Source organism: Notolepis coatsorum (genome assembly GCF_963971535.1).
Source record: "Notolepis coatsorum genome assembly, chromosome: 2".
NCBI lineage: Eukaryota > Metazoa > Chordata > Actinopteri > Aulopiformes > Paralepididae > Notolepis > Notolepis coatsorum.
The window spans coordinates 57,737,227-57,803,210 of NC_140166.1; the positions used below are offsets into that span (position 1 = coordinate 57,737,227).

The 65,984-nt window shown below is 45.4% G+C and overlaps 2 protein-coding genes across 2 annotated transcripts in view; one reads left to right on the forward strand and one right to left on the reverse strand.

Annotated features, from left to right (window-relative positions):
• Positions 1-8,727, forward strand: part of LOC311223375 (uncharacterized protein) — a gene marked incomplete at its 3' end in the record, with an annotated part of 38,861 nt that extends 30,134 nt beyond the window's left edge. Inside the window, exon 6 of the mRNA XM_084308163.1 lies at positions 8,647-8,727. Within this exon, the coding sequence (XP_084164289.1) occupies positions 8,647-8,727 (81 nt within the window). The remainder of the gene's footprint in view (positions 1-8,646) is intronic.
• Positions 8,728-29,276: 20,549 nt separating this feature from the next.
• On the reverse strand, positions 29,277-51,116 carry rasl12 (RAS-like, family 12). Its single transcript, XM_084307641.1, has 6 exons — positions 50,988-51,116; positions 50,730-50,845; positions 47,335-47,391; positions 43,626-43,699; positions 40,826-41,016; positions 29,277-32,120 (listed from the first exon to the last, which is right to left on the reverse strand). The coding sequence occupies exons 2-6, from the start codon at positions 50,842-50,844 to the stop codon at positions 31,769-31,771; spliced, it is 789 nt and encodes a 262-aa protein (XP_084163767.1). The 5' UTR covers position 50,845; positions 50,988-51,116; the 3' UTR covers positions 29,277-31,768.
• Positions 51,117-65,984: the final 14,868 nt, after the last annotated feature.

Here is a 65,984-nt window from a genome sequence, read left to right on the forward strand (position 1 = left end):
TTCTGCTCTCTCTCACTAAACCGCTAGCTTTAAAGCTTAAACTCCTCCCCTAGTCTTACGTCAGGAGGGGAGGACTTTTTTAGAAGAGAGAGCGGTTGATTGGTTGAAACCCCAAAGCGGCCATTTTGAGCAGGTCTGTCGTCCCCTCTGACCATAGAAGGGGCCGGTTTTAATGTCTCTAAAAAGATATTTCTCCATTTATAGTTTAACGTTTTATACCCCAGTATCTATTTTTATAGTTTAATAATGTAAGATTGAAATTTGGAACCTTATAACTAAGTTTTTAGCCTTTTTGCTAGTTCTGTGAAAGGCTATATTTTAAGCTTCAACTGTTTAGCTCTTGCCCAGTTTTCCAGATCCAATGTGTCTTAATTTGAACTATATTTCTAGCTTAATTATACTGTGCAGAGGTGAAATAAGAGTCTAGTTTGGTCTTTCTTTGCTTAACTAATACCCTGTGTTAAAAGAGTTGAGCCTGACTTTCCTTAGAGGATAAAATAAGGAGACCAGCCAAATGGTGACCTCCTGTTGTCAAGACTCAGGTCTGACCAGGTGTTTGCGCCCCCAAAATAGCTTGGGGGGTTTTCCACTCAACCTTTCGGGCGTTACCTCCTGTAACCTATTGTTCTATTGAAAATGTTTCACTATAGCCGGCTATAAACCCAAACTCCCTTCTGTATGCTAAGTTCCAACATAGGGGAGAAGACAAAAGGCTGTGTTTGCTCTGGCCGCCCCACGTGACCAGTATCCTGTCGTATACAGGCGAGGGGGAAGTTTAATCATCTTAAAACTATGTAAATCTAAAGGGTTTCCTTCCCCCCCCCCCCTCGTGGTCCTCCAGAGAAAACAGGTCACACAGTATCTATCCATTAACCTTTAGTATTGTATGTTATTCCGACTACTATGAGACTAGACCCCGTGTGGTTGCACTGATCATACCGATTACAATCTCCCAGCAACTGTTGACCTGTGGGACTCAATATTCAACCAACATACCCATATTTCCATAATGGTTGGACAGTTTGGACTGAGAAATCCACCACATCTTCATTTAGCTTAGCTTGTGGTGGTCTTTGTCCTTCTTTGGCTCGCTCCTCATGCAGACATGTAGGATGCTGCTTGTGGCACATGTCGCAAACATTCCTACTGTTGCAGCTCTTTGAGTAGTGACCAGACTTGAGACAACCAAAGCATAGCTTTCCGGTTTGAACAAACTTGACTCTGTCTGAAACAGTTTTCTCCATGAACGTCCTGCATTTATGCAAAGTATGCCCTGACTTCTCACAGAAAATACATGTTATGACAGTCTTTTCATTGGAACATGTGGTCAGTGCCTTTGCTTCAAAGTAGGGATGCTCGATATTGGCTTTTTTACCGATACCGATATTCCGATATTGTCCAACTTTTAATTTCCGATACCGATATCAACCGATATCAACCGATACCGATATATGCAGGGTTTCCCCCCCCCAAAAAACTGAATAATTTCAGGTAACTAATAATTTCACTGGATATATATATAACAAATATTGTTATTGTTTTTTTCTTTTTTTAAACCGATACCGATATTTTCCGATATCACATTTTACTGCCGATATCGGCCGATAATCTCTACTTCAAAGCTTTGATATCTTGGGCATTTTGTTTTTTCAGTCTCACCTTGTTTCAGTGACTGTAGTGATGTAACAGGGTTGCAGGCAATTTTCGCTTCTCTTGTCAGAAACTTTACAAATTGGCTGAAGGAGGGGAATTGGTTACGCTCTTCTTCTTCTTGGATAACCACCCTGTTCCATCTCGCTGTTAGCCAATCAGGCAACTTTAAAAGAATTTTCCTGTTTTCATTACAGTAATTTAAAATGTCGAATGCCTTGATGTTGACCATGGCAGCCTCGCAACTCCTGAGAAAGTCTGCAAACTCTCTGAGCTCAAAGCTGTCCTTAGATCCCATCTTGGGCCATGCTTGGAGCTTGTCTCTGTATGCTTTTGCTATTGTAAATGGATTTCCATATCTCTCCTCCAAAATCTTCCATGCTGCAACATAGGCAGATTTGGTTCCGAGTAAGAAATAGCCATCAAGTGCTTTCTTAGCTTGTCCACTTACATACCTACGGAGGTAGTATATCTTCTCCTTGTCTTCAATGCTCTTCTGATCAATCAGTATTTCAAAGGAAAGTTTCCAGTCATTGTATTTCAATGGGTCCCCACTGAATAATGAAGGTTCAGGAATTGGAATTCTGTTGACACTTAAAGCACCTGCCAGCATCTTAACAAGCTCTGCTGTTAAGTTGTCCAGTTTGAACAAGCTGACTCTAGAGCTATGTGGCAGGGGCTCAAAACGATGACAGACTACAAAGGCGCCTCCCTCAAACTGAACAGTGACATCTCCTTAGCAAATGACCTCAATACCTTCTATGCGAGGTTTGATGCTGGTAACAACAACACCAGCTCACAAGCCACGGCAATGGGGGGGGGTCGGCTGCTGATGGAGGCGCAGTGTTCAGGGTAACAGAGCATGAGGTGAGGCGGACCTTTAAAAAAGTGAATATCAGGAAGGCAGCAGGTCCGGACGGCATCCCCGGCCGCGTCCTAAAAGTCTGTGCCGACCAACTGGCCCCAGTATTCACTGACATATTTAACCTGTCCTTAGAACAGGCTGTCATCCCCACCTGCCTGAAGAAGTCCACTATTATCCCTGTACCCAAAAAATCCAAGCCTGCTTGCCTCAACGACTACCGCCCTGTAGCTCTCACCTCCATAGCCATGAAGTGCTTTGAGAAGCTAGTAAAGGGCTACATCTGCTCCTCCCTCCCCATCAACATGGACCCCCTGCAATTTGCATACCGCCCCAACAGGTCCACGGAGGACGCCATAGCCCATGTGCTGCACACAGCAGCATCACACCTGGACAAGAGGCAGGGGAACTATGTGAGAATGCTATTCATCGACTACAGCTCGGCATTCAATACCATAGTCCCCTCCATACTCATAGCCAAGCTCAGGGACCTGGGCTTGAACTATGACCTCTGCCAGTGGGTCTTGGACTTCCTGACTGGCAGACCCCAGGTGGTGAGAGCAGGCAACTGCACCTCCTCATCCATCACCCTCAACATAGGGGCCCCCCAGGGCTGTGTTCTGAGTCCCCTCCTCTACTCCCTGTACACACACGACTGTGTGGCTCAGCGGAGTAGCAATACAATCATCAAATTTGCTGACGACACAGTGGTGGTGGGCCTGATCTCTGCCAACGACGAGAGGGCCTACCTGGAAGAGGTCAAGGTCCTGGCGGGATGGTGCCAGGAAAACAGCCTCTCCCTGAACGTCAGCAAAACAAAGGAGATGATTGTGGACTTCAGGAGGTCGGGGGTCAAGGACTACAGCCCCCTCAGCATCGACGGGGCACCGGTTGAGAGAGTCAACAGCTTTAAGTACCTCGGAGCCTACATATCCGAGGACTTGACATGGACCACACACATTGACAGTGTTGTGAAGAAGGCACGACAACGCCTCTACTTCCTCAGGCGCCTAAGGAAGTTCCAAGTCAGTCAGAAGATCCTTAAGAACTTCTACTCATGTACAATAGAGAGCATCTTGACCGGCAACATCACCTCCTGGTTTGGGAATAGCACTGCACAAGACCGAAGCAGACTACAAAGAGTGACACGTTCAGCCGAACGCACAATTGGAGGGGGGCTCCCCACCCTCCAGAACATTTACAACAAGCGTTGCAAGGGCAAGGCTAAGAGAATCATTAAAGACTCCAGTCACCCGAACAACTGCCTCTTTGAACTGCTGCGGTCAGGCAAGCGATACCGGAGTCTCAAGGCGAGCACAGAAAGACTCAGAAGAAGCTTCTATCCCCAGGCCATCAGGCTGCTAAACGAACAATGAACACTACACAACAACAACCACCAAACGCACATAGCACACACATCCACACGCACACACTCACTTTAAACAAACACACTGTAGCACCCACTCCCCACACTTTATATTTATTGATGAAGGATTGCACTACAACCCGTACACCTTACTGTAAATTGTACCTAAATTGTACCTCATCCCATTTCTGCTTTGCACTATATAGTACTGTACATTAGTACACTGCATAGTATTGTATATTATATGATAACTCAGAACATTGTACATATGTCTATACCGAACACTGTGACCTCATTTTCTTCTTCTAAATTACATGCTATACTATGTTATTTGATACTATCTTGTCTAGCACAGTCTCTGGAGCGTAACAGTAAGAAGCATTTTGTATGAAAGTATTCTGTACTTCTGTATGACAACTATTAAAGAAACTTGTACTGTCATTTGAGGAGGTGGTCACAACTTGTGGTACGGGAGACGTATACAGGGACAGAGGACTTGTGGGAGCAGGCACTTTGTTGTCTGCTACCCTCTCATGTTCTAGTACGTCTTTCCGCTCTTCTTCTGTGGCCTCCACTTGATCGTACACAAGAATTCTTGCTCGTGCTGCATTAAGACCTTTCACTGCCTCCAAATGCTGTATCTTTCTCCGCTTTTCCTCCAGAGTCCTTTGTATAGCTCCATGTTCTTCTTCCAGTTGAGCTTTAAATTTAGCTTCCTCTTCCTCTCTCTTTATTCTTCGTTCAAGCTCTTCTGCTTCTCGTTCTAAACTACGCTTTATGCCTGCTGCCTCTTGATCAGCTAGCTTCTTTTTAGCTTCTACTTCTAGGCACTGCATTTCCAATTGTTCTTTTTCTTGTTCTTTTAACACTTCCAGAACAGCTTGGCTTGCAGCAGCATCAGCGACAGCATCTCGTCGCTTTACAGAAGAACTGCTTGAACGCACTGAGGTGCCTTTCCTGGAAGAAGTGGCAGAACCAGATTTATAGGTGCTTGAGTCAAAGAGAGAGCCTGCTTCTGGCCATTCTTGCTCTCCTTCTTCTAACACACTTCCCCCCAGTCTAAATGTGGCTCTGGACACAATTAACTCAGAAATCCCTGCACACAGATCCACTCTTAGACGTGTGTCCTGGTCTGGAGTTGAGATGTCACGTAGTTCATCATAAATATGCTGCACATCATTAGAAAGACCTGTGACATCTGTAATGATATCAGTAAGCAGCTCATTAGACAAATGTTCTGTTGATTGTGATAACGGACCTTTAGAAGATTTAACTTGTGTCCTCCATTTATTGTAAATGTAATTAAATCTTTGTTGAAGCGCTTTGATCTTATCCTCCTGCATTGCTTTACCCTTCTCTGTTAGAGTTCTGGTTCTTTGAGATCGTTTTGGTTCCTCTTGCTGGGCTTCAGCACCTTCTACCTGACTTTCTTCAGGTCGGTCTTGGGAATTTGCACTATCCCCAACACTGTCCCCTACTTCAATTGCAGGCCTAATTGGCTCTGTCATTGTAAATCACTACTTTAAATTGACCAACATTTGTAAAGAAAAAATAGTAAATACACCTTTAAAGCCCAACCTCCAGGTTAAACCCTACTGATCAATTATGGGTAGTTTACATCATTGGTATATAATTTCATTATTTATTCTTTTCCATTTGACACCGGAAATGCCACTCTGAAAGAGTTAAAAAGGTCCACGCACGAATAACATGCACGCGCTAATCAAAAAAGCGTATCAAACGCCGACGTCACTACAGGTGCATATTAATGAGCCGAATCTAAAAGCTTATCAGACGCTAGCACGGCCGTGACGTCACTTCAGGAAATGCCTTGCCCGTCCGGGTCATAGTACTAGTTCAATGGTGGCCCACTCAGTGCATCACAGTTAGCCTATATAGCTCCGCCGTCCCTGCTGCCTACAGTCGGGACCACTACACTGACGTTAGCCTATGGTTCTCTCCTCTTTGTGTGCCCCCGTCCTCGCGGGTGTCCTGCGGAGGAGCTTGTGGACGCGACAACAGCGGCGGCCGTTGTTAGCTCATAGCTATCGTGTACCACTAGCCTTTACGGGCTCGAGCACCCTACAGGCTGCCACCATTGTCGCCGTTGTCGCGTCCATGGGCTCCCCGGCAGGGTACCCGTGGGGACGGGGTGTACAGAGAGGAGAGAACCATTTTGGGTCGGCCGTTCATGCCGGCCAGCGAGCCGGATGTCGGGATATTTTGTTAGCACAATAGCTACCAAGCTAAGCTATGTTAGCTACTAACGTTATAAACACAATATGTGTACAACGACACAATGATTTACATTATTACAAATATGGTAACGTGGTTGTGGCTTTAGAGATGGGTGGCTATAATCACGGAGCAATAGTGTTAGGTGAAACAGATACATTTTCATTCGGCTAGTAGTAGCAAGCATATATCAGTGCCTGCCACTAGCTGTGTGTGACTCTCAGCGCCCCCTGGTGAGCCCCCTGGTGCCCTGCACCTGTTGTGACGATCATTTCGATTACACACGCACGTTATGAACCATTGATTAAAATATGCACGTGCGTGGTGATTGTGTTGGGCAGACAAAATGTTTGATAAAAACGCTAAAACTGGGTCAATTTCAATACTGTTTTTTTCCATTCTTCATGAAAGTCACTGTTGGCCTAGTCCACATTGTTTATTGAACAAAAATACAACGTGAAGGTTGACCTTTAAACCTTTAACATGTGTTGTACTCAAATTTGAATTAAATGCAGTACTATCCAAATAAATCAAATTGCTTAATTCAATTGGCTTTCAAAATAACCTCTACATATATATTAAGCACTTCAGCAGAACACTTAGAAACATAAATATTAAATGCCAATAATAGCCTTCACCTATAAATTATACGTGTTTTTTATAGGTTATAATTTCCAAAACACACTTTAAATTAGAAATGGGTGTTCAATCAGAAAACATATTTATACTTTAACGTTGACACCTTAATGTGTGTACAAATGGTTAGCTTCAGTTAAATTATATAGGCAAATAAGTCAAAACGTTTAGCACGCACACCACAGTAATTAGAATTCACAGTCAAATATATTATAGAAACGTTTACAAAGCCCTCTTCTTGACCTGACCACTCTTAATTTATAATGTCCAAGTCCTTTATGGCTTTATCTTGAAACGCTGCTCATTAAACTGTGTGCATCTTCTTACTTCTTTGTGTTTATGCGTGTAGTGCGTATTGTTTGTGACTCATCTGTCCTTTGATGTCGGCGCCCAGGCAGCGCAGCAAACAATTGTCTGGGAAGGTCCGCTGGACGCCGGCCTTAAACTTGGACTTGCTTCATCGCCCACTTGCATCGATGAACAGTCGAGTTTTCACTGTAACTCCTTCCAAGCGCTGCAGACACAAGTGGTTTCCTTTCGACGGGTTTATTAAAGGCTTGGTCCTCCAATCCACTGTGAAAACTTAAACAGAAACATAAGTTGCGTCAGGTCAACACAAACAATAATATACACGGTATGAAAACAACACATCAGAAAAGCAAAATACAAACAAACATTAAATACCTCGTTGGCTGCATGCTACATAAAAAGGGGTCTTATTCTTCTGTTCTTGGTAACAGTCTTGATAGTGGTACACTACACATAGTGGTACACTCTTAGAATTTAGAGAGCCTGTACAACTCGTCTCTGACCATTCCTGCCGCTTGCTCGCAGGTGTCTTAATCAGTCCCAGTCTCCGACCATCCCTGCCGCTTGCTCGCAGGTGTCTTAATCAGTTCCAAAGGTAAAAACGCGACAGCAGCCTAACGGGACACCATATATGACCAGACGTCAAAATGAATATATTATAAATTGTAGCAAATTAAATAATAAAGAAAATAAGAAATGAAACATAAATACATTCTCAAATATTACACTTACAAACTGAAATAACATATAAATGATGAAACCATATAATGGCCACAGTTACACTGGATATTAAACTCCCGTGCTTTCCTGAGCTTGGGCTTGGAGCCTAATAGTACTGCCTCTGTCTTACCTAGGTGAAGAGAAAGCCTGTTGTCCCAAAGCCACCTGCTGACCCCTGCAAGTTCTTCACCTAGCATCTGTTCTAGTGTGTTCTGATCCTTGTGTGAGACTAGCAGGGCTGAGTCGTCTGCAAATAAAAACAAGTTACATGAGCATGCTGCTGACATGTCATTTATGTACAGTAAAAAAAGGAGAGGTCCTAGCACGCTTCCTTGTGGGACCCCACATACAATGGGCTTGGCCTCTGACATAGTGCCACTGACCTCAACCCGCTGCACCCTATCAGCAAGGTAGGAAGAGAACCATCTGACCACTGTCTCAGACATACCCAAGGCCTTAAGCTTGGAGAGCAGTATGTCATGGTTCACTGTGTCGAAAGCCTTCTGTAGGTCCAGAAGAACTAGCCCACACAGCTTACCTGAATCTATCTCCCTCCTGATACTGTTTGTAAGATAAAGAAGACATGTTTCAGTAGAGTAGGACTTCCTAAAGCCGGATTGGAGGTCGTACAGGAGGTCATGGCTGCTTGCATATTCCTGGACTTGTTCATGGACTATCTTCTCTAGGACTTTGGATAACACACTTAAAATTGAGACTGGTCTATAATTGCTGGGGTCAGATTTGCTCCCTTTTCATATATAGGGATGACTTTGGCATTCTTGAAGTCGGTGGGTACCTTGCCTAGGTCCAGGGAGAGGTTAATAATATGGGTTACTGATGGAGCTATAACTCCGGCTGCATCCCTCAGAAACCTGGCACTGATGCCATCTACACCTGTGGCCTTCTTGATTTTGAGCTCACCCAGCATCGCAGCCACTTTGACTACTGACACCTTGCTTAAGGAGAACGAGTTTGCCTTAACCCCTCGATGGCTATAGTAGTTGGAAACAAAGTCATCACCAAACTGCTCTGTCTTGGGAGGTAGGTTAGAGACAAGCTTACCTGCTACCGATGTAAAGAAGTTATTAAAGATTGTGGCTACATTCTTTTTATCAAACTCCATTCCCTTGTCTGTGGACAGGCCTATGTTGGACTCAGTAATCCTTTGGTTGGCATCGCCCCCACAGCCTAGCTGCTTGAGGGTTTTCCACAGTTTAGTTGGGTCATTGCTGTTCTCCTTGATGGTTTCTGCAAAGTATTCTCTCTTAGCTATCCTGATCTTTTCCTGAGTCTGGTTCCTGAGTTTTTTGAAGTGATCAAAGTCAGCCTTATCGTGAGTACGGTCCCTCCGGTTGATACTATCACCTATGGTGTGGTCAAACCATGGGTCTGATCACTGCTTCACTCTGGTTTGTCTAAGGGGGGCTACAGAGTTTATAACCTTCAAGAACATAGATTTAAAAGTGCCCCATGCTTGGTCTACCTCATTGGCCCTGAGAACTTGAGACCAGTTCACCTGCTCTAGCTGGGCCGCTTCTATATTAATCCCAGCCGAAGAGTGCAAGAGCGCTTCCGCATTTTGCCCTGATTGGCCCCGGTAACGCTCTCCAAATGCGCATTTTCTTTTTCCCCGCTCAGACGCCGAAATGGAATACATGTATATTATCGTGACGCGGACCAGATTCACTCGCAACGCCATAACGTTATTTCCCTGTACATTGCAACGTTAACACAACGCAGCTGTCAACTTTATTTCCCTGTACATTGCAACGTTAACACAACGCAGCTGTCAACTGTACTTTACATATTATCCAAACGAGGACCACATAACGCCATAACCCATAACACGCTATAACGTTATTTCCCTGTACATTGTAAGTTAACACAACGCAGCTGTCAACTGTACTTTACATATTACCCCTCTGCGTGCCCCCCTGTCTCCGGAGGTCTCGTAGTGGTGACCGGAGTGCCGGATGTCCCGCGATGATGTCGGGGAGTTCGCGACCCTCTCTGCGCCGCCCCCTATCTCCCTGTCTCCGGCTGTCCCTGAGCAATGACCGGAGTGTTGAATGTCCCGTGACTAAGACGGGGAGGACGTGACCCTCTTTGCACCGCCCCTGTGCCTCAAATAGATCCGCTATCAGCTCTATCTTTAATCTTTCAAAATGTTCAGTTGCTATCGCTATTAGCTCTATCTTTAATCTTTCAAAATGTTCAGTTGCTATTGCATGCACTCATCTGTGTTTCACTACACACATGAGTGCATGCTTACCAACTGTCCGTCTGCAACACTACTATCACCAACATCTAAGAAGGGAGATCCCCCCTTGAATGGCCCTTCTAAGGTTTCTCTCCTCCACACTGCCTGTGGAGCTTTTTTCCCTATTGTTAGGTTTTAGTGAGTTTTTCCTTACCTTCGCGTGGTGCTTGCATTCTTTCATTTATTTGCATTCATCTAAAAATGTTTGGACCTTATGGTGTTCTTGTTCTGTTCTTGACTTATTGTTATGTTTTCTTCTTGACTTGTTTAAAGAAGACCTGTACGGCCCATGGGGACATTAACGTGTGTTGTCTGGCCTTATAAATAAATTTGATTTGATTTGATTAGAAAGATGACAGAGTGAAGGATGAGGTTCTCGATTCAGCATTTGGAATGGGTGGGGGTTGGGAGAAGGAGCTGCTGATGTTCTCCACTTTTTCCTCAAAGAAGATCGCAAAGTCTTCGGCAGAGAAAGATGAGGGAGGGGGGGGGTGGGGGGGGAGTGAGGAGGGAGGACATGGTAGCATGCAGTTTGCGTAGATTCTTGGCAGAGGCCTCGATCCTATGGTGAAAGAAAGAAGCTTTGGCATTAGTAATGGTTTTGGAGAATGTTAACAAGAGGTTGTGATATGTGTCGATGTCAGCAGTGAGGCTTGACTTTCTATACTTCCTTTCAGCTGCTCTCAGGACCTGTCTTTGTTCTCTCACTGGATCTGTCAGCCATGGACTGGGTGGGGAACGGCGGGCAGGTTTCTCAACGAGGGGACAGAGCTTGTTGAAGGAGGTTGTAGGGGCTGAGAGGAGGGTGGAGGTTGCCATCTCTGCGGAGAGAGCAGAGAAGGTGTCACTCAAAGGTAGAGCGGATAGTATGTCAGAGGAGAGGGTGGAGGGGGATAGGGAGGCCAGGTTGCGTCTGAGTGAGACGGTTTGAGTTGGGGTGAAGACCTTTCGGTTAAGCATGAGAGTTAGTGAGAAGGATATGAAGGAATGGTCAGATACATGTAGGGGAGTTACCGTGGTGTTAATGATGCTGGAGTTACGGGAAAATATGAGATCCAAGGAGTTGCCTGCTTTGTGGGTGGGAGGCATGGCAGTGGGAGTCAGGTCAAACGATTGTAGGAGGGAGACTACTATGACTGACTGAGATGAGTCAGGCAGGTTGAAGTCGCCCAATAGGAGAGGGGTACCATCTTCCGGTAAGGAGCTTAGAAGCATGTCCAGCTCATCTGTGAAGTGATCGAGCGGACCTGAAGGGCGGTAGAGTGTAACAATGGTGAGATTGAAAGGATTAGAGACAGATACTGCATGATATTCGAAAGAGGAGAGTGACAGTTCTGGGAGTGGTGTTAAGTTTGTAGCCCATGAAGGAGATGTCATGAGGCCAGTGCCTCCACCCCGTCTGGAAGGTCGAGGTGTGTGAGTGAAGTTATAGTTTGTAGATAATGCTGCAGGTGTTGATGAGTTATTGGGGGGTCTTTTATCTTTCTTTCCCAACTTGCCAATAAAGTTTCGTTTTGTTTCTCCAGCTTTTCCTCCAACCGTTCAAATTCCCCCCTTAACTGCTGGTCCCTCCTTTCCGCTTCTTCCTTCAACAGTGCGCGCATGGCCTCCATTGTTTGTTGGTTTCTCTTCTCGGCTTCTTCTGACAAGAGCTTTCTCAATAGCGAGCGCATGTTTTCCATTGTCATAGCCGTCCTTCCTTCTCTCTCTCCAGTCTCCACACCCGCTGTTATCTCTTCCTTGCGTACCTCTCTGCCAGCGCTTATTTCAGCCCTATTAGCCATCTGTGTCCTGGTGTCCACCGCCGTTAGCTTCTTGCTAATCGCTCCTAGGCCCAAAGCCTCCGGTACATGGGTCTGTCTGTGCCTAGTGGAGCACCTATTTATCTCCGATTCTCCATCGCCTTTTCCTTCCGACTCAGAGTTTTCCATTTCATTTTCTCAATAGAGTAGTCTTGAAACTGTTTTCCCCTTCGCTTTTCTCGGGGGGTATTCGTATTTAAGCCGTGTTTTCAGATAGTTTAGTCAATTATCACCGGGAGCATGTGGTGCGAGTTGTCTACTGCACGGCCGCCAATTTTTTTGGAAGTTCTATTACTATGCTTTGTAAAAAGATTTTTAATTTTTTTTAAAGACCGAAATAAAATCATTCATTCATTTATGAGTGAAGAGCGTCTATCCCCAGGCCATCAGGATGCTCAAAGACAATGACACTATGTAATAAACCATCATCTACACACACTGCACACACATCCACACGCAAACACTCACTTTAAATAAACACTCACCTTACCACTCACTTTAACACACTTTATATGTATCTATTATTAAAGAGATTTGCACTACATTCATACCTCATTTGCACCCTACCCTAAGTTTGTACCTCATCTAATTTCTGCATTGTACCTCACTGTTACTCATTTTACTCTGTATTGTATATTGTATATTGACTGAACATTCCTTTACTTAATTCTTAATTACTTTTTTATTTTATTTTTTACTGTATGTAGCACACTCTCAGGGGCTCATACAGAAACAAGCATTTCATCATAAAGTATTCTGTATTTTGTTGTGACAAATAATAAACAAACTTGAACATTCATAATTATGTATTCTTTCATAGTGCTGCTAACTTCTAGTCAAGAAATTATTAGGGGTTAGGTGTAGGATTCATTAATATGATAAAAGTACTATACACAGAGCCATCGGCCATGGTTATAACAGGTAAATTCACCTCCCCTCTCTTTCCTGTTTCGCGTTCGTCTAGACAGGGTTGTCCTCTTAGTCCCGGACTATTTGCTCTATCCTTAGAACCTTTAGCACAGTATATAAGACAATCCCAATCCATAGAGCCGATCTCAATTAGGGGCACTGTTGAAGAGCCACGAAGTGACCCTTGTTATTATGACATCCTGTTCTCTCTGTCACTTGTAGGATGTAAAGGATTAAGCATATGTTTATTGTATATATCTGTTTTAAATCTAAGCATATGTTAAGAGATGACTTAAGCGTCAGTGATTATGAAGAATGTCTTTGTGTATTCTTCCTCCTACTTATGTAACCTGTATAACTATATAAACTATAAACTATACTACATTTAATGGAATATACACTATATAGTAGAGAAGCCTTCTGTTGCTGTATGAATGTGGCCTTGAAAACGGCTCCGAGCAGAGGAGCAGAGGAGGGAATGTGGCAGGGTTAACCCTTGCAGTTCTGCGGCAGAGAGCTATTATACATTTTAAAAGAAAATTACATATATGATGTGTAAACATATCAATCAGTGTTTAAGTATATGAGTATTGAATTGTACATGTATATATATGCTATACCTGCTTTCTGTAAAATGTAGATCATTGCAAACATGCATAAACATGACAAGTGACGTAATAGGGTTTTTCCCAACAGAAAGTAATCTGTTACTTCTCCAGTAACTGTAATGACTAGAAAGGGAGGAGGGTTTATCCTTACTGAATGTGTTATGTGTTGATTGGCTGGTAGAATGACATCACTGTATTTAGACCAATAGTAAGAGGTCTTGATATGATGCAGAACCTGGTTATATAAAGCCCAGCTCGCTCGCTCCGAGTTAGATTTTTGATTTTTAGATTTCTGATTGCCATTCTTATAGCAACAGACACGGTTGAGCGATGTATTGGAACTGAGTCTGTCTATTTTTCAGAGTGGAGTCCCTATGCCAAAACTCTGTTTTTTAGATGCTATGCTATGCTTGAGAGCAGATGTTTTGTTTTATACTTATTTTTACTGGATTAGACATTTCCAAGACAGAATCTTTGTAACTTACTTTTTCTAATTAAACCAACTTTGTTAAAATACTTATTGAATTCATGGACTGCTTTCTTTCGTGCTGTTCTATCACAATGTGTCACGACGCTGGCCTCGCAATCACAAACAGTGATATATATATATATCACTGTTTGTTGTTTGCAAGCGCCGGTATCTCTGTGTTCAACAGGCTCCATTGGGTTTGTGGGAAACTGAGAGTCGGGCCACTGCAGGGCCTGACGATCGGGCCACGGATTGATGAACCTGTCGAACTGATAAGAGGTTATGGGGCTTGCAAATGATTATTAATGTTATTACGCTAATATTACACTATTAACAGTAGTAATACTTATTAAAATAGTAGTAATATCATCAGGCTTACAAATGATTAGCATTACAGGCTTTTCCTAAAATTATGATAATGGTGATGATAATGATAATATAATTATTATTATTATAGGCAAGGAGTTCTCACAGACATACATTCGGTTTATTACAAACAAAGAAGAGGTTAACAACTCTTCTACGCTTATATTTCATATCAACTGGATATAACTAACTAGTGACTATGAAGTTGTTATGGTTTGTAACCGACCCCAATCGCACAACACAAGACAGGTATGAGAGTAAGCCAAGAACGGGCATTTATTGAAAACAAACAGAAAAAAAGGCACTGTCCCTTTAAGGGAGAACACCCATACTGGATAACAAGAAAAGGGAAAGGCCCAGTGCCTTTAAGAGGCGAGCTGGCTAAGGGGAAGGCTAAGGGAAGGCTAAAGGAAACAGGGCCGGGGCAAGGGACAAGGCAGGAACAGGGAGGAACTAGGAGGAACTAGAGAGGGGAGACAGGGACAGAGGCCCGCGGAGGCGGGCTGGGGACAGGGAGGACTGGGAGGACTAGAGTGGTGTGGTATAATATCTAATGTTCTCATGTAAATATAGTCCCCTCCCCTATATCCCCTTACCTGTGCCCCCCCCCCTCTCTGTGGAATAAGACACTCCCCTCCCCTGTGTCCCCATTACCTGTACCCCCCCCCCCCCCCATCTGACCTATCAAATGGGACCACACCCCCTCCTCTTGAGATCTATCCAGGGGCTTCTTACCTGGGTAAATTCAGCTGATCACCTGGGGGGAAACCCTCAGCCATTCTCTCTATGTATTCTATCTGTTTGGTTAATAAACCCTTGTTATTATCCAAGCCTCGGTTGACTGAGCACATTCTTCATCAGGATATCTACAAATATCCCACAATTGGCGTCTACAAACTTGTGACGGACTTTTTGCGTTCTCCCGGCGTGCTGTATCATTTCAACTATACAGAGAAAAGTGAGTATAATAGGATGGTCGACCAAAATTGTATGGCAAGGAATTAAAACCTTCCCGCTTTTCTCTGTGCCAGGTGAACATTACAGAATGTTGTCAAATATTGAGATCATGGCTGAGTAAGAATAATGTGCATTAATATATCTGATCTGTATTGAGAATCGTACCGGGGAAACGCGTGTACCTGGGTCCTTATCTGGACAGATGTTCTGAAAGGATGGGTTGTCTGTGCTATTCCCGGATTTGGCTGTTGCCAAACCGAAAGTTAGGGCACAAAATAAGGTTGTTGGTTTGCTAACCCAAGTCTAGCTGATGCAGGCTAAAATATAGGCAACAAGGCAAGAAACGTGGGCTTATTATGATGTGATATCCTTGGAAAACGCTACTCTATTGGAACCTATTAATTACCAGAGTAGTGTCATAATATTCATTGTTTCAACCTCAAACTAAGCCCACAATCTCTTCCATTCCTGAAAACGATGTATTTGGATTGAATTCCAATTGATTATACAGATAGCGGGAAGATGACCGGCGATGTCTCGGGAGTACGTGAATGTACATTTAACGAGTCGCAGGTCGAAGGGACCGTGAGTGTGATTAAAAGGTATATATAATCTAATATATCGCTGGTAAATTTCGAAGTCAGGTTCGGTCGTTATGACTTTAATAACGATGTGTAGTTAAATCAAGGGATAAATGCCTTGTCGCAGCAGATGTTGGCCGACTAAACGTACAGCGATCCAATACAGTCAGATATACACACACGTTAACTTATATGTATTATTGTTGTTTTGTCTGTTTAAAGTCTCGTTTGTATTTGCGTGCACCGAGCATTGAGAGACTAGTACCGTTATAATAGAGAATAACATTGAAGTTCAGGTAATAACATTGAAGTGCAGTTCACGCGACAAACTAGGATAGTAATTTCCGGAACCGGCCCACGGGAACAACCATTTGGGGAAGTATAGTTTTATCGTTTCAGTTTGTTTACGTTTCACATATGCACAGGCGCGTTCATTCGGTAACAAAACGCTGGTATAGGAATTCCAGGCTATTGAGAGCTCGTGGAAAAAATACTGTATGAATTGCAAAGCGTTATTTCCGAGGCGAATGAGAACGCACGAACGTCGCATGGAGCGATGACGTCACGCTATGCGCGCCGTGAAGCTATGATTTTATATTAAACTATCCATAGGCGAACGTAAAGTTTAATGTGCCCAAGGCCGAAGGTGCGTGAAATCCACTTGTAGTATATGTTTTATTTGTATATGTATGTGCGCGCTGCTATTGGAAAATGTTGAGTTGCGGTGGCGAGATGCGGGTTGCATTATCCCAGACCACCGGAGAAACGAACCGAACATTGCATTGACGACACGTAACAGCTGTCCCCGGTGAGTATGAAAATCATAAATATAGATGCTTTGATTGATTGATTGAAAACTTTATTAACAGATTGCAGAATGGGTACAATACAGCACAGCTCAATACACAATTGTTAAGGGGATGCAGACCAGAGAGAGACTTTAGTCTTGTTTACATCAGGGTCCCCCATTTAAATTACAACTATCTCAGATCACTTGAGTGTTTATGTTGCTTTAATTTACACATTATAAGTCACATAAAGCTAATTACAATGTCTGTTTCAGAATTATAATACATCTGTGGGCGTACCCTGACCAATACGGGGAGCTAAACAAACACTCCCGGTTTCCAGTATACGGCAGTACAGGAATTGTAGTCCACATAAACAGCGTTAGATTAGGCTTTATAAGCTTTTAATGTTGAAAAACTTGGGCACAAACAACATAGATCATGTTTAAAAGTAAGATGTTTAGATTATATTCACTTGAGTTAATGTGTTTATCTAAAGAACCAATGAAAGATAACTAGCCCTTTCCATTGTAAGACATTTTTAAACATGATTCAAAATGTGTGGTTCCATATTCATATGATGCTTGTGTACATATGCGATATGATTGATAAATGATAACACTATCATTACATCCTAGGACGGGATGGATGAGAAATAGCTGATGTTTTGTTAAGCTCACAGACAATCAAGGAGAACCCACTCAGATGGTCTTAGAAAAGAGTGGAAAATTAACATGTGTTTGTATTTACAGATCTGGCTCTGAGGCGAGATGCAAAACAGTGCATGACTACACCCAAATTGTATCACAAAAGACAGAAAATCCAACAATTTGCATGTCAACCGAGAGACAGTGCAGAGCTGAGAGACAATCGATTGACCATTTGGAACAAATCTACATCCAAACACCCACATGTAAATTTCTTCAGAGTGGGCACTTGGGAGACAAAGCAATGCAAATGCCTGCACTCGTGACCACAAACTTGGTGGACTCACCTGGCGGTGGATGGCAACAGAGAGCCACTTAATTAACATGAATTAGACACAGGTGATGAATTTGCAGTTATGAAAGGCTACCATATTTCCCATACTAAAAGAATAACTAACCTGTTGTTTTCATCTCTCTCTTTTCAAGAAGGCACACAAATTAGAGATATGATGTCTGAATAACACCAAACAAAGTAGAAGTGCCTGAGATGAAAGATCAATGATGAAAACAATTTAACATACTATAACCTCCTTCTATTCTCTGCTTAACCACTAACTCTTTGCAAATTTCAAGTACTTTCCATGACTGCAAATTATCAACCACCAAAATTGAAACACAATTATCTAAATGTACAAGGTAAAGGTACATTGATCATTTAACTGACACTTTTATCCAAAGCGACTCACAAGTTCTGTACGACAGGACATCAGGCAGGGCACACCTCTATCAGCTGAGTAACAATGGTCATAAAAGTGTTGAGTGCTACAGTGTAGGTTAGTTTATTAGGACAAATGAATGACAGTAAGGTTAGTTAGGGTTAGATGACAAAACGAATGATTGTTTTTCATGCAAAATTAACTGGCTACCTAGATTTTATGTTTTTTTCCCCATGCTAAATTATGACGAGCCACACTGAGACGTGAAGAACGCCAGAGAAGGCGTGGCGAGGTAAGTATCCTGAGGTACAGCCAACGCATCCTGAGGTAAGATCAAATTAAAATTTGACATCACAGACTATGAAGAAAAATAGCTATTTTATCTGATTCAAGACTTTGGCCATTCATTTACTAATTTTATTTAAAGCCTAATGCTGTAAGATCTAGTTAGATACAAGATCTGATAAGATTGTAGTGAATGTGACCTTCTTGACACAAGGAATCACTGCTAATGCAATTGGCTTGTATTTCCTATTTTCAATTAAGTGATTTTATTTACAATAAATTGAATTAACCCTAAATGATTTTCCTCTGTAGCAGAAAGGCGTTGAATCATTTATGTGAGGAGTTTTCTAAGGCAGTTTTTATCATCCTCAGATCACGAATTGGTGAGAGGACAGGACGAGGAACACAACCCAGCGACCTGAGCGACCCACGACAGCATACTACCACCAGGGACGCCGCCAAGGAGCTGCGGACACAACCAGAACGACGACAGCAAACGTGGGAGAACCGCCATCCAACCCAGCCCACAGACATCCCCAAGAAAGTGGAGCAGGGGACCACGAAGGAGACTGACCAAGGAGACACTGACGAAGAGGAGATCAACCTTTGACGGCCTCCACCCCGGCACTGCAGACCACGGCAGACCAAACCCATCACCTGCAGATGGGAACCAAAGCCCCGACCATCAAGGTGGATTCCCATGACAAGATTGTCATCCATGTGAGAGAGAGCGTCCTACTGACTAGCCACTACACCGGCGGGCCCTCGCCCTCCATCAAGTGGTACCGCAATGACGAGGAGAGGACAGCGAAACCAGCACAACACATTCAAAAACGCCCTGACCACCATGTCTCTGGGCCTGATAAAGGTCAAGCGTGAGCACAGTGGCAGACATGTGGTGGTGATGGAGAGCAGCGCAGGCTCCAGGAAAAGAAGTCTGCAAGACCACTATAGTTGACTGCTACAAGTGACCCTTGACAGGGAATGGACGGCGACCAGTGAATATTCCCGACTGCATCGTCAAGAAGAGACACATAGCAAATGAGACCTGTGGACCAAGAGACTTCTGAACACACATTGTCAAAATTGTTATGTATTTATTTACTTTTTACTGTCTTACTGCCACACGACAGGCTCACAGAAACATCAACTGAATGTACGATACGTACAGCAGGTCACCATAGAAGGACACATCCCTGGCAGAGAACAGATGATCAACAGTGACGCAGCAACTGTCAGATTCACAAACAAGAGCTGTTTCACAAAGTTCATATGTATCAAGAAAATTATGAACTAAGAATATGATGAAATACAACCAATAAGATTGCAATAACCAATTTATAATAACAATAAGGAATGATCACAGAGTCACATTGAAAATTATATTGTTAACAAGACAGAACTAGTTGGTTTATTCCAAGTCACCAAGTTTGTTTTGACCATTGATAGTATACACCACAGCAAAATACTAGAACAATGCATAACGATTATCATAATCACCTTTTATATCAGTTTTTATACAAACCACTAGATTAACGGTTTTAAATGTTTTTGTACACATTAGCCACTAAGTTAATCCTTATGTGTAAATCCTATTCCTAATAATTATGCACACAATTTTGTTTTTTCACCCTGTGCACTCTGACCACACAGACACAGTGCATGTATTTAATTGGTTTATTACGATGCCTGTATGCACAACGATCACATTAGCGTCACGACATGAACGACTGAAGGTATGCCAAGATATTTGCACAGCGATAGCTTCTAATGATTATGTTAATTGTTGTTTGATATCAGAGATGAGGACCACTCATTGATATAGGTATTTTGAGCGATTAATAAAAGAAAAGGGTGATATCTATTCCCACATCTCTGATATCAAAATAACACAGACCGCAGTCCAGTCGATCATGTCATGAATCATGTATGTAAATAATTCTATTTTAAACTGTTATGCCAACAACCAGATCACATTGGCCAAAATTTTCATTATTTTAATTGTTTTCTATTTTCACTTTTACCTGTTCCAAACAATCCTGGTATATTATACATTAATCTCACCCACATTATAAGAAAGAAAAGTGAGTATTGTGGTATAATATCTAATGTTCTCATGTAAATATAGTCCCCTCCCCTATATCCCCTTACCTGTGCCCCCCCCCCCTCTCTGTGGAATAAGACACTCCCCTCCCCTGTGTCCCCATTACCTGTACCCCCCCCCCCCCCATCTGACCTATCAAATGGGACCACACCCCCTCCTGTTAACTATATAGATCTCCTCTTGAGATCTATCCAGGGGCTTCTTACCTGGGTAAATTCAGCTGATCACCTGGGGGGAAACCCTCAGCCATTCTCTCTATGTATTCTATCTGTTTGGTTAATAAACCCTTGTTATTATCCAAGCCTCGGGCTTCTTACCTGGGTAAATTCAGCTGATCACCTGGGGGGAAACCCTCAGCCATTCTCTCTATGTATTCTATCTGTTTGGTTAATAAACCCTTGTTATTATCCAAGCCTCGGTTGACTGAGCACATTCTTCATCAGGATATCTACAAATATCCCACAGTGGGGAAACAGGGAAAGGCCTTGGAACAGGGCGAGGGCTGGAGCTGCATACTGGGACAGAGAAAACAGGGTAAGGCCTAGGAAAAAGCATAATGAGGTTGCTGCACTGCAGCTTCTCCCGGGATGGTAGTCTGGGGAAGCAGGTGGGAACATCAGAGCCGCTCTGCAGACTTCTCTCGGCAGACCTCCGAGGTGGGTAAACGGGGCCGAGAGGGAGAGAGGAGTGGGTTAGCTCAGAGTACAATGGGGAAAACAGAGCAGGTGCAGGAGAGGTGACTAGTCCCAAAAACAGAGTTATCCAAGTGAGAGAATCTTCGGTGTATATACACACTGTGAGTAAACGTCCCAAACACAATCCAAGTGAATAAATATCTTCGGTGTGAAAACACACAGTGAGGCGATGTAAAGGCCAAAATATTATCCCAATGAAAACAATCCAAAAATGGCTAAAACGCTGGGTGTCTGATAAAAGCTGGAAATCTTCAGTGTTTTAAAACACACGAAAAACGGAATTGGATCAAAGACAGTCATAAAAAACTCACCCAGGCGTTGTGCGTAAAGAGCGTTGGAACAGAACGGGGCGAGAGCGTCGCCACCGGGGAACCGGTTGTCCAAGCGGAGGTCAGAGTGGTGCGCGACTGCTTGGAGTACGCACCGGTACGAAGGGCGCATCTGGAGTGCGTCTGCGCGGAAGAGCGCGCCAGGCTCGGAGGTCTGGATGGTGCGCGTCTTGCTTGGAGTGCGCGCCGGTACAGAGGGCGCATCTGGAGTGCGTCTGCGCGGAAGAGCGCGCCAGGCTCGGAGGTCTGGATGGTGCGCGTCTTGCTTGGAGTGCGCGCCGGTACGGAGGGCGCATCTGGAGTGCGTCTGCGCGGAAGAGCGCGCCAGGCTCGGAGGTCTGGATGGTCGTCTGGGCGTCTGCTGCGCGGAGGTCTGGATGTGCGTCAGGACGCCTGCTGCGCGGAGGTCTGGATGTGCGTCAGGACGCCTGCTGCGCGGAGGTCTGGATGTGCGTCAGGACGCCTGCCGCGCGGAGGTCTGAAGTGGATCACTGGGATACCTCCCGTGGAAGACTAGGGAGCGCAGTCCAGTATCTCCCTCAGGCAACGGCGACAGGAGGCGAAGGCTGGAGCACATCTCACGCCGGAGATGAAAACAGCATAGACAGACAGAGGACCTCCCGAAGGAGTACTGGTGACAGAGAATCTGATACGGAATGATACGGCATGTTACGGCACGACCCGACGAGGAACAGAGGGGAAGAGCCAGGTACTTAAAGCCCAAAGGGGTGCTAATTAGAATACACATCAGGTGCGGGAGGTAATTGATAATCGAACTAGAAGTGAGAGTTCGGCACCAGACCAATCAAACACATAATGACAGGTAGTACAAGGGTGTGGCTGCTGAGAGCAAATGAGAGTAACGAACGCGAGGGTGGGGGCTAGTGAGGTGAGTGAGAAGGGAATTCCTTAACAGTAGGCTTAAAGGAACAGAGAGAGTAGGTGAGCAGCGGACAAAACCTCACAGAAGTAAGCGTGATTAGGAATAGTAATTGACCCGAGAACTTGGCGAGTTTAGCACCTCGCTGGGGGATATCGGGCGGCCACAGGGCTCTATCACGAGTGGATTTCAGATAGATAAGAGACACCCGTAGGCTTTCAACAGGCACACAGCATCATATTAGTTTATATGCGGACAACGTAATATTGTTCATGCAAAACCCTACCACCTCACTACCTCATCTTCTCAAGCTAATAAACGGTTTTGGCAATCTATCGGGATTTAGGATAAACTGGCCAAAATCGGCCTTCCTTTCACTGAATGTCACTGCGAAGGCTACCATCCTTCCAGGAAATATACAAATGGTAGAACACTTTAGATGTCTTGGAGTTGAAATATTCCCCACTCTATGCCAAACAGTGAAGTATAATTATACAGGAATCCAAGAAAGGATCACAAATGACTTTGACAGGTGGTCAAAACATAAAAACTCAGTACAGGCCCGAGTATCAATAGTTAAAATGGATGTTTTACCCAGAATCAACTTCTTCAGCTCAATGCTACCTGTTGCGGCAGTAGACTGTCATAGACAGGTAGTGCCGAGGGGCTGAGTGGAGGAGTTCAAACAATTGACGCTGTTACGACCCCTGTGAGTCTAAGGGTAAAGGGCTGTAACATAACAGTTGGTTGACAGAAAAGATGGACCACGTTTGTAAACAACAATGATATTTATTGAAAGATGCAAAGGAAGCACATGTAGCTCAGGGGTGAGCCCAGGCCAAAACAACAAACAAACACCACTATACTCCAAATAAACACAATCTAATCTATGGTAAAAGAGATTACATTACCTAAACTACTCTTACCTAACCAAAACAGGAGAAAACAATGTCCAAAGGAAATGGCAGCTCACCCCATCTGTGCTTCCTGAGAAAGAGAGAAAAACACATTAATTATACAGAAACAAAAGCAGAATATATACAGAAACAAACTATAACTTAACAATGCTCTCTCTGTGGCCATACACACACAAGGAAATTACTGCCAAGCACCAAAGGCCAATAAACGAGATGCAATACTGTCAAAGTTACAGGTTTACCAAAATGACAACAAGCCTAGCCTCATGCCAGAGAGAGAGAAAGACTGAAGGGAGAAAGCCATGTTTTAACAGGTGTGGGGTGATCCATGATTGGGGGGTGTGGATTGAGTGTTGGAGTCTGGAAAGCCAACCACCAATCACTGCTGTGTTGCAATAATGGAAGGATTGGCCTGGCAGGGACCAATGGGGAAGGGAACAATGGCTGGAGGGAGGAAACAAAATGGAGAACACACACACATGGAGACACACACTGGGGAATATATACATTGGGATGTAACACCCCCATACATAAGACAAAAAACATGCCTACATAAACTACCAACTAAACATGTTTTTTTTTTCTTCTTTAACAACGAGATAACATCCCCGAGATAACATGCACTCCAAAACAAAGAGCTATGAAAAAACTAGCAGCAACATAAAACGAGTCCACAGCAACATAGACCGAGTAGACAGAAAAAATAGATCAAGTCGACAGCAATATACAGTAGAACGAGTCGACAGCAACAGAGATTTCAACTACGAGACAGAGCATCCGCCAACACATTATCAGACCCCTTCTTATGTTTTATGCTGAGGTTATAATTTTGCACTATGAGCGCCCAACGCATGAGGCGCTGATTGTGGTTGTACATCCGCGACAGAAAAACCAATGGGTTGTGGTCGGTGTATACTACCACTGGTAATACGCTCGAACCGACATACACCTCAAAATGTTGCAACGCATACAACATAGCCAAAGTCTCCTTTTCAATAGTGGAATAGTTTAGTTGATGTTTGTTAAATTTCCGGGAGAAATAACAAACCGGGTGACTGACACCATCGTGATCTTCCTGTAATAACACCCCTCCAGCTCCCACCCCGCTGGCATCCACCTCCAGCTGGAACGGCAGGGAGAAATCTGGAGCAGAGAGAACAGGGGAACTGCATAAGAGAGCTTTAACACTATCAAATGCATTTTGGCAATCAACTGTCCAAATGAATGGTTTGGACGGGCTACACAGGCTAGTGAGAGAAGTGACGACAGAAGAAAAGTTCCGGCAAAAACCACGGTAATACCCAGCCATCCCAAGGAATCTACGCAATTCCCGCCTAGTAGTAGGCACTGGAAAAGTTGTGATTGCAGATATTTTTGCATCCACCGGACGCACTTGGCCTTGTCCTACCTGCTTACCAAGATAGGTAACCGTAGCCTTGCCGAACTCACACTTGGCAAGGTTAAGGGTCAGGGAGGCTCCAGCTAAGCGGTCAAAGACAGTTTGCAAGGTTGTCATGTGGTCACGCCAGTTGGTCGAATAGACAACCAGGTCATCGAGATAGGCATTACAATTTGGAACACCAGCCAGGACTAGGGTCACCAGTCGCTGGAAAGTGGCCGGGGCATTACGCATTCCAAAAGGCATTACAGTATATTGCAAAAAATTGTCAGGAGTAACAAACGCAGAGATTTCCGAGGCACGGGGGGTCAAAGGGACCTGCCAGTAACCCTTTAACAAATCTAGTTTGCTAACATAGGTGGCAGATCCAAGGTTGTCAATACAATCTTCCATGCGGGGCAGTGGGAAGGAATCAGGCACGGTGACAGCATTTACCTTTCGGAAATCAGTACAAAATACAAAATCAGTACAAAGTCCCATCCGATTTGGGAGCTAACAAGCAAGGTGAACTCCAGGGACTGCAACTTGGCTCGGCTAAACCAACGGGTAGCGAAGAGGGATAGCCTCAGGGAAACGGGTGGCGGTACACATTATTGTCAACAAAAACTGATTGCTGGCTTTGGTCCTTGGCAACGGACCAACACAGTCAACTATGACATGTTCAAATGGTTCACCGACCGCTGGTATAGGACAGAGGGGAGCAGGTGGAATTACCTGGTTTGGCTTTCCGGTGATCTGACAAGTACTACAGGTACGACAGTACTGTGCTACATCGGACTTCAAACCGGGCCAAAAGAAATGTTGAAGTATTCTGTTGTATGTTTTAGTGACTCCCAAGTGTCCAGACCAAGGGTGGTCATGGGCCAAGAACAGTACATGCTGACGATAAACTGCAGGGACAACAATCTGATAAACAGTGCTCCAGTCTGGTACCTGATCTGGTAGCCCTATCTCCGATTGTGCATGCTCTGCCAGTCTAGTACCATGGGACCTCCATGTACGCATCAAAACTCCTTCATCCACAAAATAAGAATGCAACTCTCTCCTCTGTTCTGTTTCAAGAACAGCCTTCTTGAAAGGGTCAGCCTTCTGGGCAGTAATTAGCATTTCACGAGTAACGGGTAACTTCAAAGCGTCGGAACTAGTTACAGTTGTCTGTGGGGGTACCTTACTATGAGTGGGTGGTTTGTCAGCGGTATCAGAAGTTGGAGCCAGCAACTCCTCCCTGACAAAGGCTGAAGCAAAAACAGAGTCAGACAAATTAATTTCATCACCTCTCTTTTTCAATTGAGCCCGAGTGACAACACTTGCAGAAAAAACTTCAGGGAAGTTCTGTGACAAGTCATCAGGCAGAGAATCTGTGTCTGGGTGATCCAACACTTCCAGCACAGCGTTCACCTGTCCTCCAGCTAAATCATTTCCCATGATAAAGGAAATGCCTTTAACTGGCAAGGAAGGTCTCACCCCTATTTTAAAGAAACCAGTGACCAAATCAGATTGTACATGAATACAGTGTAACGGGGCTGGCACGAAACCCATCTCAATACCTTGAACTAGGACACTAGAACCACAGGAAGATTTCTCAGACAGAGGTAGTACATCAGAGAGGATAAAGGATTGTGAGGCTCCAGTATCTCGTAAGATCTGAACTGTACACTGATCTTTTGGATCCCCTGTCAAGGAAACTAAACCCTTGGAAGTAAATGGCCTGAAACAAGGATCGAGAACATCCTGATCATTGTGCATCTGTTGATCGGAATCAGGTGCCATTTTAATCAGACCAACCCCTTTGGGTTGCCTAAAGTTCTGAGAGGACGGTTGCTGCTTACGTTTCAATGTTAAACAGTCAGAAATAACATGACCAGATTTATGACAGTAGTAACATGTCCGCTCCTCTTTTGAGCGTGGAGGTGACATTCTTGGTCGGGGGTGTGTGAATTCTGAATGGTTGGGGACAGAAGGTCTCTGAGAGAAATCATGGGGGGGAAACGAGTCACGCCTATCAACAAACAGTTTTATGGGTTAGCGCAAACTCATCAGCTAATACAGCAGCTTGCTGCAGAGTGGACACTTTCTGCTCACTCAGGTAAATTACAATACGCTCTGGCAAACGATTCTTAAACTCTTCTAATAGAATGAGTTCTCTGAGAGAGTTAAGATCTGAGGCCTTGCTTGCTGCACACCATTTATCAAAGAGAGTTCCCTTCTCTCTAGCAAACTCTACAAAGGTCTGGTTGACAGCTCTCTTGTGACTGCGAAACCTCTGCCTATAAGCTTCGGGCACAAGCTCATATGCACGAAGGATGGCAGCCTTCACAGTATCATACAATAGACTATCTTCTAGGGAAAGTGTTGAACAAACCTCTTGGGCTTTACCAGTCAATTTGCATTGAAGCAACAAAGGCCAGACCTCTCTTGGCCAGCGCAATGAAGCAGCAATACGCTCAAACACATTAAAATAAGTATCAACTTCTGTCTCTCGGAACGGAGGCACCAAAGCAATGTGTTTACTTATATCAAAAGTGTGTGATGAATAAGCTGTGGAGGAGGACATACCCGGGCCTTGTGGAGGAGTCGGTGTAGCATAGTTGGATTCACTCCTTAGGACTTCCAGCTCCAACCTCCGCAGTCTGAGCTCTTTTTCCACTTCATGCTCAAGCTCCAACCTACGAATGTTAACAGCCCTTTCATTTTCTGCTTCAAGCTCCATTTTACGAAGCCGATACTCCGCCTCACGTGCTTGTGCCTTCTCCTGAGCCTCCATCTGGAGACGTGCTATTCTAACCTTGACCTGGGCCCCTTCTCGAGACCCAGTTGACACAGGAGAGGTCAAGTGAAAATGTGGCAATGTGACGTTCACACCTGCCTTTTCAGCACCCTGGGCTTGCTCCTCAGAGGGCGGTGCTTCTGTAGGTTCACCAGGAGGACTTGCATGTTCATCAGAGACCGCAGGTAAAACAAGCGTCCCCTGCTCCAACAGCTTATCTACCACAAGACACCTGATATCCTGCTTAAGATGCTTTTGTTGAACCGAGAGTTGAAAATGTGTGGCAATCTCCACTAAGTCTGCCTTGCGGCAGCTATCTAGCGCTTCCCAAGTAGGATTGCTCAAGAATTTCCCCAGATCAAAAGTACTAACTGCCATTATTTTCTCTTACACAAATGCCATTTTTACACAAAGTAATTAATAACTATACAAGTGTAAACAAACACAGTTCACCAAATCCATCAACCAACAATTGAACACGGGTTATAAAATCCAGGCAGAGCCCCCATTTATGTTACGACCCCTGTGAGTCTAAGGGTAAAGGGCTGTAACATAACAGTTGGTTGACAGAAAAGATGGACCACTCTATGCCAAACAGTGAAGTATAATTATACAGGAATCCAAGAAAGGATCACAAATGACTTTGACAGGTGGTCAAAACATAAAAACTCAGTACAGGCCCGAGTATCAATAGTTAAAATGGATGTTTTACCCAGAATCAACTTCTTCAGCTCAATGCTACCTGTTGCGGCAGTAGACTGTCATAGACAGGTAGTGCCGAGGGGCTGAGTGGAGGAGTTCAAACAATTGACGCTGTTACGACCCCTGTGAGTCTAAGGGTAAAGGGCTGTAACATAACAGTTGGTTGACAGAAAAGATGGACCACGTTTGTAAACAACAATGATATTTATTGAAAGATGCAAAGGAAGCACATGTAGCTCAGGGGTGAGCCCAGGCCAAAACAACAAACAAACACCACTATACTCCAAATAAACACAATCTAATCTATGGTAAAAGAGATTACATTACCTAAACTACTCTTACCTAACCAAAACAGGAGAAAACAATGTCCAAAGGAAATGGCAGCTCACCCCATCTGTGCTTCCTGAGAAAGAGAGAAAAACACATTAATTATACAGAAACAAAAGCAGAATATATACAGAAACAAACTATAACTTAACAATGCTCTCTCTGTGGCCATACACACACAAGGAAATTACTGCCAAGCACCAAAGGCCAATAAACGAGATGCAATACTGTCAAAGTTACAGGTTTACCAAAATGACAACAAGCCTAGCCTCATGCCAGAGAGAGAGAAAGACTGAAGGGAGAAAGCCATGTTTTAACAGGTGTGGGGTGATCCATGATTGGGGGGTGTGGATTGAGTGTTGGAGTCTGGAAAGCCAACCACCAATCACTGCTGTGTTGCAATAATGGAAGGATTGGCCTGGCAGGGACCAATGGGGAAGGGAACAATGGCTGGAGGGAGGAAACAAAATGGAGAACACACACACATGGAGACACACACTGGGGAATATATACATTGGGATGTAACAACGCGCATCGTGAAATAACTCCATTCCACGTCCAGGAAATACTTTTGAGGCTTTTATTCTTTCGCTTATGAGGCAAAGAAAATACCCTTATTTAACATACACTAATATACTGATGCGTTCTTGCGTGCTTGTGTGCTTTCAATATTGCGATTTGCGCTTTGCGGTCAAAAGAAAATATGCTCTCCTAACTCTCACCCCCTCTCTCCGTGAACTGTCAACCTCTGTGAACTGTCAAACACCGAGAACTGTCAGACGTGAAAAGGTGAATGAAATTCCATAAAACACTCCCATTAGCGCCACACCCCCGTGAGCACGCCCACCACTAAAGTGACAGTACAACTAATAATACAACACAAATAGAATACTGAATCATAATAAAGAGACCTCCATTACGGCGCCTACACTACCGTTACCCCCCCCCCCCCCCCCCCTGCTGGCTACTGGAAAAAATGACACTCCGCCGCATATAAATTTATTTGGAACAACACACCTCCACAAATTAAAAGATCCACCGCACAGAGAAACAAAGCCGACGGAGGTTTAGCATTTCCAGACTTCTACCACTATTTTAAAGCGTACTCTTTAAGACCACTGATCACCTGGTTTGATTCTCAAGCATCTGTATCCTGGAGAACATTAGAAGAAAACATTGTGGCACCACATAGACTGCAGGATGTAGTATACACCAACCTATCAATTAAGCAATGCAACTTGAAATTTGGCCCTCTTATTACACATGTGATCCGGATATGGCGTGAAACACACAAAAAATTTACTAACCAACATAAATGGCATAAACACTCTCCCATATTTAATAACAATACACTCCTTGTTGCACAACAACCTATCAGATTTCCCAAATGGGAAAAGAATGGCATACATACATTGGGAGATATCTTCAACAAACGGGGTTTCTGTAGCTATCAAGATATATTTAACAAATTTAACCTCACCAGTTCCACATATTATTTCTACAGACAATTATTAGCATGCTTGAAGGCTCATGGAGTCCCATTAAAGACACCACTTGAGTACCACAGATATCACAAGTTCTTTTATGAAAGGGAGACATCGAGAGGATTTGTCACGGACTTTTACCGTCACTTACTTACATCTTCGTATGAAGCCCTTCCCCTAGACTCAGTTTGGAGGATGGATATACCAGACCTGGAAGTAGATTTTGATTGGGCTGAGGTCTGGGCAAACGTTCGGCTATCATCACGTAACCCGGATCATCAACAGATTAATCTTAATTTTATTCATAGGACTTACCTAACTCCTATTTGATTGAACCGTATGGGGCTTAAACAAGACTCTTGATGTTCCTTATGTACAAACGGTGATGATGGTACATTTATGCATATGTATTGGGAATGTCCGCCTGTTAAGATATTTTGGGAAGAAATAACCACACTATTATCAGGATTTTTGTATTTGACAATACCTGTAATGCCTTCTGTATTGCTGCTGAATGATGTCTCTCAGGTATCACACTCTGTACACATAAAGAGGCTAATCTTGTCCGGTACTACGGCTGCCAAAAAGCTAATAGCATCACGCTGGATTCAACCTGATAAAATGTGCCGGAGGGTATGGATTCTTACATATCTTGATGTGATTTACCTGGAGATATCTACCGCACGAATTCTAGGTATTAATGAAGCCAGCATAGAAATCTGGTTAGGGGTGGTGGAGAGGATAAAACATTATATGAACTATTAATCCTTGGTATCAAACGGAATAATGGATGTATTCAAGGGGGGTCCGGTGGGGGGGGGGGAGAACGAGTAAGAGCATGTATGTGTTTTATAGTGGATTTCTACTGTAAAGGTTTGTATGTCATGCCAAAAAAAAAACATTTGTCCAAAAAAAATAAAAAATATTATTAGTGAAATAAAAATTACCCATTTTGCCTGGGACCCCCCCCCATTCCAGACCCCACTTTGAGAACCACTGACGTACACAGTGTACCTGTAACTACTGTACCATAGACTATATTACTATGGTAATATACATAGTGACTTTGGCATCATTGAATCCAATACACATTCACTGTTCATCAGTCAGTGAAGTGAAGTGTGCTACACCAATACTCTTCCTCCTCCTTTCTCTCTTTAAATCACAGTCAGTGGAGTGAAGTGTGCTACACCAATACTCTTCCTCCTCCTTTCTCTCTTTAAATCACAGTCAGTGAAGTGAAGTGTGCTACACCAATACTCTTCCTCCTCCTTTCTCTCTTTAAATCACAGTCAGTGGAGTGAAGTGTGCTACACCAATACTCTTCCTCCTCCTTTCTCTCTTTAAATCACAGTCAGTGGAGTGAAGTGTGCTACACCAATACTCTTCCTCCTCCTTTCTCTCTTTAAATCACAGTCAGTGGAGTGAAGTGTGCTACACCAATACTCTTCCTCCTCCTTTCTCTCTTTAAATCACAGTCAGTGGAGTGAAGTGTGCTACACCAATACTCTTCCTCCTCCTTTCTCTCTTTAAATCACAGTCTTCACAGTCGTGGCCGTTTTTGGTGCACTTGAAAACAACGTCCCCCTTCGTTAAATGTCTCTGCGTCCTCCTCACACCCAGCTGACTTGCTGCATAAGATTCTAGCCAGGTGGCCGCCGAGTTGTGAGAGAACGTGAAGTGATATATGACCAGTAGCCACTAGCCATCAGCTAAATGCTGTTAGCGTTTGGCCGTAGCTGGTACGGTAAAGTCATTCAGTCAGTTGTGGCTGGTAAAGGCATTCAGTCAGTTGTGGCTGTAAAGTCATTCAGTCAGTTGTGGCTGTAAAGTCATTCAGTCAGATCTACGAGCCACTTCATCAGGGAACTAACCCGTTCAGTCACTATTCTGAAAACGACTTGGCTACTAAGAAAGCGACAAGTTCTGCATCTGTGGTTGAATTCCGCCACGACGAGGGGGGGGGGGGGGTCGCGGTCCCGACGTCGGTTCGACGGATCAGAAGATCTTGAAGCCCTTGAGCAGGGTGAGTGCGGGGGCGCGGCGCTTGCTCTGCGCCCGCGACGACTTCACGGTGACCAGCTTGGCGGTGGCGGGCGCCGGCAGCTCCTTGTAGCAGGGCGTGGCGAAGGAGGCGGGGGAGGGGCCCAGCAGCAGCAGCCGCGGCCTGTCCTCGCTGATGTAGAGCGGTCGCGGGGGCACCGTGCCCCCCTCGCCCTCCCGCCGGGCCTCCCGCACGGCCTCGTGGAAGACGCGCTGCACGGACGGGAAGTCGAGACACGCCGACACCTCGAAGAAGAGCCCGCCGAACCGAGAGGCGAGGGCCGAGCCGTCCGTCTGACTCACCTGTCTGGGGGGGGGGAACACAAGCCGCCATTACGGTACGTTACGTAAACGTGTAAAATCACAGATTATTATTTTTTTTAAACGTTTTTGCATTTTGTACCAAAAGTCAGTTTGGAAACTTTATATAATGAAATAAGATGTCCAGGGAATGGTCTCCCTGTCTGCATCGTGGCAGAGTGACCAGGGACGTACTTTCACACTGCGGCTGGAAAGCTATGGAAATGGTAAATGGTGAATGGCTGCATTTATATCGCAGCTTTTATCCAAAGCGATTTACAATGTTGTGCCTCACATTTGACCCGCTCACTCACACGTTCACTCACCGACGGCGGAGGCAACCATGCGAGGTGCCAACCTGCTCATCGGGAGCAGTTAGGGGGTTTAAGTGTCTTGCTCAAGGACACTTAGACACGCTGCCCGGGAGGAGGAGCGGGAATCGAACCGGGAACCTCCGGATTAGCAGACGATCGCTCTACCTGCCCCGAGCCTCACTGTCGTCCCCGAAGCTGCCGTTACAGTACGTTACGTGTGTAGAATCACAGATGATATTTGCGAATGTGAGCAGATACTGAGTTTGTCAGATGATATCGGTGCAGCGATGTGCGTCTGACCCGGCTGTACAGGCAGCACAGTCCACAGCACCGTGCTCAGGCCCGGACTGGCCATCGGGAGCACCGGGAGTTTTCCCGGTGGCCTAGCCTGCACAGATTAAAAAAAAAAAATTATATAAAAAAAAAAAATTATATATTTTTTTATTATAATATTTTTTTTTTTTTTTTGCCAGGCCATTGTTTCTAGTTGTGGCGGCGGCGCGGCGCGATAGTTAGATAACCTTAGTCGGTGGGGAACAACCAGGATTTCACTGTCTGCGACAGAGTTGGAGAACTATCTGACTCTCTCTCCCTCACATATCTCACACACACACAATGGAGCCGTGCTGCTGCTTTTTATTGGTGGAGGCGGGACCAGGCGATACAACTGATTGACAGCGGAGGTGGCGAATGGAATGGCAGATGGCACTCAGATGCAGAATAACAGCCAGGCAATGAGCCAGGTAGTGAGGGACTCAAGGCCTCTGCATGCTACAGCAAATTCAAAGCAACTTCAACACAACATCGGCGCGATTTCAGCGCGCTTGTTGCAGACAGTCTTGTAGACTGTGTTGCGAGGGCGTTGCGTACCTGTGTCCAAAATCTAATCTAAAGACCCGTTGCGTTGGTATTGCGTAGCAGTGATTGGTTGGTAGTGAATGGGGGCGGGGCTGTCTGTCACTTCTAGTGTTCCTGGCTCGAGACCAAAAGAAAACTTTCTGACAGGAGCTCGAGACCAAAAGAAAACTTTCTGACAGGAGCTCGATAGCTAGTGTATTGTTTCATTACACTTGTTTAATTGTTTGTTTAAAATGAATCAAATGCAGGAACGTATTGCAGAGGAGGTCCGAAAGTACCAACATTTATATAATAGCGGGTCTAAAGACTACAAGGATAGCATTATGACGATGAATTCGTGGAAGGAGATTGGGGAAACAATGGGGATGGACTCGGTTGATGTGGCGATATAACTATATTACACTATATACAAGAACACAAGCGAAAACAAACATAAACAGGGCTATTATTATACTAACTGTTACAAAGGGTCAGATTAAACCGAATATATATATTTATTGCCTGAGATCCCATGTATAATATCTGCATATCGTTTGATATCCCTTGTATATTCTTTGTACAATATGCACGGAATATCCCTTTAGTCTAGCAGGACGGACCATGGTATTCGTTCCCCTATTGGAAGCGATCCCCTGGCGCCAGGTACCGAGTAAAGCCTTGCCCCCTCGAGCTGACTTCAAAGCTACCGCCAGGACTTGCCCAAACATGCCCGCTTTCGCCCACGGCTACGAGACCGAGAGGCGACAGAAATGAGATAGGCACTATTTGTCCACCGTGGATATAAATATGGCGCAAGAATACAGAACCCCCCTTGCAGTTCCTTTTCAGTTCGCCTTCAGTTCAGTCTGGTTCAGTTACTAAGTAAAGCCTTACCCACTACGCAACGTGCGGTACAGCAGGGCTCGCATTGCCCCAATATAGTCTCGTGTTATCCTAAATACGTCTGTTTGTCGTATCGTTCGCTGTTTATTAGTAAACCTTCATTACGAGTCAAAGACCACGTGGAGTGAGTAATTGTGCGTCGACATAGAGCACTTATTGCCCATGCTAATAGTATAGTAACGTCAAGGTCAACCGTGCACTACCGCACCGGAGAGGATATCTACACCGGAGCAGCAGCACCACGGGGGACTTACACCCCGCCCGCAGTGCCACTCTCCGGGCAAGGATTATTCTTCTTCATTGCTTTGACCAAGCTGCTAGAACAGAGAACCGCCTACCCCACTGCTACTGTGGGATCTACACCTGCCCGTGAGACCATCACTCAAGCCTGTCTCTGTCGTAACAGAGGCTCGACGGCTCTCATCTGCGCGGAGCGCACCCTGGGATCACCACTGTTTTCCCCGCTGCTCCAGGGGTGAAATCACCCCCGTGAACCATTGACTTGCATAGAGCTTTGGCCCCCTCTGCTGGCTTACAACCGGTAGTACCCCCTTTTCCCAGAGCACCATAGAGATCATCCTTAATATCCATTATTGATTTACCTGCACATTCTATTTGCCTTATAAGCGCAACTAAGTCATGTAATACTATTCCCTTTATGTAATAAATATTCTAAACTAGTATTCTGTGTGGAAAACCGTGTTATTGTGGGAGTGTTCCAATCTAATAATACTCATGTACAGTATTGGCCAGAAGTACATAGACGGTAGTGATTAATGATATCAGTACTTGATTAATACAGTCAGGGAATTGTACCCCTCAGTTACACTAACGATGTATGGTTGAGAAGGGAAATCCGTTTGTAATAGCTAGAGTGCGCACCTTCGGCTGCCCAAAGTATTCAGGCGGGCTGGGCGCGCTCGAGCCGCACATCCGGGGTACATTTTGTTGCATCATAGGCTGCGCGTTGATTTTGCAGAAGCATAAAGGTAATATGTCTGCAACACCGTTGCTTTGTCGATGTTGTGTTGACGTTGCTTTGAATTTGCTGTAGCATGCAGAGGCCTTCAGGAGAGATACAGTAGAGCGAAAGTCAATTAACGTTGATGTCAAGATGGACAGTGGAAGAAAGATAAAGGGTGGAGGAGAGAGGGATAAAACAAAGAAAAATAAAGGAGATGCTGCTAAATCCGGCAACATTTATCAAATGTTTTCTTGCACCAAGGTCAAGGAACCAGCAGGTTAGTCAGTGATAAAAATAAACATGTGGATGTTAGCTAGCTAACATTACCATGCAATGCATCATCTCCCCTGTCAAAAGCCCAATGTTAAATCTGCCAAGAAACAAATAAATAATTTAACCCTTGTATCTGAAAACTAAAGTGTTATACTCATATTAGGGGACTAAATTGAAAAACGCCATAAAAAGATTATATGTTGAAATAATTTCACACTTTCTTTTCCATAAATATTTTATTCAACTTCAGATTAAAAATGAAATACTCCTACTTTTCTGAAAGGAGTTGTTAAATCTGACATTCAAAAAACAATATGTGGTGGTTATGATTGGGGCTGAAGTTGAATAAACAATTTATGAAAGAGAAAGTCAAAATAATTCCAAGATAATTCAAAGATTACACACCTTTGCCACATATATTGGCTACAAACATAATCACTGCAAAGTTATAAAAAAAAATGAATCTGATCAGACACAAGGGTTAAGTTGTTGTTCCCTTTCTAATTTCCTCAAAAACATCTAGTCTAGTTAATGTGATCAATATTATTTGACAATTGATGCTTTTTGTTGGAAATTTGAGTCAGTGAGCTCATACTTTGAGCTCATTTTATAGTTAAAATGATTGAGACAACGCAATCTTCTGTCTTCGTTGTGCATGCATGCGTGTGCTCACCACATGCGATACATGTGTCACTATTCTGGCAGTGGCTACTGTTATTATAGTATTGTAATGAAAGGTCTGTTATTTAATGTTTGTGTAAAGGGCTATTTTAAATGTTGATGGGTAGTGCATCAGTAAAGTGAATATGGTATTGTGCTCTTGCTCTGTTTGAATAGGTGGAGAGAGTGGTTAACTGTATTATAATAGTAAATAGAAAAATATGTTGTGCTCTTGCTTTTTTCTTTTTAATATAATAATGCAGGACCTGTTGCGGAGGTCTTTATTCGGCATGCAACGACACTCAATGTTTTAGCAGCACACACACCGGAACACACACGCATGCATTGTCTCTTTAGAATCGCTGATGCGATTCATCTCTGCGATTAACTCATCCCGTCGTCCTTCCCCCCCAAGGGAAGCCGGGAGCAGACAGGCGTCAACGTGAGTTGCGCCAGGGGACCAATCCAAGTGCTCCTGTCCGTCTTCGTCAAGGACGCCACAGTGTTAGCGATCTGTTGTTGTGCATGTTTTTCCATTGGGTTTATCTTATCGGGGGGAACCCTTGCGAGCACGGGGAGAACATGCAAACTCCACACAGAAAGGCCTGGGAGATACCCCACCTGGGTACCTGGCATCATGGAAACCTGGTCCCCAAGCAGGAATCGAACCCTGGACCTTCTTGCTGTGAGGCGACAGTGTTAACCACTACACCAAGGTGGAGAGAGTATAGCATTGCAAGTGCAACAACAGTTTTATTTGAGGTTCATAACAGTACATTGTACTAAGCAATTGTTGGCTCATTAGTTTGTGATTCACATGCACTAAAATTCACCAGAATGCAGAAAATTAAGTCTTTGTAACAAAAAATGTCCTGGTGGGGGACCCCCAGACCCCCCGCTTAAAAAGTGGCCTGATTGGGGCTATATTTCACGCTATATCTCCCGGTATGAATTATTTCCCCAGTCCGGCCCTGACCGTGCTGCTAAATCATTTAAATACACAAGATGAGATATCCCCTCACTGTTACTCTTATAAAGGTGATTGCTGGCATGTAAATAAAGAATGAGTTAAACGGTATTAACCCTTTCACTGCCACACTACAGAAGGTTAACACACTACCGACGGTAACCATTAACCCGGGTTAACCTGCTGCGGTGTGGCAGTGAAAGGGTGAACCGTTTGGTAGTTATTCTCACCGTATGGGCTAAAGTGATTTACATAATTGTGTAAAGTGAATTTGCATAATTGTCATGACATAGTGCGGCAGTGAAAGAGTTAAGGTATAATAATAAGACCTACATTCACAACTAGCATTTTCTATGAGGAATCATCCACGTTTTTGAAATATTTGAAATAACACAATGATTCTAAAGAAGGATATATTTAGTTCAATATGGAAATCATTCAAGTTTTTCCTTCAATGTCAGTAAAACCCTCGTCTCCCTGTCTGGTGAGCATCACACAGATCTCCTTCATCATTACGACTGTTGTTGTATGATTTACGTAATGCAGTGGTCCTCACTCCTCAGCTTTTCTTTGTGTGTCAAGGACCTCCGAATTGACACACATTTAGGCCACTGACCACCATTTGATGAGATTTGGTCTCAGGGATCCCTATGTGATGCGATTTTTATTGTTAGATATGACTTTGTCCAGAAGTCTATAGCTACCAGTGGAGAAAGACCTATTGTAGAAGCCAAAACCGACATATTAGAAGTTGTATTATTTATGGTGTTGTGTTTGTGTTTGAACACTAGGGGGCACACCACCTCTACTATGAGAGGCTCTGCTGATCAGTGCAATTTTAAATGTGTGCACCTGCCGAGGATTCACGCTTTCAACCCTGCTTTCATTGTTGGAACTGCTTATCTAACAAACAGCTGACAACTGTTCTGTTAACCTTCATCGTCGTTCATCTTTCCTTTTAGACAATAAAACCCTGCAAACTACATCAGCTGCAGCTTGGCCTGTGCCCCCCCCCCTCCCTCCCACTCTCTCTATCCTTCCCCTCCCGCCTCCCCTCTCTCCATCTCTCCCACTCTCTCCATTCTTCCCCTCCACCCCTCCCATCTCTGTCTCTCTCTCTCTCTCCCACTCTCTCCATCCTTCCCCTCCACCCCTCCCCTCTCTGTCTCTCTCTCTCCCTCCCACTCTCTCTATCCTTCCCCTCCCCTCTCCATCTCTCCCACTCTCTCCATCCTTCCCCTCCACCCCTCCCCTCTCTATCTCTCTCTCACTCTCTCTATCCTTCCCCTCCCCTCTCCATCTCTCCCACTCTCTCTATCCTTCCCCTCCCCTCTCCATCTCTCTCACTCTCTCCATCCTTCCCCTCCATCCCTCCCATCTCCATCTCTCCCACTCTCTCTATCCTTCCCCTCCCCTCTCCATCTCTCCCACTCTCTCCATCCTTCCCCTCCATCCCTCCCCTCTCCATCTCTCCCACTCTCTCTATCCTTCCCATCCATCCCTCCCCTCTCCATCTCTCCCACTCTCTCTATCCTTCCCATCCATCCCCTCTCTCTCTTCCACTCTCTCTCTATCCTCCACTCCCTCCCCTCTCTGTCTCTCTCTCCTTCCCCTCCACCCCTCCCCTCTCTGTCTCTCTCTCCCTCCCACTCTCTCTATCCTTCCCCTCCACCCCCCCTCTCTGTCTCTCTCTCTCCCTCCCACTCTCTCTATCCTTCCCATCCATCCATAATGTATATTTCAGTGGATACCGTGATACTGTGAATAATGTATACTCAGTAGATAGTAAATTATAACACTACCTCATGCATACTGCACCTTATGTGACACTGTGAATAATGTGAATATTCCTCAGCTAGTCAGATAGTAAATTATATTGACCATATTGATCAAATTGTTTACACTGCCTGTGTTGTTTTTTACTACCTGTATACCGTGTTGTTTTACTACCTGTACCCCCCCCCCCCTCCCCCCCATGCTGCTATGATGCCTGAATTTCCCCAAGGGGATCAATAAAGGAATATCTTATCTTATCTTATCCCCTCTCTCTATCCTTCCCATCCATCCCCTCTCTCTATCCTTCCCATCCATCCCCTCTCTCTCTTCCACTCTCTCTCTATCATCCACCCCTCCCCTCTCTGTCTCTCTCTCCCTCCCACTCTCTCTATCCTTCCCATCCACCCCCTATCCCCTCTCTCCCACTCTCTCTATCTTCCACCCCTCCCCTCTCTTTCTCTCTCTCCCTCCCACTCTCTCTATCCTTCCCCTCTCTGTCTCCCCTCTCTGTCTCTCTCTCCCTCCCACTCTCTCTATCCTTCCCATCCACCCCCTCCCCTCTCTCTCTCTCTCTCTATCTCCCTCCCGCTCTCTCCATCCTCCACCCCCTCCCCTCTCTATCTCTCTCTCCCTCCCACTCTCTCTATCCTTCCCCTCTCTCTCTCTCTCTCCCTCTCTCTATCCTTCCCATCCACCCCCCTCCCCTCTCTCTCTCCCTCCCTCCCACTCTCTCCATCCTCCACCCCTCCCCTCTCTCTCTCTCCATCCTCCACCCCCTCCCCTCCCTGTCTCTCTCTCTCCCTCCTACTCTCTCTACCCCCCTCCCCTCTCTCTCTCCATCCTCCACCCCTCCCCTCTCTGTCTCTCTCTCCCTCCCACTCTCTCTACCCCCCCCTCCCCTCTCTCTCTCTCCATCCTCCACCCCCCCTCCCTGTCTCTCTCTCTCCCGCCCACTCTCTCTACCCCCCTCCCCTCTCTCTCTCCATCCTCCACCCCCTCCCCTCCCTGTCTCTCTCTCTCCCCCCCCACTCTCTCCCCCCCCTCCCCTCTCTCTCTCCATCCTTCACCCCCCCTCCCTGTCTCTCTCTCTCCCCCCCACTCTCTCTCCCCCCCCCCTCCCCTCTCTCTCTCCATCCTCCACCCCCCCTCCCCGTCTCTCTCTCCCCCCCCCACTCTCTCTCCCCCCCTCCCCTCTCTCTCTCCATCCTCCACCCCCTCCCCTCTCTGTCTCTCTCTCTCCCCCCCACTCTCTCTACCCCCCCCTCCCCTCTCTCTCTCCATCCTCCACCCCTCCCCTCTCTGTCTCTCTCTCTCCCCCCCACTCTCTCTACCCCCCCCTCCCCTCTCTCTCTCCATCCTCCACCCCCTCCCCTCTCTGTCTCTCTCTCTCCCCCCCACTCTCTCTACCCCCCCCTCCCCTCTCTCTCTCCATCCTCCACCCCCTCCCCTCTCTGTCTCTCTCTCTCCCTCCCACTCTCTCTACCCCCCCTCCCCTCTCTCTCTCCATCCTCCACCCCCTCCCCTCCCTGTCTCTCTCCCGCCCACTCTCTCTACCCCCCCCCCTCTCTCTCCATCCTCCACCCCCTCCCCTCTCTGTCTATCTCTCCCGCCCACACTCTCTCTACCCCCCTCCCCTCTCTCTCTCCACCCCCCCCTCCCCTCTCTGTCTCTCTCTCCCGCCCCCACTCTCTCTCCCCCCCCTCCCCTCTCTCTCTCCATCCTCCCCCCCCTCCCCTCTCTCTCCCTCCCACTCTCTCTACCCCCCCCCTCTCTCTCTCCATCCTCCCCCCCTCCTCTCTGTCTCTCTCTCTCCCGCCCCCACTCTCTCCCCCCCCCCTCCTCTCTCTCTCTCCATCCTCCCCCCCCTCCCCTCTCTCTCTCCCTCCTCCCCCCCCTCCCCTCTCTCTCTCCCTCCCACTCTCTCTCCCCCCCTCCCCTCTCTCTCTCCATCCTCCACCCCCTCCCCTCTCTCTCTCTCTCCCCCGCCCCCTCTCTCTTCCCCCCCCCCTCTCTCCTACCTGTATCGGTCCATATCCAGCTTGTTTCCCAGCAGTATGATGGGGGTCTCCGGTTGGACGGTCTTGCTGTGCAGGGAGACCCTCTCCAGGTACCGCCGGCTGCCCTCGAAGCTCCGTCTGCAGTCGATGCTGTAGACCACCAGGAACACGCTGGCCCAGGACAGGTAGCGCTCGCAGTTCACGGGACCGTCCTGTGGGGTCAGAGGTCAACATCTTTTTTTGCTTTATTGTGTTTATAAACGGTAAACGGCTGCATTTATATATGTAAAGAAACTCAAAGTGTTAAGAGCGATGCTCTGCTCTGTTGTATGTTAGAAGTTTGTAAAGAAACTCAAAGTATTAAGAGCAATACACTGCTCTGTTGTTATATATTTTTTATTGAAACATTTTATCACACTTTTTACTGTCCGTTTTATTTTATTATTTTTAGCCTATTTTTAAACTGAATCAAACCGCACTTTTTTACTCTATCTAATCTATTCTATTTTATTATTTTTATTACTGGAAAACTGTGATTTACCATACCTTGCTACCTCTCTATCTTTTTTTATAAAATGTTTTATGCTCGCTTATGCCTGTATTTTTTACTGTTGTGAAGCACTTTGAACTGCAATTTCTGTATGAAAAGTGCTATACAAATAAAGTTATTATTATTATATATCGCTTTACAATGTGTTCCTCACAGTTGACCCGTTCACTCACACATTCACACACCGACGGCGGAGGCGACCACGCAAGGTGCCGACCTGCTCATCGGGAGCAATTAGGGGTTAAGTGTCTTGCTCAAGGACACTTCGACACGCTGCCCGGGAGGAGCAGGAATCAAACCGGGAACCTCCGGATTACCAGACGACCGCTCTATACCTCCCGAGCCTCACTGTTGTTTATCCTCGATGACCTTTCTTAAGAACGTGTATGAGAAGCTTGCTTCAAATGTATGCGTTTAATAAATGCAATCAATCAATCAATCAATCAATCAATCAACACACTGCTGTCATCTTCAGAAAGGATCAAACATTCCCTTATTTGTAATTATTACATGAAATCATAATTTATAGCAGTAGTTTGTTTTATTAGCTGAAGTGTTATTATACAGGTGTTTTTATGTGTCTCTTCTATGTATGCGAGTCCCCACCCATTTCCGGTCCCCATGTACAGTACATCCATAGTTTGAGCTTAGCAGTGAAAGCTCGTCATAGACTGAGTTTCTTCCCCTCAGCCGCCAGGCTGATCAATGACCCCCCCCCTCCGCCCCCAAGTGACACTGGCACAATAATATCATTGACACTGGCAAGAATTCTGCACTGGGACTGACCTGGAACTCTGCACTGCACTTTACACTACTTTATATATATATATACACTTATTCAAATGATAAATCCTGCACTGCACTGTATTTTGTCCTGTGTCTTGTTATGTGAAAATAAATTGTATGGAAAAATGCATACACTGTATCGCTGTGACAATTACCAATGTGGTGACACATATGGCTTAATAAAGGAATCTGAATCTGAATCTGAAGCACAAATGAATGGAAGCGGATATGGACCAGCACATCGTATTGGGCTCTTATTGGGTATGTTCGCTCAAAGGATCTGTCTCGTAGTGATGCTTTCTGTTTTTAATCACACTCCCCACGGTCTCGGAACATTATGAGACACGCTGGCTTTGAGACATGGAACAGTCTGTCCGTTCTTAAGCCCTGTTGTCTACCTTTCTCTTTTTAGAGCACGCCATGTGAAATTCCTTTTCTCTGACTCACTTATTTCTCCGACTGTTGTTTGTCATCTCGTCTCTCTCCCCTGTGTGTGTGTGTGTGTGTGTGTGTGTGTGTGTGTGTGTGTGTGTGTGTGTGTGTGTGTGTGTGTGCGTGTGTGTGTGTGTGTGTGTGTGTGTGTGTTTTATGGCCATCTCACTCGCAATGCTTATTGAAATTTGATTGGAACAGATTTGATTGGTTGAGTAGCGTCACGTGACGTGATAATTTACAATGCATTGCACTAACACTGCCAGGGTTGCCTGAATATTTTCCACAACAAAGTCGTGTTTCCGCGTCTCTGATTGGCCAGGTCATGTGACATGTGCGCCAATCGTGGGACGGCAAGTTCTGCGCCTATTTCCGGGTCGAACAGCCTGCAAACTACCTAACGCCTAGTTTATCACTGGTTAAGCTTAGGCGCTCTTTCGAAGTTGGTTAAGGTTAGAGTTTGTCTTAGAGCAGGGCGATAGAACGCCTGCCCTGATTCCAAATTCTAACCTTAACCAACTGCGAAAGAGTCGCCTAAGCTTAACCGGTGATAAACTAGGCGTTAGGTAGTTTGCAGGCTGTTCGACCCGGAAATAGGCGCAGAACTTGCCGTCCCACGATAGGCGCACATGTCACATGACCTGGCCAATCAGAGCGCAAAACTCGAACGCGGAAACACAAATTTGTTGTGGAAAGTATAGACGCGCCAGGGTTAGAGGTTCCATTCCCTGTGCAGCTCAATCGATATAGCAAGGCACTAACACTGCCAGGGTTGGGGGTTCCATTCCTTCGTGAAGCACAATAGGTAGAGCGTGGTACTAACACCGCTAAGATGAGGGGTTCCATTCCTGCAGTCAATTTGACTCAAAATTTTACTCAAACTGAGTACATTTGACTCAAACTGAGTAAAATTGTACTCAGTTTGAGTAAAATGTACTCAGTTTGAGTAAAATGTATCTACTCTGGCACTTTGGACCAACGCAGATGGTTTTATAATATTACTGTGTGACTGTGCTACTTGAACCAGAGAGAGACAGAATGATTGGCTCCTACCCGGTCAGCTGTGTCCATCACCTTCACTACTATTGGCTGCTGGTCCACCATCTCCTCTGAAGAGTAAATGCCCTCTAGGGGGCAGCAGAACACACACAAGACGACAAAAGGAAACGACTCAGATGCTTGTTTTTTTTTTACATTAACATGAAAAGATGCACTAAGATTTTCCATCATTTGGAATGAGGACTTGTAGACTCACGTACATTTACCTGGAATAAGCACATCATTTAGAGTGAGTCTACAAGGTCCTCGTAGGAATGAGGACCGAGTAGAATCAACCAACGATGTGCTTATTCCATGTACAGTAATTGTATGTGATGAATCTACAGTACACAGTCCGCATTCCTAATGATTGAAAATCTTCGTACATTCACTGAGGCATTTTACAGATGCTCTTATCCAGAGCAACACGTTCAATGTGAATGTGAGGTGACTTGTACAGTAGACGAGGGTAAGGGCTTACTCAGACTTAATGTACTGAAAGCCTGAGCGTAAAAGAGTGTGAATCCCTACCCACCTTCAAAACCGCTCTCAAAGAGCACCTACGGGAGGCTGCCCCTGTAAATGTCCAACCCCCCCCCCCACCCAACCCCCTCCAATGTACAGTTTCTTCCCCCTCAAATGTATATACTCTCTTTTAGAAACTCTGTCTCTTAAACAGTACTGTATATTTAAATATATTGTATCATAAATGTCATAAATGTCTGGATGTAACAGTACTGTCTATCTGTATGTCATGTATGTCATAGATGTTATGATGAATTGAAAATGGGGGACCCTGCCTGATGTAAACAAGACGAAAGTCTTTCTCTGGTCTGCATCCCCTTAACAATTGTGTGTATTGAGCCGTACTGTATTGTACCCATTCTGCAATCTGTTAATACAAATTTAAATCAATCAATCAATCAATCAATCAATCAATCAATCAATCAATCAATCAATCAATCAAGGAAGGGCTATGTCAATGTCAATCTGCCATGACAGAAAAGGCCCATTCAAGTTTTTTTTTAATTGATTGAAAAACATTGAACAATTGACATAAGAAACATGGCTGAAAATGTGCCATCCAAAGCTGAACTCTGAACTCTGAACCCCATTGTCTAGTTTTCAAGTTCAAGTTTCAAGTTTCTTTAATAGTTGTCATACAGAAGTACAGAATACTTTTGTACAAAATGCTTCTTACTGTTGCGCTCCAGAGACTGTGCATGACAAGATAAGTATGAAATAAAAACATAGTAAAAATTAGAAGAAAAAAAAAGAGGTCACAGTGTTCAGTTTAGACATATGTACAATGTTCGTAGACGTAGTTACCATACAATATACAATACTGTGCAGTGTACTAATATACAATACTATATAGTGCAAGGCATAAATGGACGAGGTGCAGTTTAGGTACAATTCACAGTAGGTGTACGAGTTGTAGTGCAAATCCTTTATCAATAAATATAAAGTGTAAGTGTGTTTGTGTGATCTAAAGTGTGGAGAGTGGGTGCTGCAGTGTGTTGTTTGTTTGAGTGAGTGTGTGTGTGCGTGTGGGTGTGTGTGCTGTGTGCATTTGATGGTTGTTGCATAGTGATTATTGTTCGTTTAGCGATTATTGTTCGTTTAGCAGCCTGATGGCCTGGGGATAGAAGCTCCTTCTGAGTCTTTCTGTGCTCGCCATAAGACTCCGGTATCGCTTGCCTGACGGCAGCAGTTCAAAGAGGCAGTTGTTCGGGTGGCTCGAGTCCTTAATAATCCTCTTAGCCTTCCCCTTGCACCGCTTGTTGTAAATGTTCTGGAGGGTGGGAAGCCCCCCTCTAATTGTGCGTTCGGCTGAACGTGTCACTCTTTGTAGTCTGCTACGGTCTTGTGCAGTGCTATTCCCAAACCAGGAGGTGATGTTGCCGGTCAGGATGCTCTCTATTGTACATGAGTAGAAGTTCCTAAGGATCTTCTGACTGACTTGGAACTTCCTTAGGCGCCTGAGGAAGTAGAGGCGTTGTCGTGCCTTCTTCACAACACTGTCAATGTGTGTGGTCCATGTCAAGTCCTCGGATATGTGGGCTCCGAGGTACTTGAAACTGTTCACTCTCTCAACTGGTGCCCCGTCGATGCTGAGGGGGCTGTAGTCCTTGACCCCCGACCTCCTGAAGTCCACAATCATCTCTTTTGTTTTGCTGACGTTCAGGGAGAGGCAGTTCTCCTGACACCACTGTGACAGGTTCTCTACCTCTTCCAGGTAGGCCCTTTCGTCGTTGGCAGAGATCAGGCCCACCACTACTGTGTCATCAGCAAATTTGATGATGGTGTTGTTGTTCCGCTGTGCTACGCAGTCATGTGTGTACAGGGAGTAGAGGAGGGGGCTCAGAACACAGCCCTGGGGGGCCCCTATGTTGAGCGTGATGGATGAGGAGGTGCAGTTGCCGGCTCTTACCACCTGGGGTCTGCCCGTCAGGAAGTCCAGGACCCACTGGCACAGGTCATAGTTCAAGCCCAGGTCCCTGAGCTTGGCTATGAGTTTGGAGGGGACTATGGTATTGAATGCTGAGCTGTAGTCGATGAACAGCATTCTCACATAGTTCCCCTTCCTCTTGTCCAGATGTGATGCTGCTGTGTGCAGCACATGGGCTATGGCGTCCTCCGTGGACCTGTTGGGGCGATATGCAAATTGCAGAGGGTCCAGGTTGATGGGGAGGGAGGAACAGATGTAGCCCTTCACTAGCTTCTCAAAGCACTTCATGGCTATGGAGGTGAGGGCTACAGGGCGGTAGTCGTTGAGGCAAGCGGGCGTAGATTTTTTGGGTACAGGGATGATGGTGGACTTCTTCAGACAGGTGGGGATGACGGCCTGTTCCAAGGACAGGTTGAAGATGTCAGTGAATACCGGGGCCAGTTGGTCGGCACAGACTTTTAGGACGCGGCCGGGGATGTCTATACTCTAGGGCTAGGCTCTGTTATCCATACTGCATGAACTCTGAACTGTTGCCTATACTCCGTTTATACCTGCCCACTGCATGCCTTCACTGTAATCATAACTACCTACCTCAAACTATATAACTTTGTATGATAGCATACAATAATGCTGTATATATATATTTACTGTATATCTGTTTGAATATACTTGCTTAATAATCCTTTTTATATACCTGTATATACTACATCTATATCTGTGTATATATCTCTTACTTACTCTTACTTTACTTTGGGTCATTGAAAGGCGCTATACAAAATAAATGAATTATTATTATTATTATTATTATTATTATTATTATTATTATTATTATTATTATTATTATTATTATTATTATTATTATTATTATTATTATTATTATTATTATTATTATTATTATTATTATTATTATTATTATTATTATTATTATTATTATTATTATTATTATTATTATTATTATTATTATTATTATTATTATTACTAGTTATACCACTGGCCAATATGACTTACTACCATAGTGTCTTTATACCTGTATCACTGTGTACATATATATGATTATCATTATTACTCAGTAGTACTCATTTATATATACTCCAGTTCAATCACCTGTATATTGCTATTACAATATTACTGTTACATTTGCACTCTGGTTAGATGCCAACTTATTTTCGTTGTACTGTATGTGTGCTGTATAATGACAATAGATTTTTACAATAACCTAATCTAATCCACTGTGTTTGAATTGTATTTGCAGTAATATAACAAAAATCTTACCAAGGTTGGGGTCATATTCACTGATGAAGCGCTTAGTGAGAAACTTCACAGTCAAGGCTGTAAAAGAAGATAAAGACCATCTGTTTAGACGCCACGTTATCGCCAGGGTTGAGGAACACGTCTGAAATCAAAGCAAAGTGACTTGATGTTCTGCCATTGAAGGATATCATATCTCTCTACTGCATACAAATGGATTATATCTCAATCACATTTGTCTAATGACCCAAAAGAAATCGCCTAATTGTTCAGTAAAAGCAATGGATATGATGTGATTTCAAGCATCTTACCGTAATAATAGTTTTCTTTTATTTAACCTTCATTTAACCAAGACCTAAGAATTTAGCTATTTTCTGACAAGTTATGTTTTTGTAGGTTTTTATTGATTTTTGCTACCGGGCGGGCAGAGAGAGAGAGAGAGAGGAGGAATGGGAGACAGAGTCCGGCAGAGAGAGAGAGAGAGAGAGAGAGAGAGAGAGAGAGAGAGGAGGAATGGGAGATAGACCGGGGAAGACATTCGGCAAAGACCACCGGGTCCGGGAGTCGAACCCAGGTCGGCCGTGTTGCACCGTAGTGCCGTATGCGGTGCGCCACTCGGGCACCCCCTGAATCTTGCTCTTTTTGTATGTAAATGTGACAAGATGATGCAACAATAAATCTGAATCTGAGGTCAATTAAGAACAAATTTGATTTACAATGGCGAGAGGACAAAAGGGCCTCTCAAAGGGTAACAGGGGAAGGGGACAACAAATATATTTACAGTAGAAGGGGACGTGGGTTGGGACTCATGCTTGGTCAAACAAAAAGGTGAAATGGTGAGGTTATGGAACCGCCTGGTCCAGCTGCCAAGTGACAGGGTGACTAAAAAGATATTTAACTGGGACAGACAGAGCACACGGTCATCCCTGGTCAAGAGAGGTGTCCATGATCTTTTCTTCTGCTGACTTAAGTATGATTTTTATGAATAATCTGCAGTGTAAGGTTCACATAATTAAAACAAAATGATCAACAATCCATCAGGATAAGTGGAAGGTGGAGATATGGAAAAAACCTAAACTTAGAAAATGTGTTCACATTAAAGATGAGTATTTTACTGAACCTTATGTAATGTTAAACTTAAAGAGAAGACGGAGGTCTCTGTGTGCCCAGCTGAGGTCTGGCACCCTGCCGCTGGCTGTGGAAGTGGGTAGATTCCAGGGTAAACCTGAGGAGGAGCGGTTGTGTGATCTGGGAGTGGTGGAAGATGAATATCATTTTGTTTTTCACTGCCGACTTGAGGAGGGCTTGAGGAGGGCTTTATTTGAGAAAATTCAATTTGTAAATCCGGATTTGTTTTGGCAGTCTGAGAGTTGTATGTTGAGTTGTTTTTTTTTGGAGGAGATTTTCAGTTTTGCAGGATTCTTGGAGAAAGCATGGCACTTGAGAGACAAAACACATTATATCCTATATAATTGTATATGCATTCCTCTTGTTTCTTTGTTTACATACATTGTTTACAGCTTGTTATATTATGTTTTATTTTGTTTTCTTTTTTTTGTGGCCATCTTGGTCTACTTATTGTCAAGTATATTATATACTTATTGTTTATGTGTCTTGTAAGCCCATATGGGCTGGGCACACATCTGTATGTAAGACACACACAAAAAAACAAAAAAAACATCCGCGGAGCTAATGATGCTATTGATGGAGCATCGCCGTCGGTTGTGTGATAGTAAAGGGTTAACCTTCTGTCGATCAAGGACACTCTTGCTTGCATGCATGTAAATTACAGTACATCATAGTCAAACAATGGGAGAATGGACATTAGGACGAGGGAGTGTTTTGATTGATTGATTGGTTGATGGGCATAACTTGTCTAGATTTAGAGAGTAACCTTCTCCACCTCGTCACGTCCGGTCCGGGGTCTCGGCGGCCATGAGAAAGCACCCCTCGCATAAACACTCACATAAACACTCACATAAACACTCACATAAACACTCACATCCTAACCCAGTTGTACAGTAAATGACCAAGTATGGCTTTGTCAGTATTCCAATGTACAGTGTACAGTGTCCCCCACCCACCCCCTACCCAACCCCCCCCCCCCACCTCCAATGTACAGCCCCCCCCCCCCCCACCCAACCTCCTCCAATGTACAGTTTCTACGTCAAATGTATAAACTCTCTTTTCTGGACTCTTTTTGTATCACAAACAGTACTGTATTTGTAAATCTGGTATGTCATAAATGTATAGATGTAGCAGTACTGTCTATCTGTATGTCATGTATGTCATATATGTTATGATGAATTGAAAATGGGGGACCCTGATGTAAACAAGACGAAAGACTTTCTCTGGTCTGCATCCCCTTAACAATTGTGTGTATTGAGCCGTACTGTATTGTACCCATTCTGCAATCAGGTTTTGGTCTCGAGTTTCCAAAAACAACAAACTGAAACTGATTGACAAAATAAAACAAAATTAAATGCCGATCCGGGACGTTGGCCAGTCAAAATAAAAGGCAACATCCAAATCACTTCATTATGTAATAATACTATGAACTATACTGCCAAAAATAACTAAATACTATAGCCAGCCACACTCATGACTCATAACATGACTAATTAAATAGTTTCAGTTGTACTAATATGCTAATTAACCATCTTATTTTAGTTGTTTGTTTTAATGACAGTGGATCTCAGTATTATCTGTGAAAAGCATCGTATGCAGTTTGTTTCAATGAAGTGGGATTTATTCACGAGTAAACCAGTGTATCATCCCCCACGACCCCACCTACATTTACATTTAGTCATTTAGCTGACACGCTTTTATCCAAAGCGACTTACAAGTTCTGTACGACAAGCCATCAGGAAGGGCACAACTCTATCAGATGAGCAACAATGTTCATCGAAGTGTTGAGTGCTACAGTGTAGGTTAGTTTATTAGGATAAGCGCATGACAGACAGTAAGGTTAGTCAGGGTTGGATATTTTTTTTTAATTTATTTTACATTTTTTTATTATTATTTCAGATAATGGTTGAAGAAGTGCGTCTTTAGTTATATTAGTTAGTTTAGTTTAGTTATCATTCAACCTACCCACCCCACCTACCCAACCTCCTCCAATGTACAGTTTCTTCCCCCTCAAATTAATATATTCTGTCTTTTTAGACTCTTTTTGTATCACAAACAGTACTGTATATTTGTAGATCTGGTAATAACTGTATGTCATGTTATGATGAATTTAAAATGGGGGACCCTGATGTAAACAAGACGAAAGTCTTTCTCTTTGTGTGTATTGAGTGTGTATTGTGCCCATTCTGCAATCTGTTAATACAATTTTCAATCAATCAATCAATCAATCAATCAATCAATCAATCAATCAATCAATCAATCAATCAATCAATCAATCAATCACAGAGCACCTGATTTCCCGGAGCCCATCGCCCCCAGAATGACCACGTTGCACTCGGGCTGGCCCCTCTCGGGGACCGGGGCACAGCTCCGTGACTTCCCGAACATCAGGGACATATCCTTCATCCTGGTCGAGATGGCAGAAGACAAAAGTTAGCGCTTTTACCTGTCGGATTAAAAAAATATATATATATCTCCACACAACGTCGTCTCGAGTTCCAAACATCGACATGATGTCGAGACTCATTCTCACTTGTAAATTAACTTACAAGTCATTTGGAGAAGGTTGTGTCCGCGGCGTCAACTCCGTTTTTATACTCCACAGAAAATGGGAAACATTTACAAATCCATTGTGAACGCGATGTATTTATAAATGATGATGAGTCCAGGAGGACAGCCGCTCACAGACGCTCAGAGTCCAGTGGTTCAGAATGATCGACGCGCAGAGAGACCAGTCCAGTGGTTCAGATCGACGCGCAGAGAGACCAGTCCAGTGGTTCAGATCGACGCGCAGAGAGACCAGTCCAGTGGTTCAGATCGACGCGCAGAGACTCGCAGCTGGACAGTCGCCTCCTCCTCGCATGATGATGGACTGCTGCTGTCTGCTGGAGCTCCATGTAAGGGAAGGGGAGTAAAGTCTTGTCTCTTTCCACGTGGAAATGTGTTATTTTCATAAACCTAATTTTTTTTCTTTTTTTTAAGAAACACTGCACTTTCAATCACCCCCCCCCACCAAAACAAAGCCGATTATGCGAATATAACCCAGAACATCTCAGAACTACTACAGTCTTGTACAAATAAATTTTTCATTTTCGTTTCAAACTTTTATTTAAACTCGAAAGGAAACTGATGTTTCCTCTCATTTACAGTCGAGTGTGTGCAGAGTTAAGCAAAACATACAGAGTTAATTATTAAGCAAAAAAGGCATATAAAGTCACACAGCGACCATAACACAACCCTCCTCTTGGAACCAAGTATGGTTTTCGTCAATATTCCAATGTACAGTTTTGCTTGTACAGTTGTACAGTTTCCCCCACCAACCTACCCAATGTGTAAAATGTACAACTTGATTGACAAAGGTTGGAGATCAATGTTTTTGGATTTTGACTGAGTTGTACAGTTAAAGTACATAATACTAATAATGTATATTATTCCAGGAAGTATACTAATACAGGTCAGTGAAATTATGAAAATGGAAAAAAAGATAATCAGGCCTTTGGATGCCTTGATTGATTGATTGAAAACTTTATTAACAGATTGCAGAATGGGTACAATAGAGTACAGCTCAATACTAACAACTGCTAAGAGGATGAAGACCAGAGAAAGACTTTCGTCTTGTTTACATAAGGGTCCTCCATTTTCAATTCATCAAGACATTTATGACATTGATTGATTGATTGATTGATTGATCGATTGAAAGTTGTATTAACAGATTGCAGAATGGGTACACTACAGTACGGCTCAATACACACAAGTGTTAATGACATACAAGACGTACAAAAATACAGTACTGTGTAAGAAAAAGAGAACATAATAAAATATACATCTGAAGGGGAAGAAACTGTACATAGGAGGGGGTTGGGTGGGTGGGGTTGATTCTGACATTTACAGGGGCCAGTTTCTAATTGCAGCCACCCGTAGGTGCTCTTTGAGAGCGGTTTTGAAAGTGGGTAGTGATTCACATTCCTTTACGGCTGTGGGTAGGGCGTTCCACATTATTGTGGCATAATTGCTAAACATGTTTAGTCCCTTGTTTGAGCCGAATCAGGGTTGCACATGATTTGTGGAACTCCCTCTGGTGTTGTGATCGTGGTATTCCCTGACCTTTAGGAAGTATTTCGACAGGTACATGGGTATCTTAGTGGTGTAGTGTATCTTGTAGACCAGGCCCATTGCAAGTTGCTGTACTCTGTCGTCTACTCTGAGCCATCCTAGGTTGTCAAAGTGGGCAGGGGTGAGGTGGGTTTTAGGAGTAAGGCCAAGCAGTAGTCTGACCAGTTTGTTTTGTGATGTTTGTAGCCTTGTTTTTAGGGCCTTTGAGGTGCTTTGGTACCATGAGGTGCAAGCATAGTTGTTACAAAGGGTCAGATTAAACCGAATATATATATTTATTACTTGAGATATATTGTATAATATTTGTATATCGTCTGATATCCCTTGTATATTCTTTGTACATATACACGGAATATCCCTTTACCTAGGTACAGGCCAGACCATAATATTCGTTCTCCTATTGGACAGCGAGCCCCTAGGCGCCAACGGCCATACCCCCAATGGCGAGTTCAAAGCCACCGCCAAGGCTTGTCTCAACATGTCCAGGTTTGCGCAGTAATACGAGACAGAACTGAGGTTGGCACTAGATTATTCACCTTACGTATAAATACGGCGCAGGTGGAAACAGCAGCACTTCGTTCAAAGTAACGTATCGTCTTATCAAACGTTAAAGCCTTCACCACGAGTCAACGACCAAGTGAAGTGAGCAACTTTGCGTCTAAATAGAGCATTTAGAACCGCGTGCGAATAGGATAGTAAAAGTGTCAGAGCTTAGTGAAATAACGTCAAGTTCGACCTAGTTAAATGTGAAGTACCGTGCACAGGAGAATCTACACCGGCGAATGCAGAGCCTTTTCCGGCTGGATTATATTGCTTTTGGTACTGTGGCTGCTGGAGCAGAGAACCGTCTACCCCACTGCTGTGTGGGATCTACCCGTGAGGAGCATCACTCGAGCCCGTCTCTAGGAAGAGGCTGGCTGGCTTTCATCCATGCTGTCGCGCATACTTGGATTATAGCTGCTGCTTTTGTCTGCCGATCGAGGGGAGTATATGTACCGACTCCCGTAGCTGGAGCTTATTGATTCCCCGTTGATCCAGACTTTTGCTCCCGAACATTCCTCTCCCCTGCTGGCTTACAACCGGAGGGAACCCCCCTTAGTATCTCCAGCTGACTACGAGTGTGCCTTGTATAATTCTTATGCTACAGGTGGTATTCAATTATACCCATCGTAATATGCTCATGGACTTACGCTCTTGACTTACTTAAGTGTTCTTCGCTATATAAGCGCAATTCATAATTCTCATGTTGTAACCTATTGTTGCTTGCTATAATAATAAATCCCTCAAAATAGAACTTTAGTGTCATTGAAGTATTCTTGTGTGGGTGTTCACCATATATACCGTGTACTGTATGGCCAGTAATTAAAGTACATAACTAAGTAGTGGTTTAATAATACCATACTCTCAATACAGTCAGGGAATTGTACCCCTCAGTTACAATTGGTCCTTCGAGCCGGAGCGTATCAGTGTAATATCTAAATATAATATTGATATTAACCATGGCCAGCGGTGAACACTCCCCAAGCAGCTCTCCCGAGCTAGAACGCCTGCAGCGCAGACGTCAGCCACCTCCCTATCTAGAGGCATACGCTGTCAGTCTAATACCTAGCTTTATAAAGACGTTAAATGCGGATAAAATAAATAAAGCGGATAGTCAAAGCATGTCAAATCCTACCGACCAGACGACCCTGCCAGTAGAGACCCCAGTGGGTTCTAACAAAACTGACCAAGCCCACGGGGGGACCAGGGGGGACATGACATGACTATACCCCCAGACAACGTCAACGGGATGGTCCCCGGAGAGCTCCAGGATAAAGAAAGCGCTCCAGGGACAGAACCCGACCCACTACCAGAAGAGAAGCGCGCCCAGGAGACGGACCTCGAGGAGCGCCCAGAGAACAGATCTCCAATGAGCACTGCCAGAAGCCGATCACCTCCGTCGGTGTCTTCCCCCAGCGAAGCGGACAAGATGCTGGCGCAGGCATTCATCGCCACCCTGGCAGCCTCCACCGAACGCGATCGACTTCAGGGTGAACGCGATCGACTTCAAGCGCAACAGACGAGCGAGCGCGAACAAGCTGCAGACCAACGAGAGCGCCTTCACGCGCAACTCCAAGCGCAAGCCCTCAGTGAGCGCGAACACGCTGCAACCGAGCGAGAGCGCTTCCAGGCGCAACAAAGGAGTGAAGATGACCGCATAAGACTGGAGACCAGACGCCTTCAGACGGAAGAGAGCATTGAAAGAAGCCGCGCCGATGCGCAGCACGCCGCCGCCAATGCACAGCGTGACGCCGCCAATGCCCACCGCGAAGCACAGCGCGACGCCGCCCATGCCCAGTGCGAAGCAGAGCGCGACCGGCTGCAGGTGCAGATGGTAGAACAATTGATCGCCATGGCGACACCCCCTCTCTCCGCACGGAGCTCCCGGAGATCATCACGACAAGGGTCTAGGGCACATTCCCCTACCCGACCAAGCGACCCGGGACCCCGCCAACAGGAGGATCCTGTCCACGTCTCCGAACCCCCTCCCCGGCCGGTCCATACGAGACCCAGCAACCGGGAAGAACCGGCCTACGTCGCCGAGAGACTGACTAGAAGACTCCAGGACCTAGCAGAGGAAGAGGAAGAGGAAGAGGAGGAATGTCAAGCCGACCAGCAGCAACGTACTCTGGACCAGGAGGCCCAGTACAGCCCCGACCAGCAGCAACGTACTCTGGACCAGGAGGCCCAGTACAGCCCAGACGTCAGCCCCGAGTCACTGCGCTACAAACCCCCGACTCAACTCACGGGTGAGTTTGACGCACCGTCAGCACCGAGGAACAGCACCTGGGTACCCGGCCCCCGGTACCCACCAAGTACCAACCCACGACAACACGTACGGGGAGACTCGCCCAGGAGGCCTCTTCCCCAACGCTCACCGATGTGCCAGCCATCCATGGCATCGTACCTTGGCACACCGACGTTCCCAGACTTTACGCGCAAGGACAGAGCACAGTACACGGAACTACGGATGTGCTTAGAGACTATGATGTCCGACGTCCCCGATGAGACGTACAAATATGCTATCCTCCTCAAGCACCTGAAGGTGCCCAGAGCGCATAATATAGCGCTGGCATATTCCAACTCAAGCACCCCATACTCCGCGGCTCTAGTAGCCCTCGACCAGCGTTATGGACGCATATGGGACTACGTGATACAGGAAATAAGAGATATCGACCGCCTCCCCCCAGCCAGAGACAATAGAGCATTGGATGACCTCTCTATCAAGGTACAGTCCCTGGTAGGGATGCTGGGGTCCCAAAAGGAGAAAGGGATATATGAACTGTATGCTAACTCTAATGTAGAAAGGATATTAGAGAAGCTCCCTCCCGCCCGACAAGAGCGATTTCGGCGGCAGAGAGACCACCGCGACCCCAACGGCCCAGAGGCATCCCTCCTAGACTTATCTGATTTCCTCGCCAGGGAGGTCAGCAGCCTACGACTGGACACGTTCGTGTGGAGTGGACCAAGCCCAAGAGATGGACCTCGGGGATCTAATGATAACCGCCGGTCGGTGACCGTTATGCACCAAGCCGAATCAGTACCGCAGCACAAGAACCACAACACCCCCTCGACGAAAGAGGAGTGGAAGATTGAATGCCAGTACTGTGAAGGGGAACATCGGCTGTATCAATGTGACAATTTCAAGAAGCTGACCACGGACGAGGTGAGTCAGTGGATCAAAGACCACCGCCGCTGCTTCCGCTGCGCGCGCAGCCATATGGCAGCTGAGTGCCGTTTGAAGAAGAAGTGCAGCAGGTGCGGCGGCGCCCACTTGGAGGTCCTGCATGACATCAACAGGCGTCCGCCAGGACAACAAAGTGGGCCCGTCACGGTAATGTACCAGGCCGAGGCGGTGGCACCAGTACCGAAAATCCACCAGACCGCCCCCTGCTGTACCTACTGCGACGGCGGACACTGGCTGGCACAGTGCGCCGAATATAAGACACTGAACCCCGTCCAAGTTGACCAGTGGCGTGAGGTGCCGCTTACCGCGCAGCACTGTGCGGGGCCCACCAGCAAAGATTAACTAAACAAGGCAACCGGCCAACAGGAGTGCTCCACATAGACCAGCATAGCGAGACCCCCCGAGTGCTCATCAAACTGGTCAGAGTGCTCCTGAGCTACGAGGACAAGGTCCTGGACACTTACGCCGTCCTAGACGATGGGTCTGAAAAGACTCTCCTCCTCGCTTCCGCCGCAGCCCAGCTGGGTCTGCGGGGTGCCAAAGGAACAATGACAATACGTACCATCAGAAGAGACCAGAAGACCATAAAGGGTGAAAATGTCTCCTTCAAGATAGCAGCGGTGGACCAGCCCGAGAAGCAGTATAGTATTACCAACGTCTTCACCAGCCACAACATAGGCCTGTCACAGTACACCTACCCCATCCCACAGCTGATGGCGAAGTACGTGCACCTACGCAGACTACCTATACCGCTTATCGACGGCGCCACACCGACCCTGCTCATCGGCTCCGACCACGCGGACCTCATTCTCCCAATTGAGGCGGCCCACATCGGACCCAAAGGATGCTCAGTCGCGGTTCAGACCCGACCGGGGTGGACGCTCCAGGGCCCCCTCTACGGACTTGACAGTAAACCCACGTCTACACGCTGCCTGCACACAAAGGTGAGCGACACAGGCCACTCTCTCGTACCGCCCGTTGAGAGGCTATTGACATTAGGCGAGAGGCCTGTGAGAGAACCGTGGGCACAAGAGGGAGTTCCGAACTCCACCCCCCTCAGCTGCGCTCCAGACGTAGCTGACCTCGAACCCAGCACCCCAAGCGACTCCTTGATGGGGCGGCCGGAACCGGCCCCTCCTCAGACGGGGTACAGACCAAACAAGAAGAACAGACGGAGGATGTGGAGACGCAGCCAAGCACAGACCACAGTCTCAGGCCCGCTTCCTCCTAAGCCCCCTCCATCCCGTCCAGCCCGTCAGAAGCGGGTCAAGGACAGGGACAACTTAAAAGTGGACACAATCGTCATGATTATAGACCAGTCACTACCCCGAGCTATGTGGCCGGCCGGCCGCGTAAGCAAAGTGATCACTGGCGCCGACGGAAAGGTCAGAGCGGCAGAAGTTCTTGTCCAGGGACGGACATACACCCGACCCGTGGCGAGGCTGATAGAGTTGCCAAGGCTCCCTGACTCCCTTGCTGACGATCATGACCCACTGACTTTGTGAATTGCCCTACTCCTCACAACGGACATTGAGTAGTGGACAAGACGGTTAATCTGTCTCTGCTTATCTAATTAGGTGCGGACTAATTAGGAGGCGGCTGTTACAAAGGGTCAGATTAAACCGAATATATATATTTATTACTTGAGATATATTGTATAATATTTGTATATCGTCTGATATCCCTTGTATATTCTTTGTACATATACACGGAATATCCCTTTACCTAGGTACAGGCCAGACCATAATATTCGTTCTCCTATTGGACAGCGACCCCCTAGGCGCCAACGGCCATACCCCCAATGGCGAGTTCAAAGCCACCGCCAAGGCTTGTCTCAACATGTCCAGGTTTGCGCAGTAATACGAGACAGAACTGAGGTTGGCACTAGATTATTCACCTTACGTATAAATACGGCGCAGGTGGAAACAGCAGCACTTCGTTCAAAGTAACGTATCGTCTTATCAAACATTAAAGCCTTCACCACGAGTCAACGACCAAGTGAAGTGAGCAACTTTGCGTCTAAATAGAGCATTTAGAACCGCGTGCGAATAGGATAGTAAAAGTGTCAGAGCTTAGTGAAATAACGTCAAGTTCGACCTAGTTAAATGTGAAGTACCGTGCACAGGAGAATCTACACCGGCGAATGCAGAGCCTTTTCCGGCTGGATTATATTGCTTTTGGTACTGTGGCTGCTGGAGCAGAGAACCGTCTACCCCACTGCTGTGTGGGATCTACCCGTGAGGAGCATCACTCGAGCCCGTCTCTAGGAAGAGGCTGGCTGGCTTTCATCCATGCTGTCGCGCATACTTGGATTATAGCTGCTGCTTTTGTCTGCCGATCGAGGGGAGTATATGTACCGACTCCCGTAGCTGGAGCTTATTGATTCCCCGTTGATCCAGACTTTTGCTCCCGAACATTCCTCTCCCCTGCTGGCTTACAACCGGAGGGAACCCCCTTAGTATCTCCAGCTGACTACGAGTGTGCCTTGTATAATTCTTATGCTACAGGTGGTATTCAATTATACCCATCGTAATATGCTCATGGACTTACGCTCTTGACTTACTTAAGTGTTCTTCGCTATATAAGCGCAATTCATAATTCTCATGTTGTAACCTATTGTTGCTTGCTATAATAATAAATCCCTCAAAATAGAACTTTAGTGTCATTGAAGTATTCTTGTGTGGGTGTTCACCATATATACCGTGTACTGTATGGCCAGTAATTAAAGTACATAACTAAGTAGTGGTTTAATAATACCATACTCTCAATACAGTCAGGGAATTGTACCCCTCAGTTACAATAGTCGTAGTACCCTTGAATGAGTGCTCCTGTTAGAGTCTTCAGGGTATTCTTGTTTACCAGAGAGGAGATCCTGTACAGAAATATTGTTCGTTGGTTGACATTTTTTTTTATTACATTGGTTGCCATTTTGTCACAGGAAAGATTTGCCTCTAGGATGGAACCCAGGTAGGTAATTTCATCTTTCCTTGTGACAATATTGTCACCCACTGTAACTGAGAAGCCGTCGGTCTTGCTGAGTTTGTTATTTGATCCAAAGAGAATGGACTCTGTTTTACCCAGGTGTAATGCTAGTTTGTTATCAGCGAGCCAGGTGCAGATTCTGCCGAGTTCAGAGCTGAGGGCTTTTTCAACCTGTAACTTGTTCTTGTCAGAGACCAGCAGGGCAGAGTCGTCCGCAAACAGGAACAAGTTGCAGTCACAAGCTGATGACATGTCATTTGCATAAATTAGGAACAGTAAAGGTCCTAGTATGCTTCCTTGTGGAACACCACAGCTCACTGGGAGGGGGGGATAGGGTACCGTTCACCTCCACCATCTGTTCTCTCCCCTCAAGGTAGGATTGCATCCAGCTCACTGATAAACTATCAAAACCAATTGCTTTAAGCTTATCAATCAGAATGGAGTGATTGACAGTGTCGAAAGCCTTTTGGAGGTCCACCATGACCATGCCGCAGTATTTGCCCGCGTCCACCTCGTGTTTGATGTGGTCGTTCAAATAGAGAAGGCATGTGTCAGTGGAGTGGGATGTTCTGAAGCAAGATTGGAATTCGTAGATTCCCCGCAAGGTACTTTTCGACCTGTTCGTAGACAGTTTTTTCCATAACTTTTGAGATGGAGGTAAGAATAGAAACAGGGCGGTAGTTGCCTGGGTCTAATTTGCTGCCTTTTTTGTGCAGGGGGGTCACTCTCGCAATTTTGAAATCTTTGGGGACGTGTCCCTGTTTAATGGAATGGTTAATTATGTGGGTGATGATTGGGGTTTAAGTTTATTTGGATCCCCATTAGCCACAGCAGTGCTATTCTTTCTGGGGTCCATAACACGTAAAATACAGTTACAGACTTATACACTCACAACATTCACATGTCATACAGACAATTAAAACAACAATAAATACTCCTAATCAAATTCATAATACAATACAATAATACATACTCCTAATCAATTCATAATACAATACAACAATACCTACTCATAATTAATTCATAATACAATACAGCATAATATACTATTTAGCGTTTACATACATTATGTTCATATCAACCAATTATACAATCTTCTAATAATATATCCATATCATACCTTTCATCTACATATATCCCTATCTCCTCATCAGACACATTCATTTTCATTTACGTACACACTATCTATTCAAAAAAAAAGTGCTGATTATCTAAGGGATTGTAATATCTAGTCCTATAAGCTCAACTGATAAGCTGGAGAAATCCAGTGACTGCTGTGAAAGTGCAGCTGACAACAAGGGAAAGACCATGTGACGGCTTGGAAAGACAGCTGACAGGAAGGAAAGACCCCAACGGGGCTGTCATGGACTAGCTATCCATGATGGCAGGCTCCGTCGCTTAATTAAGTGCACAAAAGCCACCCCTCATTGCTACGAAAAGTCTAAAGAGAAAAACACCCCTAGAGTCTGCGAGAGCGGGGGCGGAAGATGACTCATCGGCTGACCACCCGGTAACTGACCCTGGAATGAACATGACGACGAACCAGATAATCGGCACATCAACTGAAGGACAGGAGCACAGAGTATGTAGCTGTGGCTGGTCCAAGGTAACATCCATCAGAGGCCTACGAATACATCAAGGCCGGATGAAGTGCTTGAAGAAAGTGAGGCCGAGACCTCGCATTGACCATTATCTTCTGAGAGAAAGGTCAAGTCAGGCGAGTGAAGCTCAGTGGCAGGATTTACCCCACAGTCCACCGAGCATCAGTACCCTGGCTGAAAGTAATTCAAGCACATCAGAGAACTTGGAACCAAGTCACTTGCAACCTTCTTTGGAGAAGAACATGCAAGGCCACAGACCTCATGTGAAGTGGCCAAAGTCCAGCAGCAAGAAAGAGTGGGCGACAATCGATGCAGACCTGATCAAAATCCTGGACGGAATCAAAGGAACAGTGGAAAAGAAACTGGATAAAATGGGCGATCTGATCTACTTCTATGGAGCAGAAAGGTTCGGAACAAAAGAGACAGGAAAGAAGGACATGACACCAACAACCCCTCCCAAGTCCAGAAGGCAGCAAGAAATCCAGCGCCTTGTCAAAGAGAGAAGGGACTTGAGGAAGCAATGGAAGAGAGCCTCATTGGAGGAAAGAGTGGGCATCGACCTCCTGCAAACAGACCTGAAGGGACGCCTGGGAAGACTGCGGAGAGCTGAAAACCTCAGGACTCGACGCAAGAGGAAGGAAAGAGCGAGAACATCCTTCTACAAGGATCCCTTCAGATTTGTGAAAGGACTCTTCACAAAGGAAAAGAGCGGGTCACTTAAGGTGCCAAAGAGGGAGTTTGAGGACCATCTGAAAACAACTCACACAGACAGCAAAAGATATGAACAGAGGGAACTACCACCAGACATGCCACCAATTCCTCAACCAGAACACCAGCTGGATGACTGTCCTCCAAGGTGGAGGGAGGTTGAGGAAGCAGTGAGGAAGGCAAGGGCAGCTTCAGCTCCAGGACCAAATGGAGTTCCATACCGGCTGTATAAAAACTCCCCAAATATCTTATGCTATCTGTGGAGGAAAATGAAGGTGATGTGGACAAAGCAAACCATCCCAAAAGCGTGGCGAAGAGCAGGGGGAGTAGTAATCCCCAAGGAGAAGGATGCCTCAAACATTGATCAATTCCGCCAGATCAACCTGCTGAATGTTGAAGGGAAGGTCTTCTTTAGCATTGTTGCTAAAAGGATGACAACATACCTGAAGCAAAACAACTTGATTGACACATCTGTGCAGAAGGCCGGCATTCCTGGTTTCTCAGGATGCTTGGAACATACAAGCATGATATGGCACCAAATCCAATCTGCCAAAAGGGAAGGAAGAGACCTGCACGTCTTATTCCTGGACCTAGCCAACGCTTTTGGATCCGTCCCCCATTCTCTCATCTGGACAGCCTTCAACTTCTTCCACATCTCAAATACCATCACAAACTTGGTGAGAAATTACTTCCAAGATCTGCAATTCTGTATCAAAACAACAGAATACACAACATCATGGCAATCTTTGGAAGTGGGAATAATGGCTGGATGTACCATCTCCCCACTAGCCTTCACCATGGCAATGGAAGTGGTCATTCGAGCTTCCAAGTGGGTTGTGGGAGGAGAACGTCTGCAATCTGGACAGCGTCTACCTCCTATTCGTGCCTACATGGATGACATGACCACCTTGACCTCAACCATCGCATGCACCAAACGTCTGCTGGGAAAGCTTCATGCCAACATTACATGGGCACGGATGAAGTTCAAACCCAGCAAATCCAGGAGCATATCCATCGTCAAGGGAAAACTCGTGGACCAGAGGTTCCACATCAAGGATACACCCATTCCTTTGGTGTCAGAACTGCCAGTCAAGAGCCTAGGGCGATGGTACAACGCGAGCCTCAAAGACTCAGACCAGAGTGATCAGCTGAGGGAAGAAACCATCAAAGGCCTTGTCAGCATAGACAAGACCTTGCTCCCTGGAAAGCTGAAACTCTGGTGCCTGCAGTTTAGATTGCTCCCCCGCCTGATGTGGCCTCTAACGGTCTACGAGATCCCCATGACCAAAGTCGAGAAGCTGGAGAGGACAGTCAGTTCATACATCAAGAAGTGGCTTGGCCTCCCGCGTTGCCTCAGCAACATCGGCTTGTATGGACACGGGGCCCTGGAATTGCCTGTCTCTAGCCTCATAGAGGAGTTTAAATGCACCAAAGTGAGGCTGAACATGACCCTGACCGAGTCTCAAGATGAAGTGATCCGAGCGGCTGCTCCCAGACTGGCAACTGGGAGGAAATGGATCCCATCTGAGGCCGTACAGCAAGCAAAATCTGCTCTCAGGCATGGAGACATTGTAGGACAGGTGCAGCATGGAAGAGGTGGGTTTGGACTTGGGACAAGTCGACCCACATGGCACAAGGCAACATCAACCCAGAGGAGAAAGCTGGTGGTGGCTCAGGTTCGGCAACAAGAGGAGGCAGACAGATGCGCAAAGGCAGTCTCACAGTCCAAACAGGGCCAATGGACTAGCTGGGAAAACCTGGAGCATCGTAAGCTCACATGGAAGGATTTTTGGGAGATGGAAGGAAGCCAAATCAGCTTCATCATCAGAGCCACCTATGATGTTCTCCCCACGCCCAAGAACCTAAACCAGTGGTTTGGAGAAGATCCTTCTTGTGTGCTTTGCCAAACCCCCGCAACACTGAGGCACATCCTCACCGGCTGCAAAACCAGTTTGTCCCAAGGGCGCTACACCTGGAGACACAACCAGGTCCTAAGACAACTGGCAATCACCCTGGAAGTAAGGAGAACTACCAACAATGCCCTCCCTCCCCCAATGCCTAGACACTCAAACACCACTTCTTTTGTAAGAGCAGGACAGCTCCCAGCAAAGCCATCTGCAAGAGTGGAGGCAACCCGCCTGGACACTGCTGAGTGGAGGCAACCCTCCTGGACACTGCCCGGGATTGGAGAATGCAGGTTGACTTGGACCAGAAACGAATCTTTCCGCCTGAGATAATTACAACTAACCTCAGGCCGGACCTGGTCTTGTGGTCAACCTCTCAGAAGTCTGTATTCATTGTGGAACTAACTGTACCATGGGAGGCTGCAGTTGGTGAAGCATATGAACGTAAACGACTGAAGTACTCCGACATAGCAGCCGAGGCAGAACAACGCGGCTGGCGTGCCCAGGTGCTTCCGGTGGAGGTTGGTTCTAGAGGATTTGTTGCCATGTCCACAACCAAGCTTCTTAAGGGGATGGGAGTGCGAGGACAGGCATTCCGACAAGCTGTCAAAACACTGTCAGAGGCTGCCGAACGAAGCAGCAGATGGCTATGGATTAAGAGAAAGGACCCCAATTGGGCTGCAAAATGACCATCGAGGGGTAAAAGCAGAGGGGGGCACACCTGGGACGCCAGGTGTTGCCGTTGAGCCCTTCGGAGGTGTCGTGGGCCTGTCAACGAAACACCAATGAAGGAGGGTGCCCACCTAAAGACCCCAGTGAAGCTTTTACCACTACCCCATTCAAAAAAAAAGTGCTGATTATCTAAGGGATTGTAATATCTAGTCCTATAAGCTCAACTAGGGAATGTCAATTTCTTTGGTTGAAAATGTTATTTTACCAAGATTCTGAAACGACATTTACTATTCTCCTGCTTAACATGTCTGGGAAGAGAGTTCTATTCCTGCATACCACGGAACATGACAGTTCGCTTCATTGCATTCGACCTCATTTTTGGAAGTGTAAAACCTCGTGCAGAAGCATGTCTGGTGGAATGGTTGTGTCTGTCAAGACTTATAGATACATTGTTATATAAAATTGAGGGGATCTTTGTAACAAGAATATTCCTAGTGAATATAAGGAGTGAGCAGAGTAACTTATGTTTGACAAGTAACCAAGTTAAACAGCTGTGCATCGCTGCAACATTAGTTCTGTACTCACAGCAAAGCGCTATACGTGCTGCTTTGTTTTGTACCATTTGCAGTTTTTTCAGGGTGATCGCGGCTGCTGAGTCTCTGAGGAATTTGGAGGGGATGTTGTCATGGCCAGTGGCCTTGTTAGGTTTGAGGGCGCTCAGTTTTTTTAACACCTCATCAAGTTGTTACCATTTCGAGTTTGAAATCGTCTTTGCAAACCCCTAGGTTTTTGTAGGATGTGTTCTACTCCAAAATGCCCAGAGTGGGAGGGTAGTTTATTAACCAGTGTTTGTGGCTATGTTTGTAAAGAAGATGTTTAAGTGATTGGTCACATCCAGCTTGTCTGTGATGAGAGTGTCGTCTGTCTTAATGTTGATGTTTGTAAATCTGGTTTTTTAAATCTGGTTTCTTACTGCAGCCTAGTTGGTTGTTGAGTAATTTCCAAAGCTCACAGGGTTTGTTTTTGTTTTATCATTGACAAAAATGGTTTTGATGGTCTATTTAAAATTTTGATAAATTCACTGAGGTGTATCTAATACTTCCTGGAATAATAGGCAACACATCACATATCTTTATAGTTTATAGTGTGCGAGATTATGAGAATCATAAACGAGCTTTTTCTTCTTTGGTGGAGTGTTGCCGTAGCTTTGTTGGGTCTTGAATGGGAAACTCATATGACACGCACAAAAACACATAAATTATTGATGAGATATTTTGATGGTGGCATTTTTGGATGAGTGCCAAAGTCGGGAAGCAGCCGACAACAGTAATTATGTTATTTTCTCTTGGGGGCATTTTTCCATCCAGAGAGGCTGTGTTGGAGAGTTCATGTCTGCCTGCATGAAGTAACCTTATCCAACCAAAGAAGCTTCATACTGTCTTCTACTAACATGCACTATAGTGGCCAGTCCTGTACATGATACAGAGAGAGAGAGATAGAGAGAGAGAGAGAGAGAGAGAGAGAGAGAGAGAGAGAGATGAGAGAGAGAGAGAGAGGAGAGAGAGAGAGAGGAGAGAGAGAGAGAGAGAGAGAGGGGAGAGAGAGAGGGGGAGGGAGAGAGAGAGAGAGAGAGAGAGAGAGAGAGAGAGGGGGAGAGAGAGAGAGAGAGAGAGAGAGAGAGAGAGAGAGAGAGAGAGAGAGAGAGAGAGAGGAGAGAGAGAGAGAGAGAGAGAGAGAGGGGAGAGAGAGAGAGAGAGAGAGAGAGAGACATAGAGAGAGAGAGACAGACATAGAGAGAGAGAGCGAGAGACAGACATAGAGAGAGAGAGAGACATAGAG

Excerpts from the sequence above, each read along its gene's own strand:
- rasl12 (XM_084307641.1), bottom strand. The coding sequence starts at position 50,844 with ATGAAGGATATGTCCCTGATGTTCGGGAAGTCACGGAGCTGTGCCCCG. Across the intron at positions 43,700-47,334 it reads TGAATATGACCCCAACCTTG|AGGGCATTTACTCTTCAGAG; the intron begins GTAAGATTTTTG and ends GCTGCCCCCTAG. Across the intron at positions 32,121-40,825 it reads CTGGATATGGACCGATACAG|ACAGGTGAGTCAGACGGACG; the intron begins GTAGGAGAGAGG and ends CCCCCCCCCCAG.